The 60,948-nt window shown below is 36.6% G+C and overlaps 2 protein-coding genes across 4 annotated transcripts; both read left to right on the top strand.

Annotated features, from left to right (window-relative positions):
* Positions 1 to 1,634: 1,634 nt before the first annotated feature.
* LOC120770858 (sphingomyelin phosphodiesterase) lies at positions 1,635 to 34,687 on the top strand. 3 transcript variants are annotated; one of them, XM_040098472.1, is made up of 7 exons: positions 1,635 to 2,139; positions 27,423 to 27,634; positions 27,696 to 28,944; positions 29,008 to 29,261; positions 29,332 to 29,626; positions 30,772 to 30,957; positions 34,185 to 34,687. In XM_040098472.1, exons 2-7 carry the CDS (start codon positions 27,559 to 27,561, stop codon positions 34,240 to 34,242), a joined length of 2,118 nt encoding a protein of 705 aa, XP_039954406.1. In that variant the 5' UTR covers positions 1,635 to 2,139; positions 27,423 to 27,558; the 3' UTR covers positions 34,243 to 34,687. The 3 variants fall into 3 exon arrangements, with proteins under 3 accessions (XP_039954406.1, XP_039954405.1, XP_039954407.1); XM_040098471.1 differs by lacking the exon at positions 34,185 to 34,687 and adding an exon at positions 33,781 to 34,142; XM_040098473.1 differs by lacking the exon at positions 34,185 to 34,687 and adding an exon at positions 31,461 to 31,551.
* Positions 34,688 to 55,977: 21,290 nt separating this feature from the next.
* On the top strand, positions 55,978 to 57,529 carry LOC120772053 (CCAAT/enhancer-binding protein). Its single transcript, XM_040100430.1, is given in 3 exon segments — positions 55,978 to 56,320; positions 56,323 to 56,377; positions 56,418 to 57,529. Coding segments are annotated over 3 exon segments (1,326 nt in total). The 5' UTR covers positions 55,978 to 56,152; the 3' UTR covers positions 57,521 to 57,529.
* The last annotated feature ends 3,419 nt before the right edge of the window (positions 57,530 to 60,948 follow it).

Raw genomic sequence — 60,948 nt, 5'->3', positions numbered from 1 at the left:
TATTAACCTGGCCTTCATATGGGTCAAAAAGTTGAAAAGAATCAGGTTTTTTACCAAATACACTGAGATGCTATATACGGCTTATTGTAATTAACACCCTAGTGCACAAAGGGACCTCATTATGCCTTAACTTAGACAGCTTCTCAGACCGTTTTGTGATTGCTGGACTCCGTATTATTTAAGCATGCGTGTAAGATTTGACAGTTTTTCTTCGATAAAGATGAGAACCTAAGCCAAGTGGCTGAAAACATGAAAAATGTTTATGGTTGTAATACCGTAGTAGTCAAAGACACGAAATTGTGGTTTCGTCGATCCGGCTAATTTGATAAAGATAAACCAAGCTCTGAAAGACTAATTGTCGAAAATTTTGAGTCCTCTCAGCATTATTTCGTTTTCCCAGGAGCTAAGCTCTGCACAAAGAACCATTTGGAATCATTTAAATAAGAGTACATACGAAATGAAAGATGGAGACATGTGTAGAAGTTCACGCAATTGAGGAAAGTTCTCTGATTTCCATTCATTTGGGATTATCCACAAACGATTCTTTTACATATGGCTCAAGCAGCTCAGGACTTCCGCTCTTAGACCAAGTATCATCTGGGTAGCCAAAGAATATCCGTTTGAAAGCGAGCTAAACATATATTGCAACGAAAACGATATCATTTCAAAAGCGGAGGGTTACAGGTGCTGAGAAATGGATAACTTACAATAACGACAACCCAAAACGATCGTGTTCTAAATACGGTGAATGGAGGAAACAGTGGAAAACTCAGGATTGACGGTCACGAAGTTTTGCTATCTTTTTGATGGGATTTGGAGAGAACTATCTATTATATGCTACTCCCCTGCGGCCAAACTCTTAAATCGGACTTTTACTACAAACAATTGGACTATCTAAAAGAAGTAATCGCCCAGAAGCGGTTAGCTTCAGCCAATAAGGGAGCAACTGTAGCCAATCGGAGCAAATCCGGGCCATACACCTCGATCGAGATTCGTAGAAGCTGCAAGAGCTAGTGTAGGTCCTTATGCATCCACCTCTTAGTTCGGATCTGGTACCAGGTGATTACTACCTTTTTCTGTCAAATTCAACTCAGAAAAACACTGGGATTTTGCTAATAGGGATGAGGATTTTATCATTCATTTCGTAAAATTATGAAATAATCCTCAAAATGGCAGCAAGTTATGGAACAAAACGGTGCATATTTCACTAAAATCGAGTCTATGCTAAATGAAAGCTTTAATTTAATTCAAAAAAACAAAGAACTTCTTTTCACTAGCTCGCTTTGTAACAAATTTTCATTAAAATATTTCTCATTTCAAGCTGAGCTTTTTTTGTTTCGCCTGCACTTCTTTCTTAACATTGTGAAGCTCAAAAAAAGCTTCAGAAAGCTCATACAAAGTTTTCAATCAATGGGACTTCACCATAAAGTGCTGCGCCCAGTGATCGTGTAACTGTTAGCTTTGAAAGCGTAAACCGCCCACACAGCAAACTTCACTGTAAGACATATACGAAGCTCCAAGCTCTAAGCTAACGCTAAACGAGTATAAAGCTCGCGTTAACCCATAGTCATTTCTTCATACGCTCCAGCCTACTACTCGTTAGACGCAAGTGCGCTGAAAGCTAAAAGACTAGTTGGTCAGTTGAGTGCGGTACCTAGCAGCAAGCGGACGTGTCTTTCTTCGTCGACAGTGGAACTAGACGGGCCGTGGCGATCACGATCAAGTGTGCGTGTGTGTATGTACGTTGGCGAGTGCGAACGCATAGCGATTGTTGTGTTTTGTTTTTGCTCCCGTGCGAATATATAATATAATAGAAATGAGGAAATAAATACATGCGTATCAAAAAAAAGAGAAAACACAAATTAAAAGTGACAACTCGGCGATGTGTTTTGCATAAATTTGCTCTAGAATACAACAACAAAGTGCAGCATAAATTGAAAGAAAAATTGTGTTTTCGAAAAAGTAAAGCAGAAAGTGTAGAGGGCGAGCGGAGAAAGGCGCGCAAAGAATATAGAAAGTGACCTTTAGTGTAAATTTCGAGACGGCAGCACGTTTTCGAAAGCGAGTGACAGGCTGAAGCCGTCGTCAGCAGTGGCTGCTCCTGTAAATTCAAATTAAACGCCGCACATTCGATGCAAGGTAAAGTTTTTGAGTTGTCTTTGTTTTGTTGGTTTTCGAAACAAGTTGCGCGCATGCGCAGACTGCCATGTCATGCGAAGTTTCCCCCTGCCGCAGCCAGATCGTATGTAATACAAAGTAGTCGATGTAGACACGCTCGAAACTTGTTGTTTGCATTTTGTGTTATTGTGGAATAAACGCGATATCTTTGATCTGATCTTGCGCGTGGCTTCAGCTACTTTTGGTACTTTTCCGAAGATGCGCGTGTGCATATTCAGTTTCAGCGTACGTCCTGGTGCTCACGCTTCTTTCACTTTTATCGCGGCTGCCTTGCGTGTCAAGCGGTTATTTATGGTTGCACCCGCCCAACGAAAATTCGCGCATGTGCAATCTGCACAGCTGTTTGTCGCGTTGCGCTGTGTGTTGTTGCACTGCAGTGTTGCCATATCGCGCGCGCGTACTTTTTCAGCTTTATGTTGTGTTGCAGCATTCGCTATTATTAAGTCGTTAAAAAAAAAAAAAAAACAAATTGACTATACAATGAAAGGCAAGCGAAACAGGTAAATACTCGTAGAAAAAAGAAATCGCATTCTTTGGCGTCTGCTCAGCTGGCTGTCGGTGGCGGAATTCGAGCGCAGCTCGCAAGCGGCGATTGCTTAACATAACGTTTATGGTCTCCGGCATTTCGTGCTTTTCTTTTACCGTTTCGCTCTTTATCTCATGCCTCGATTTCTTTGCATTGAATTATGTTTTCTACGCTTGTTATTTACTCGCATTGTAACGAGTACGCCAGTCGCTTGTTATTCATATTATTTTTATTTTTTTGGTTTTTATTAATTTGTGTGAAACGTGTGCGGAATTTTCAATTGTCACTAGCCGCAGTGGCCTTTTGTGTGTTGACGTGTGTTTTTCTTTACCTTAGCTGCCATAGTGGTTCAATTGTTAATGGCCCAAATTGTAAGTCACATTGATTGCGGTTGAAACTGCTATTGCGTACTGAACGAGTTCGCTGGTACCAGCAACATGGTAGGTATGACATGAGTTCATTATCTTTATTGTAGACTGAACTCTCTTAAGCAGTGCTCGCTGTCAAGCAAGCCCTTTTGTAGTCTATACTAATATGGAATCCTCTCTTTAGGGGGGTATGCTCGTCTATAAATTTTAAAAATTCGATTTTTCGTTTCAAATCGTTAATCGAAGTATTTTTAAAGTGCGACTCTATAATTTACAAAATTAAACATTTTTTTTTGAAAAATTTTATAATTTTTTTTTTCCAAAAAATTTTGTATATTTAACAAAACTAAAATTCTCACTAAATTTGTAGGTATAAAGTATTCTAAAAAAGGACCTTCAGAGCCTATAGTATAAAAGCGTATAAAAACATATTAGGTAGTCGAATAAGTCTTTTCGTATTTTGTCAATAAATCTCGCTGCAGTCGTATATCTCCAGTGTTACCAACCACATTGTGTCATACTATATAGTGTTGGAAAGGTGAGATTTTGAGCTTTATTTAACCTAAAAAAAAATCGGGGTAGTCGAAAAAAAATTATAGCGGTTCAAAAATGAGTGAAAATAATGAAGAAATTTGCTAAATTTTGAAATTTTTGGATTAAAATATGTGAAGTTTACGGAGACGATGCTGTATCAGTTCGTGTAGCACAACAATGGTTCGCTCACTTCCGTTCTTAAAATTTCGAAATTTCGATTTACATGATGAAAGTTTTATACTGATGAAATAATGTCTCTAACGGAAAAATGGCAAAAAGTGGTCGACCAAAATGGTACATATTTATTTATTTAGATATTTATTATTATAAATATAAAAAAAAATAAGTTGAAATTTGATTAGAAATACGAAAATACTTTTTCGACCAACCAGTATTTATCTTAATATTGAATGGTCAGTTTGTGTGTGAGCTACATGCATACTATAGCAACAACATATTCGGAAATTTTAGGGTTACCTTGGACAAAACTCTAACTTCGTGAAGATATCTCATTAAATGAAAAGGTTTCCCATACAAAAACTTGATTTGGTCAATCGGTTTGTATGGCAGCTATATGCTACAGTTGTCCGATCTGAACAACTTTTACTCAGTTTATAGAACTTACTTTGGTTAGTAGTTTATGCGCCATTTTATGGCAATAACTTGTCAAACAAAAAAAGGTTTGCGTACCAGAACTTAATTTTAATGGATCGGCTTGTATGGCAGCTATATGCTATAGTGATCCGATCTGAACAGTTTCTGGTGAGATTATAGCATTGTCTTAGATAATAATTTTTGCTAAATTTCAGGAAGATATCTCGTCAACTGATAAGGCTTTTCATACAAGCACTCAGTTCCGATCGTTCAGTTTGTATGGCAGCTATATGCTACAGTGATCCGAGCTGAACAATTTCTGCCTATATTATAGTGTCGTCTATAATAATAAGTTTGGCCAAATTTCGTGAGGATATCTTGTCAAATTAAAAAGTTCTTCATACAAGCACTTGATTCCGTTGGTTCCAAGCTGTATGACAACTACATCCTATAAAGGTCCGATATCGACGTTTCGAATCAATGTGAAGCTTCTTGAGTAGGAAAGAAGGTGGGCAATATTTCAGTTCAATATACCAAAAATTGATATGTTAGTTGGCATATATATATATAACGATATGGCTAAACCAACTCAGCTCGTCACGTGGATTATTCTATACTACCTAGCCAGCGAAAAAAAAAATCTCAAAACTATTTATAGATTGCAGAAAATGTATTAACTTTTTGTGCATTTATTATAATTTTTTGCATTGCTAAGACAAGCATGTGTCAAGTATATTTAAATCTGTGATCTTTCATAACGCAGCACATGCCTCGCTGCTCGCGCTCTCTAAATGTTACGACTGTTGTAAATAGCGCTTGAAACAATGACATGCGCGATCTGTTATCACTGCATATTAACGCTATATACATGAACTTTTGTCCATTCATTATTCAAGTAAATCTGTAAACATGTGGTCTGTGGTCCACATCAAATATGTATGTATATGAGTCAAGTTTTGTTGGCTCGAGATAATTTACAAATGTATGTACATACATAAGTATGTATATTCACTGTACATGGTTAAATGACAGCTGATAAGAAGCGCTGTCAGTCAGCAAAATAAATAAGCACACCATTTACATATGTACATACGTTATATGACTTGTAATTATTTTTTAGGTGGATTAAACTTTTTTATTATGGTATCAAATATTTATCACAAACAGATGACTAAACAGCTCCATAAAATTCGATATAAATATGTATGTATGTATGTATTTATATACAAAAAAATATTTTTTGAAACTCACAAGGGGATATAAATAACTCTTTTAATCAATGAGCAGCCTGGAGAGATTCGAAATCAGCATAAGATGGCTAGCAACGATTTTGAAAAATTTTTCGATCAGGGAAGGAGCATTGCTTGCTCTGCTTTGCACACTTTCTTGATACTCGAGTAGTCTATTATGATATGATTATGAAGAGAAATAAATTGTTGACACAAGTGATTCATCCATACCACTGTGTCTTCCATATATTCAAATATGTAGATTTTTATCTTGTACTTATCCTACTATTAGGAGACTTGACGATTTAAATATACTTTGTATTTATCGTACACTTAGAAGATTTGAACAGCACCACTATATTAGCTGTGGTCGCTCAATTATACTGAAATTTCATGAAGAAACGCAAAAATTCCAGAGCTTTCGTAAACAAGTCCGCGCATAAATTACATACTTGTACATACCACATATCCATATATAGTATGTAAGTATGTGTATGTATAGTGTATACTTTTCAAACATAGGTTTCTAGTAGATATTATGCACTGTCGTGCATAGTAATTATATTTACAAGTATGATATGAGGCATCACACAATAAATGCATATATAAGTAACCACTAACCTGCCTATTACGCAATGGTAAAATAATTTGCGACGCAAGAAAGTGCAAAAAGTAGCAATTATCAGAAGAAACAGTTTTACGTATGTGCGAATTTCCTCATATGAAGCCGACTTTATTTGTGCCCTGTAGCGAAAATTTGGAAATTCTTAGTTGTGCGGGAAATATACTTACATTTGCTTATTTCTCGGGTCCTCTGAGGCACTGACGTCGCGTTTCTTTCTCTGGCGGAGAAATTTTTCGGCAAACAAAATCTTAGTAATCTGCTAGTTTCGAGCCTGGCCTTTCCTATGATCTAATTTATCTATAATTTATTTTAAGTCTTAAGTTATGAAAACCATAATATTAAGAAAAAATGTTAACTTCGGTTGCATTGAAATCGGTGGCTACGACAAATGAGCAGGTTCAAATCGATATCTCGAAAACTGAGGGACTAGCTCGTGCATATACAGACAGATATATAATATATTTATATATCATTAAAGTGTTTTTTTTAACTATTCATTTTTTTCAGTCCCATCTTGAGATTTTCTTGGAAATACCCTAAAAAAAATTCCCTAGTCCAAGGCATGAAACATTTTCCATCGAAAACACAGGACAATCGTAATTTTTTTCTGTAAATTTCTATAGCTCAGAGGCATTTTATAGTATCGTTTTGACTTTAGACACATATTCCTCAGAATTAAACACTCTTCTCGAGATATTCGACTTTTTAAGTAAGGCTTTATAAAATTTTCATTGATGGATCTATGAAAACACTTAAAAAGTCGAATATCTCGAGAAGTATTAATGATAGCGATTTTGACCTCGGATCTGTTTTGTAGCAAATAAAATTTTCTTCAAGTGTGGCATGTACATTTTTTCTATAGCTCTTGTCATTTACGAGATATATACAAAAAAATGCGAATTTCATGGAAAAATCAGGTTTAGAGCCCCGTACTACCTCGCCGGTGTAAGTTTCGACTTTGTCGCAATGGGCACTTTTGTAGAGTGTTTAATTCTGGGGAATATGTGTCTAAAGTCAAAGCGATGCCATAAAATGCCTCTTAGCTATAGAAATTTAAAGATAAATAATCACGATTGTCCTGTGTTTTCGATGGAAAATGTTTTCATGCCTTGGTCTAGTCCTTAATGTTAATATTAAGGGCTAAAATTTTCAGGGAATTTTTTAGGGTATTTCCAAGAAAATCTCAAGATGGGACTGAAAAAAATGAATAGTTAAAAAAAACCCCTAATATATCTTATATATTTTAAAGTGTCTTCGATCCTTCTTTCTGGGTGTTAAATATCCTGTTCAGTGTACAAAAAATATTGAGCAATTCTCAAAGGAAAAACTAACCAAAAATGTGTAAAGCTAAATACGATAAAATTGAAAATAGCGGTTTTACCAATTTAGTGAGTTGTTGTTGCTTTTGCATGTAATATTTTTTTTTATTCAGATTGTTGCGATCTGAAAACTCACAACTTGATCGTAAGCACAATGAGAACATTTTGACATACGAGCGCCTTTTATGTTGTTTACAGTAACTTAAATTGTTCATCTCGTCCAAAAAATGGAATTAAGATACGATTATTTTTTACAAATTTCGACGTGATTTATCTCAGTAACAGTGCATCGATAAACTTTGTTCAATTTTTGGCAATGAAGCACCATATATGTCTTGTATTTATCGATGGTGTGTTTAATCCAATAGAGATCGTAGATCAAGACCAAAATGAATTTCGTGAAGATCGTCAAAAATCAGTTCTTTTTCCGGAAACTATTGTCGCTGTGCACAAATTGCTATTGTCAGAAAACTATAGACATTGGTGGGTTCAGCCTACAAACAATATAAACAATTAACAGCAAAAAAAATTGTTCACGTTGGAACCCACACAATTTGCCAATCCGTCGAAAAAAGGCTCGTGGTCGAGAGAAATGTTGAAAAAACACGATAGCGGGTTTTGAGACTCGTATATGACAACAGAAACGTTGATTAATCGTGGATTTATACGTATAAGCTCGAAAGTAAACAGCAGTCGGCTGTATTCGTGTTTCAAAATGAGCCGAAATCAACAAAAGTTGTTCTCAAACGAAGTATTTCCAAGCAAATGGTTGCCGTTTTTTTTTTTAGAAAAACTGAACAAGTCGCAATTATATCACTAGAACAACGCATAGCAGTAAATTCTCAGTGGTACGCAACCATTTGTTTGCCAGTTGAAGATCTTACAAGAAATCTAAGAAACTAACCGTCGAAGACGGATCACACTTCAGTACGGCAATTCATGCTCTCACACATCGACTGAAACAATTGCATTTGCTGAGTCATTCACCTTGAAGTCCTCACTTGTTTCCTAGTGACTTCTTTTTACTCTCAACTAAACTAAGGGGTCAACGTTAACCTTGTCGACGAACCTAAAGAGGCGATTGATGCGTTCAGAACGCATGTTTTGGAGATACCTCAATCGGAGTAGTAAAGTGCTTCGACAAATGGTTCAAACGTATACAATAGTATATAGATCTGAATGAAAAATATTTTGAAAAACAATCTCGGTGATTATTCTCTAAATTAAATATATACAATCACAAGAAAACCGAGCTTTAAACAACTACCAAGGTGAGACCTAGTTATTGAAATCAGTGCGGCTAATGTTTCCTTTCAGTACTCCAAAAAGAAAATTAGCAAATGTCATTTCACAATAAAATATAATAAATTTGCTTATTTACTGCTAGTATAATTCATTCGAATTGTAAAATCACCGGATACACTATATGTACTGTGCCATTGAAAGCATTTTCATTTAGATTTGAATTTCTGTTGACCATTGAACTGTTTTTAAAGGCGCACACCATTTAATTAACTAATTGAATAGCTGCGTCCATTCTTCGCTGACGTTTTTATTTCTCATTTAAGTGTAATCTACATATATATATAAACTATATATAGTATAAGATAAGAGCAAACCCATTGAAACGTCGACTGATGGTCAGCAGATAACAATGAGATACTGTGTACAGATTCAGTTATGTTTGAAATTGAAGCACTCAGAAGCGCGAATTTAATGCAGATTATAATCTGAACGGAGACAATAAAATGTGTGACGGGGCTTGTAAAACACAGAAGAAAACGGCGGAGATCCTATTCATATACATGCAACAGTTCAATTCAAAAGTCCTCTACCTATAAAAAAAAACACATTTTTTTGGCATAATTCGTTTTTTTATTCAGAGTTCCTTTCTAGGTTGATTTACTGATTGATCAATGGCCTGAGCAGGAGTAGTTGGAACATTTTTTAGAATCTTAGCCCGAGATACACTGATTATAGCGATTCTCCAACTTTTTGATACCATTTTTGTAGTACGATTTGCCCTTTGCTTCAAAGTAGGCCTCAGTTTCGGTGATGATCGACGAAATGTTCTATCCAGCAAGCATTCTTTTGAAATCTGAGAACAGAAAATAGTCGTTGAGGGCCAGACCTGGAGAATAGGGTTGATAGGGAGGCAATTCGAAGCGCAATTCATTGATTTTTGCCATCGTTTTCACTGACTGGTGACACGGTATATTGTCTTTGTGAAACAACAATTTCTTTTAGTTTTCAAATGCAGCGATGAATCGGCGATTTCGTACTTCAAACCATCCAATAGCGCTATGTAATTGTCGCTGTGACGGTCGCAACCATCAAGGATGGTCCTTCCTTTTCTAAGATAATTAATAAAAATTATTCCATGCGCATCCCAAAATACAGACGCCATAATCTTGTCAGTCGACTGTTGTGTTTTTTCACGCTTTAGAGCGGGTTCATCGTGCACAGTTCACTCGGATGACTGTCGATTGGACTTCGGCGTGAAATTATAGAGTCATGTTACATCATTGTCACATATTGATGCAAAACTCGGGTTTATTACGCTTGAACGTCTCTAAAGACTGCTCCGAATCATCAACTCGTCGTTGTTTTTGGTCAAAAGTGAGCTTGAGGAGTACCTAGAGCTTTCTTATACCCAAATATGAATGATATGATATACACGTTCAGTTGACATCTTTAGAGTGCCTGCTATCTAGAACATCTGCATTTTCCGGTGATCCCAAACTATTTTGTGAACATTTTTGATGCTTTCGTCGGTAACAACATCTTTTGGGCGTCCACTGTCTTCACTGTCTTCGGTGCTCATTTCACCACGTCTAAACTTAGCATGCCATTCTTTGATGGTTCATTTTCCGGGGCAGTGGGACTGAAAACTTATTACCAAGCTAAGTTTTTGCTTCAACTCTATTTTTTCCCTTCAAAAAGCAATATTTTATCGAAATTCCTTTTTATCCATTTTTCACAATAAAAAGGTTGCCTCACTCAAAGTAATATAATTCACAAACTGATGATCTGACAGCTGTCAAATTTATGCACGCGTCTACTGAAGGTTAGGGCTAACTAAAAAACATATGAATTTAATTCTAGCAGCGCCATCTATGTGCCAGGCTGGGACCTTTGGATTGACCTAACTAACTTGTGTCCATTTGTACCCTTCAGAGAGTAGTTCGCGGTGTACTCGCTTTAAATATTTCTCGAGGAAATTTTTTGCCAGAAAATCACAAATCAACTATAAAATATTCATTCATACATACATACATATTTGCAATTAATCCAACGCATTTACATATTTATACATTTGTTGGTGGCAGTGTCAATGGAGTTATTCGCTGGCTGTGTCTGTTTAATTAGGCAGTCGCCCCCAAGTATTCGAGTGACAAACAGCGATTTACTCACGTTTCGTTAGCAAATACTTTTTCCGTTTATTTGTTTATAATTGTATCGATTTCACCGACACACACACCCAGCACACCTGCCGATTGCAGACACCAGCTAGCTGCCATACGCTTATCGCCGTTGCTACCATTATTTACATATGTATAAGTATATATGTATAAATGCATGTAAGTATATAATACATATTCATACATGTATGCACATCAATTGGAGCTTAACTATGCATGTTTGTGTGTGTGTGTGCTGAAGTGTGTGAGCCTTTGGCATTGTCGCCAATTACGCTTATTCGATTAAATGCAGCTCGTGTAATAGTGGTGATGTTGTTGCTGTTTTTGCGCGCACCGTTGCAGCGAGAACTTGCGCTGATGACAATACGCCACTGACAGTCTTGCGCTACTTAGTATGCGCAAAATGACAACAAAAACAAAACAATGCTATGCAAATGTATGGCTGTGTATGTGTGTGTGTATGACTATCGTGTATCGGCAGCAACATCGATATGTAACGGTATCAACAAGCAATTGCAATAATTAGATTCAAATTAAAGCCATCCGCAATTTGTGCAATTTGTGATTCGCTCAGAGCAGCGCTGGGCTGGATTATCGCGCTGCGATCGCAAGGCAAACAATTAAAGCAAAAAAGCGAATGAAAGTGGCGCTGAGAAAATAAAATTTAATTGCAATTAAGTTCTGTACACACGCGGAAATATCACTTTCATTGGAACAACAAGTGTGTATGTATCATAAATATGTGTGTGGTAGTTTCTTTTTTTCGTGTCGGACCAATTAAGCTCAAGTTGCAAGCCCGTTAATTTGAGCTTTGCGACAACTTACAAAGAAATCGTTTTGATCTTGATATTTGTGACTAGAATTAGTCGACGAAACCTTTCAACACTTCTCTTCAACAGCTTGATCTCATATTCAATAAAACTCGATCAATCCGAGGCTACTCTTCGAAGTAATAAACACTTTTAAATAAAGATTAATTTGTTGTAAACACAATTTTGTTGTTGTAAGGAAAAAGGTTCTGATTTTGATTCACCTTGAGCCCAACCAAAGCACACCCAAAAACCGATATTACAACCAGTCGTTCTTCCTTTTCGCTGCTTCTCCACCTGGTCTTTCCAACGGAGTAGAGGTCTTCCCCTTCCTCTGCTTCCCCCGGCAGATACTGCGTCGAATACTTTCAGAGCTGGAGTGTTGTCGTCCAATGGGACGACATGTCCTAGACAGCATAGCAGGACGGGAATAATGAGTGACTTATAGAGTTTGGTCCTTGCTCGTCTCGAGAGAAGCTTACTTTTCAATTGCCTACTAAGTCCGAAGTTGTGCCTGTTGGCAAGAGTTACTCTGAACTGTATTCCGAGGCTAACATTGACTTCGCAGTTTTGACTGTCAACAGTGATGTGAGGGCCAAGTCTTTGTTTGGGGACAGGTGATATTTCGACTCGTGCCTTGTTCACCACTAAACCCTTTTGCTTCGCTGCCTAATCCATTCGGAAGAAAGCAGAACTAACGGCGCGGGTGTTGAGGCCAATGATATCGATATCCCCTTATAGTATATACGTATGGTACCTTCTCTACTTAGGTCTGCAGCTCGAATTATTTTCTCCAGAAGTAGATTGAAGAAGTCCCCTAATAGGTAGTGGCCTTGTCTGAAGTCTCGTTTGGTATCGGGCAGCTCTGAGAGGTCCTTCTCGATTCTGACCAAAATTTACTTAACGTCAGTTTACACGATCCTATTAGTTTTGCGGGTATACCAAATTCAGACAAAGCGACATAATTGGAGCTCCTTTTCGTACAGTCAAAAGCAGCTTTGAAATCGACAAAGATCTGGTGTGTCAATCCTTTTTTCACGTGTCTTTTCTAATACTTGGCGCATAGTGAATATCTGGTCAGTTGTTGATTTTCCAGACCTGAAGCCACACTCATAAGGTCAAACATTCGTTTGAAGGCGAGCTAAAGTGAGAAAGCGAGACATTTCTTCCCAGGGTTGTGCGCTGGATTTGGAACCCACCACGTAAAAAAACACCCCCATGAAATGAAGATTGCATCACTGGCTGAGACAATAATTCAGTTCATTGTATTGTTGTTGTGTATACAGACGGGGAGCAGTATAAATTATTCAAAAAAAAATACCGAAAAATCACTCGGCAATGATAATGCTATTCAAATACCGACAAAAAGTTGCGCTCGCTCACATTAATTTTCATTTCGCTCGCTTAAGGTCGCTTCATCTCCAATGTAATTATAAATTTTCCTTTCTTTCTACGCACAACTAAAATTCTTTTCACAGTTTCTTTCCAACAACTTTCATTTTCATTTTCATTCCATTTAACTTTTCTCGGTAATCACTTTCTTATGTAAATTTCATAATATCGCTATCATTTACAACAACACAAAAGCAACAATGCCCCTTCGGCAGCACGCTTGGACCCGCCACACCAATTTTGGTGCATTCAGTAGCCAGCCACAACCAAGACAAGATTGTTGGAGTGTGCTCAATAACGAAAGCTGCATTTTCTACTTCGCCTTCCGCTCTCTCGCCGCAACGCTCTGTATGCGTTGGCGCTTTTAAGTAGCGCAGGGCGCGTGTATTTAAGGCATTCCGATTGTTGTATACCATTAACGCCATTTAGCACATTTCCCCAATATTTTGCCCATTACACACCCTTTTATGTTGCGTTTTTTTGTTGTTTTTTGTTTTTATTTTTTATCATTAGCGTTCAATTCGCTTGACTGAAAAGAAAGAGTTAAGCGGCAAACTCTCCGATAAAGTTAATTTTGTTTACTTGTTTGCGCTTGCTTGTTGGTATTGTTACTGTTGTTAGTGTCGTTGCTATTGTAAATTATGAGCATGCTGTCAATGACGCATCGCTCGAAGCGAAGGTGAAAGTGTACCCGTACGAACAAGCGAACAACCGAACATTCGAATATCTATCTTTGCTTCGCTTTAAATGCCAGTTTCAATGGCCTTTGCGAGCACACTTCACATTCAGCTTAAAGAAATTTGATTGAAATTAATTTTTAATTTAAATTAATTATTTGTGTTTTGGGCTTCCTTTGATACAAGTTATTTCCTCAAAGAAGTCAGTCGCAGTAATACAAGAGAACAGCTATATGCTATAGTTGTGGAATCTGAACAATACACTCGGAGATTGTGTTGCTGTTTTGGGTAATAATCTATGCCAAACCTCGTGATGATGCCTTGTGAAATAAACAAGTTTTCCATACAAAAATTTGATTTTGATGATTCAGTTTGTATGGCAGCTATATGCTATAGTAGTCCGATCTGAACCATTTCTTCAGATATTGTATGTTTACCTTGGAAAATAATAATCTTTAAATTTCGTGAAGATAACTCGTCAAATAAAAAAGTTTTCTGTACAACCCTTCGTTTCGGATCATTCAGTTTGTATGACAGCTTAACTCTATAGTGCTCCGATCTGAACAATTTCTATGGAGATTGTACCTTTACTTTGAAAAATAATCTATGCCAATTTTCGTGAAGATACTTCGTCAAATAAATAAGTTTTCTATACAAGCATTTGTTTCCGATCGTTCAGTTTGTATGGCAACTATATGCTGTTGGGATCCGATCAGAGCAATTTCTTCGCAGATTACACCACTGTCTTAGAAAATATCTCACGCCAAAATTCGTGAAGTTATCTTATCAAATAACAAACTTTTCCGTATAAGAACTTAAATCCGATGGTTCAGTTTGTATGGCAAATATATCCTATAGTAGTCGGATATCGGCGATTCTGACAAATGAGAAGCTTGTTAGGGAGTAAAAGACGTATGCCTAATTTTAGATTAATACTTCAAACACTGAGAGACTTAATCGCGTGAATTCAGAGAGACGGGTAAACAGATCGGCTCAAGTCACTGGTCCACAATAAAAGAAGGAAATTCGACCGAGTATGACTATGGCTATGGCTAGTTGAGTTCAAAGATTGGTCACCAGGGGTTCTAGGGATGGTCACAGGAATAATATACAGTTTAAAACTTAGATTAGGATTAATTGAGTTCGGTGCTTGATTACCAGGAGTTCTAGGGTTGGTGCGGCAGAAGAAGGCAATTCATAAAAAAAAGACAGTTGAAAATGGCATAGCTGTAATTAAAGTTAGATTCAGGCTAGCTGAGTTCACGGGTTGGCCACCAGGGGTTCTAGGGTTGGTCCACTGTTAAAACAGGAAATTCAATCGAGTACAAAATACAGTTAAAAGTTGTATTGGGTTTAATTGAGTTCGGTGCTTGATCACCAGAGATTCTAGAGTTGATTCATGCTTAAAGCAGCTGTATTTGAAATGAGATTTGAGTAACTTGAGCTCTGCTGCTGAACTTTTTGGGACATACGGATGGTCCAAAGTATCGAAAATACTTTCTTCACATGCATTCCAAAAATTTTGCACTCAAGTGTAATCTTTTTTAATTAATAAGAAACCGCGCTGTTATTTGAAGAAGTGCCCGCAAGCCAATTACAAAGACATTCTACTTGTGAAAGTCAAGTTTCGGTTGAAATATTTGGCAAAAAGTGCAGATTATTTCTTTTCTTCACTTGTTCGTTACAATCGTTTCGACAGCAGCAGATAAAAAGCGGCGCAATGGTGAGAGTTCAAAAATTGATAATCAACAAAGTACGTCGGTGCTGCGTGTTTTCGCGTTTTCGAATGCGACAATCAAAGCCCAAAGGTCTGCCACCTTTCGCAGCAAGCAAAAACAGCAAAAAATTTATTGAGTGCAGTGATATAAACGCATTAACTGTTTAAACGACAAAGTTTTATGGCGAGCGAGCTGCAACGACAGGAATGCCAAGATGACGCTTCGTTTTTGTGCCGATTTTTCAGTTTACGCCGCAGCTGTAAACTTTCCTGTCTTTGTGCGGTATTTAGTCGATGGAAAGTTACGTTAATGTTTTTAAAGAGAATCACCAAAATGTTGCGTATTTGGGTCACAATATACAGGGTGTTTCAGAGTGATTGGTGATATAGTAGTTATACTCTCAACAGGAACTCTTTAGTTTGTCACGAAGCTCGAAATAGTCAGAAGCAAACGTCGGAGACCTTGTAAATTATTTACCGCGTCAACCAATAGGAATGATAATGAGTTTGACAGCTCGTGGTGGCCACCTTTGTTTACGGATTTTTGTCAAATTTTGTCAGTGTGTTCAGAAAGATTTGTCATTTCATCATGGCATGGTACGACGCTTGGAAATGGTCCAAGAATTTTACGCAAAATCACGTTCTCCGGTGGCTACTGTAAGAGTTGATCGCGCAAGACACAGTCGGCGTTCTTCTGAGCCCGTTGTGCAAAGCATAATTTCAAAAGTCGAAAATGATTTAAGTCTCCACGATAGGTGGAAGTCCTGTCAAAGAAGAGTCCGTAGTGAAAAAAATATCGCTGCCGTTTAGGCCAGTACTGAGATCCGTCCGAATCAGTCGGTTCGACTTCCTTCTGGATAGTTGGGTGGTATTTGACTCTGCATCCGTATACAACTAAAATTTTGTTGGCACAAGAACTGAGGTCCACAGAACATTGCCAATTAGGCGCTGGAAGTGATAGAAGGCAATGACGATTTTCATCGAAAAATTATCTTCTCAGATGAGACCTATGGCTTAACGGCTTCCTCAACAAACAAAATTGTCGCTGTTGGGTTGAGTCAAATCCTCGGGTGGTTAGGAAGCACAATTGCATCCCAAAAAAGTTTACCGTTTGGTGCGGATTGTGGTATGACGCACTTTATTTTTTGCGCAATGAGGCAGGGCATGCCGCTACCATCAATAGCGAGCGTTATAATACGTTGATGACCAATTTTTTCCCGGAATTTGATGAAATCGACGCGGACGGTATCTAATTCCAACAAGACGTTGTGCCGGTTCAAGCTTCACTTCTAAATATAGACACATTGCGTGTAAAGTTTGGTGTCTAGTTAGTTTCAAGAAATGGTGTAGTCAAATTGAAGTCAAGATCATGAGCCTCTAGATTATTTCCTCTGAGTGTATGTATGTTTAATCAAAGGCTTACGCAAATGAATCAGCATTTCTCTAGGAGCGCAAAGACGCGCATTATACCGAAATGCTTTTCGAAAATTAGTGTAAAGGAGTGGAGATATGCTAAAATGTCAATATGACGATCTGAGTCAAACTGCTTATGTTTGAGGTTTTGAGATATCAATCGTAAATCTTGGACACGTCTCTTAAGAAGCTGCTCATTTGTCGATATCGGAACTCTTTATCATAGAGCTGTCATAGAAACTGCACGATAACAATCGAATCTTTACATGGAGAACTTTTTTATTTGCCACACAAGATAAATAATTTCTCAAGGCAGCGTTACAGCCTCTAAACATATTGCTCAGATCGTATATTCATATATACTATATATTATATAAATGATTTTACAAAAATTGAACTTTTATAGAAAATTTAAAATTGCAAGTGACGATTGCTTGAATAAAGGCAAGCTGTAAATATTAACATCGTTTGATTTTTTTTGGAACTTTTGTTCAGCGAATTACAGCTCCACGCTCTGTTGATTTTATGTGCGAAAAAGGTGGCGTTGCTGTCTCCAACTAATTTGCCGCCGAAGTAATTAAGTATTCACTGATTTTGAATTGTTCTCGTCCATAGCATGACTATCGACCATATAAAAAATGATATTATACCATATATGAATTGTTAATTGTCACACAAGTCAAAACTGCATATTTGAAAAGTAAAGTGTACAAAAACCGTTCACCATTAGTGTGAGTCTTTAATTGGTGTTTTAATTTACCGATCGAAGATACGGCAAACTATTGATTCGCATGTAAGCGAATGCGCTTAATTGGAATATTCATTATTTTGCTATATTAAATAATTTGTATGAATTTATTTATGTAATCTTTTGGGTGAGTAATTTCAGCTATAAATGTTTTAATTAACAAAAATATTACAGCATCAAGTGAAACAATTTTATTTAACAGAATGAGATGGAAAATGTTTTGCTTATATTTACATTTTTAATACTCTGGTCAGTATACATATGTACGTATATTAAGTTTGCCATGACGTTTGTAATACCAAGAAGTATGCTATCGAGACCCTAAAAAATGTATAGTACATACATATGTGATCAGCGTGACGGTCTGAGCTGTTGTAGCCATGTCCGTCTGTACGGCTGTCTGTATGTGTTCCTCAGTTTTTCGGATGAATGATTTACTACACACACGTCATTTTCTCTTTGATGAAACATTTTCACTGATATTGTAGATGGGCGCAATTGAGCCACAGCCACGCCTAAAAAACGCATTTAATCGAAAACATTGCATTCGATGGCATTATATAATATATGGAACTCGATTTCTTTTGCGTGGCCACCACGAGCACGCCTGCATAAGTTCAGGCGCTGGACACAATTTTTGACGCTTTTCAGGCATAAATCGGCCGATACTGCAGCAATTTCACATTCGATATTCGTACGAAGTTCAACAATCGTCGCTGACTTGCTGACATAGACCATAGACTTGACGTAGCGCCCCATAGGAAATAGCTAATGGCGTCAAATCGCGCGGCCTCTTGACCGGGCCATTTCGTGAGATAACACGTTCACCAAACTTGATTTTCAATAAATTGATTGTGACATTCGCTGTGTGGCTTCTGGCGCCGTCCTATTGTAACTACGTATTGTCCAAGTCCATATCATCCAATTCGGGCCAAAAATATTCGGTTATCATTGAGCGGTAGCGATTCCCATTCACAGTAACGTGCTGGACTTGATCTTCAGGGAAGAAGTACGATCCAATGCCGCCGCCGGCGCATAAGCCGCACCAAACCGTAATATTTTCGGGGTGCAATGGTGACTCATAGAGTACGTGTGGATTTTTACCTGACCAATAATCCATATTTTGATTATTAACGAAGCTATTCACCTAGAAATGCGTCTCATCGATAAAGATGATTTTTCGATGAAAAATTTCCAAGTTGTTGTTCAACACAAATTACGAACATACGATGATTCTGGTGGTCAAGTGGCTTCAGTTCTTGCCTCAATTTGACCTTGTAAGGAAGTACGCCGATATTTCTGCGCAAAACTCACCACAACGGCATCTCTGTGACGCGCAATGCTTGTGAACGACGTGTGAGAGACTGATTGGGTCTTCCTTAATTGATGCGCCAGCGGCCGCAATATTCTGACACTACGAGTACTTCTTTGTCTCACTGGCACGGAAACGTTTTGTACTGTGCCTGTGGATGAAAATTTTTCCACTAGACGCTCATTGTTAATCTGACAGAACGATTATGACGACCATAAATTGGACGTAACGTTCTTAAAGTTGAGGCCACTGACTCCGAATTTCAGTAGAAAATTTTAACAATTTCGACTCGTTGTTGCATCGTATATCTTTCCATGATGATATGAAAAACTTTACTGGAGAGAAATGTCAAAAGAGCGGAAAAAATATGTCGTCGTTTGCTGTCCCTATCGGTCTAATTTTGTATAACCCTATTGAAGAACCCAATATGCACCCATTGCAATACATTAAACGACTGAAAATAATCATTCCCACGTGAACGAATTATAGAAACTAAAATAGAAAGTCCTAAAGCACCCTCACATACTCTAAGTAAGAGTATGTCTGTACGTCAAAAATGTGTTGAATGCTTTTCATAGTCCACATATAGTATACTTCGTAGAATTATTTTCGATCTTCCGGGTGACTTTATACCTTATATATCGGTCAATATGTGTACCATCTTAACGAAATTGAGTGAGCGTGTTTTTCTCATGAGAGTGCAACTTTACGTGATAAATGGATAAAGTCGTGTTGAAACTATGTAGCCCAATCACCCATACAACTAATATCAAGATTTTAAACATCCAGTTGTCTCTACTTCATATTATTTTTGATGGTAGGTGAGCTACCTTAATGAATCTCAGAGAGCATCTTTTTCTGTTAATAATATGTAGGAAAGCCCAAAATAGATAAAATCGGGTCAGTACTACCCCCATCTCCCATATGCCAAATTTAAGATTTTCAAACTTATGTTTGGTCAATATGGAATAAATTTTTGCAAAATAAACTGAACTTGGATATACTATAATTTACTGCCGAAATCACATTCTCAAATTGAATAGGCCTTCTAAAATAAAGATTTCGAAGCTGTTGTTATTATGCAAGTTTTACTCACTTACTACTTATATGTAGGTTTTATCACTTATCAGCCAAATAACTAACCAATGAAACAAATAATTCTCATTTAGTTTGAGATGATATAATCATATATCTACATAAACAAATGTATATATAATGTATGTATGTAATATGTCATTGGAGTGAGCACACCTATGTACTATATGCCAGTGAGCGCACTAAAGCTACTGCCTTTCCAAAACCGGATTTTTTTAGCAAGATGTTAAATAGTTCAAGCGACTTTATGTGTTAAGTTTTCAAGGGCGAATATGAGTGCCATTCGTTAGAGGCGAAAGAGCGACATACTCTAAGATATGTTGTAAGGCAAATTCAAATGCAAAGTAAACGCCAAGTAAAGGTAGATTTTCCAAGATTTCATATAACTAAATAGTATGTACATAAATATATATATTTATATGTATTTATATTACATGTCCAAATATTTTAAAATGAAATATGCAATATCTCATGTAATAATAACGTACCATACTCATGCGGAGTCTCGAAATGCTTAAAGGGTCAGCAGGGTAATCTGGCCTGTTTTCTTGACATTTTTTTTCATAGAAATTTTTATTCCACAATAGAACTTTTTTCACATATCATGAGGTATCTCGTGGAGTGTATAAACAAATTTTTTCGGAATTTTTTGATGACATCTGTCGGAGAAATGGCTGGGTGAATGAGATGCGTTTTTTCACTGGCGGACACGATTTCTCAAGTTTGGAGCATCTGAAACACAAAAACCCAATTTATTGTTAAAAAGTACGTGAACGGTTATCGTTCCTACTAAAATCATAAAAAAAATTTGATAAATAAAAAAGTAATTAATATTTTATTTTTTTTTTAATTTTTCCCCACTTTTTTTACATTAATTTTGTCATACATTGTCAATAAATAATATAAAAATTATGAATCTAGCAGGGACGATAGCCAGGCGTTTTGTGAACGTTAAAAAAAATTAAGCAAATCCGGTGAGTAGTTCGACCGGAATCATGTTCGCCAGTTTAAAAAAGTGTGTTTTGAGAAAAACGCGTTTAAAGTTTGAGGTGTGCACTCCGAGCGCTCCGAACGTCGAGCGGTATTATTATTTTTGGGCCTTTTACGAAACCTTCCTATGGTAAAGTGGATTTCTACATTAATTCTAAGGGTCTAAGGGAAGAGAAAATGAAAAAAAAAAAACAAAAAAAAAAATGTTAATAAAGATTATCCTACCGATCCCTTACAGCGTCGAAATTTTTTCAGAAAAAATCAGCGAATTCATACTCGCATTAAAATTGCTATTCGAACTGCCATGCAAAGGGCTTTCCTTACCTTTCTGTTGTCATAAAAATATAATATCAATGATTCTATAAACTTACATATATGATAACAACAAAGTAAAAGTAGTAACCAGTTAATTCTGCCACGCTTTTCAACAAACAACTTCTAATATTAGATTCCGGATTTTTAGCTTTACCACTCAATCCATAATAATTTAATAAAAACAAAAGCTGCCATTCTCTCGCTTAATGAGCAAGTGAATGAAATTTATTCAGTAAAATACTCGTATGTATAAAAAATGCAAAGTCGTATTAATGTTCGCTTCGTGAATGTTTAAATTATAAAAAAACGCAAGATAACTATCATGAAAGCTTAAGACATAAGCGGGAGTGACTCATTTTGGTGACTCAAGTTGGTGCAATTGCGTAAAGGTTTCGGTTAATGATGGGATTGGTTACTTCGAATTGCCCGTAATAGAATTCGCAATTGATCTGGACAAGCAACTTATGGCAAATTATTATATTGTGACTCATTTAAGCACATTCTAAGAAGAACATTCTTGAATGTTAATCTGTGGTTATGTTGATATTAAGAGAGCATTTTACATTCTAATAATAATGTGTCCTTGTGCTAAAAATTCATTGAGTAGGGGTCCCATATACACATCTAATATAAGGTTTTTCAAGTGTCCTCTTGACTTTACACCATATATGTAAGGTTAGGTTAGATGGCTGATTAAAGATCGCACTTTGACTTATGTATATATGTAGTCTTTTGTGACTCCTGTGTTCGAACTTATAAATTACCAAAACACATAGTAAGCCAATACAAATTTGCTCAGGCGGTTAATTTCCATTCCCACCAGCTCGATGTGATGCCTGAATGTATACACTCAATCGTGTTGAAACAGTGTCCGCACATTAGTATTTTAGATTTCTTGAATAGCCAGAAGTCGCATGGAGCCAAATCGGGCGAATACCGTGTTTGGGGAACGATATGAATCTAGTTTTTGGCAAAAAATCTCAAAAAACTGATGACAGTATGACATTGCATTATCGTGTTGAAGGAACCAAGAGTGTTTTGCTTATAAATTCGGCCGTTTCAGAGGAATAACTTTAACGCATAACGCTCAAATAATATTCTTTGTTGACACTTTATACCGTCGGAAAGAGTCCATAGTGCTCCACACCTATATATGGTAATCATTTCACTTTACTTTTTACTCTATTTTAATACAAATGGAATAATGGCTCATGGCTATGGTCACGGAAAACGTTGAAGAAGTGGTTTTTGGAATCTACTTTAGCACGAAGAAAAATATATATTTTTTTAGTAGCAGAAATCTCTCAGTGTTGGTCGTGTAGTCATGGAAAACTTGTCTCATGCAAGCCGTCCATCCACCTCTGTTACCTCTGTCAATGACGATAATATCGAAAAGGTTAAATAAACAGTGATTGAAAATCGTCGTATGGTCATGAGAGTTACAAGTATAGCAGAGCATCTCCATATCTTAGCTTTTATGGTTAACGTTTTGAGAATAAAGCGTGTCAGTGCTAGACTTGAGCCAAAAGACCTGTATCTTTGTAGTCGATTCTAAAAGAGATCTCACTTGGATAGCTAGAACGCCAGATCGTTGTGATACCTAAACTTGCTTTATGGACTTTATGGACTATTAGACTAGAAATTGGCAAGCGCTTTGAGCCTATCACAAAAAAGAAGAAAGAAATGTTGGACAACGTAAACGACAATTCCTCATTCATCAAACTCAACATTACTGGTGTCGATACGTGGGTTTATGAATAGTGATTCGATGCTATACAACAATATAGTGAATGGTGCTTAACTAACGCGCCGAAACCGCAAATAACCAAAGTTCGCTGAAGGCACCGAAGGCCATACCAACCGAGGTTTATAACAAGCGTATGGGAAATTTTAAAAATTGGTTTAATCGTTGGCATGTTTGTGTTGATTTTTTGAAGACAATTATAAATATTTGTATTAAAAAACCTGAAAATGTAGTTTCTATTGTCAGTCCGTCGGAAATTTGGTATACTTAAAGTATTATCGTTATTCTAGGTTACTTAAACTCGGCTGTAAGCGGTGTCTACGCCAATAAAGAAGAGAGTAAGGTCAGTCAAAGCTAACTATATCATCAGAATTTAGTTATCTTCATGAAATTGTGCGAAAATATGATCCGGATCATAGTTTAGTACTAAATGCAATCAGCTCAGACCTCCCTCCAGCATCAATATAGCCAGACTTCAACGCAAATAAAGTGACTTTGTTTGACAAAAAAAACATAAAAACTTTTAGGCAACACCTGAAAATATTTCCCTCTCCTTAATTTCTGAATATTACTTTATTATAATTATTATTTTTTTTTTTTTAGCTTAAAAATTCCAAACAGGTGGCAGCTTTTGGTTTGTTATCATTTGAGAAAAATCCAAGAAAGATATTATTTCGCTTAAGCTATCATAAAGATAACTTTATTACAATTTGCAACAACAAAAATATACACCACAAAAGCCTCACAACAATTGTGCACATTTTCGCCGCTGCTCTTCTCAGCGAAAACGGTAAAATATCCAAAAGTATGCAAACCATTAAAATATAATTCAATCAACCGTCAGAGGCGATTCATCCATCAAATGCCAGCGAACGCGTTGCCCAAGTGTCTGTGTGTGTCTATGTATGTTGGTCAAGTGTAGCTGTGCGAGCAGCCGTCCATCCACCTGGCATTGAACAGCTACGCGCGCTCTTCTTCTTTTCGCCACCGTTCGGTGTTTATATTGCGAAATTGATTGTTTATGCATGTAACACCTGTTGTGGGCTAACTTTGCGGTTTAATTTTTCTGGTGTTGATTGAACACATCTTCTTCTTTGTCGCTCGTTTTAGAATCACCGCTAAGAAGCATTTTGTTAGAAGAGAATGCGGCACATTCGAAGCTGAGCGCTTCTCTCGTAGAGAGGACTGGGATTTATGCAAATTTGTTCTATAGTTTAGGTCACCAGTGGTTACGTCTTTAAAGCTGACTAAACTGCAGTAATTATCAATAAATGTACGGTGCGGAAATACCCGTTTAATTACATACTTTTCTGGTAGTAGATGTAATATCTATTAAATGGCTTAGACATGTAGTAATCACTTGGTGCCAGTTCTGGACTATGAGATGGATGCATAAGAACCTCTTTACTAAGCTCCGTGAGCTTGTGGCGATTCACTATCGATGTGTTTGGCCAGGCGTTGTCCCGATGGAACACGATTGCTCTCTTATTGAACAAAGTTGGCCGCTTCTGGGCGATTGCTGCCTTAAGACGGCCCAATATTCGATAACACAACTCCGAATAAAGAGTTGGGCCGTAGGAGATCTACTCAAGGTAGATAATTCCCTACCACTCCCATCAAATATATAGCAAAACCTTCTTGACCGTCAATCCTGGCTTCGTCATAGTTTTCGCCAGCTCACCGAGGATCACTCACGTTTGTTTTCGCTTGAGTTTGTCATAAGTGTCCAATTTTTCATCACCAGTCTATATCATCACCAGGTATATCGATTTTCTTGAGATTTAGCAATGATTCTCAAGTGGAAATTCAGTCCATGAGGTATTTTTTACGTTATCTCGAATGACACTCATACATCGAGATTTTAATTGTATCCAGCTTTACTTAAATGGTTCCAAATGGGTTTATACAATGTTTAGATCCTGGGGATCGAAATAGTTGGACTCGATACTTTCGATAGAAGGCCATCCATAAAGCAGCTCATCTTTGATATCAAAGTCACTGGAATGGTATCGACGAAATCAAATTTTCGATTGGTTCTTACTCTATTGGGACCATAGACACTACTACGATTTTTAGCAGCTTTTCTTTGCTGGTGAAAAATAAGTCTGGTTAGTTTAAGGTATCGATCATAACAGAATTTTGACTTGGACACCTAAGTACGCCAGTCCGTTGAGGTATCTATAACGTCTGTATACTAGATCTTAAGACACTAACAAATCGACAAAGTTCTCTGAGCCTACCACTAATTCGTTGAGGCGGCCAACTCAGTTTCGGCTATGACTTTTGATTCGCCAAAGGTAGTACTGAGTCACGTATACACAAAACTGTCTGTGAAGTTTTTTTTTTTAGTACAAAATCATATAATTCCAAGGCCTTATAGAGTAACCCGATCGCATTTTTACAATATGAGATTTTCATCATCAATTCCTGTATCTCATACTGAGGCTTAGAGCATCAATAAATTATTTCCTCTTGTAGGGTTCTCGAGAGCTTGTCGCTGCTAGCCATGGGTTATGCCACCACACCTTGAGATTATGCTTTAAACGTCTGTTAACAAAGCTCTGCCGAGTTCGAGAAACGTTGGACTTAGAGAGTCTGATTTTTATTTGCTCCATTTTAAGGTTCCCTACTTTTTTAAAGTAAAAATACAAAAACTTATTATTTTTTGAAGATCATCTCTTTTTAATGTTGTCCGCGCCTATGTATCAGATGGTCCATCCGTTGAGTCCAATTTTCGATGACTCGTTTGAGCATTTCGACTGGTAACTGGCGAATGACACGCGTGATGTTTTCCTCCAAGATCTGAATCGAAGCGAGATTGTCCGCATAGATTTTAGACTTTACAAATCACCACAGGAAAAAGTCTAACCATGTGATATCACATGATCTTGGTGGTCAATCGACCGGCCCAATAGTTGAACTTATGTGCGCATCGAAGTGTTCTCTCAATAAATCCATTGATTGGCATCAAATAGTCGGTTATTATGACGCAATAACAGTCGTCATTGATGGTTACATTCCCACCGTCATCATTTTTGAAGAAATATGAACCGATGATTCCACCGGCCCACAAACCATACCAAACCGTTGTTATTTCTGGATGAAATAGGAACTCTTGAAACTCTTCAGGTTGCTCTTTGTTCCAAATGTGACAATTATTCTTTCAATGGGTATGTATTGAGCCAGAAATGGGCATCAGCTGGAAAAAATTTGGCTCGAAAAAGTTGTATCTTCTTGGAACTTTTCAAGATCCCACAGAGCGAAGCGATGTCGCTTGTGTAGGTCGAGCGGCCTCAGTTCTTGTACGAGCTGTATTTTAGCAATTTAAGATATCGACGCAAAATCCGCCAAGTCGTTCCCTACATCAGTTAGAGTTGCTGTGAACGATGCGGAATCGACTCTCCATGGTCTTCGTGTTCGCTCTCAGTTACGGCTGCTGTATTTTCTTCACTTGGATCTTTAGATAGCTTTTCACTTAGCCTTATATATGTATATTTGTCTAAAACGATGTAAACTATTCAGCCTTGTACATATGTTTGTTGAAATATATCGAAAATCTTTCAGTAAACTAGTGCGATCACTCCTTCAAGCACTAAAATGTTCACTGACAGCAACTTCTTAAGAACGTTCTACAGCATAAGCTTCGAAACTCGCTAACAAATATGTACTACATAAGTGCACTTATATAACTCCCCTTCAAGCACTGTCTGCCACCCAAAAAGTTCACAATACCTACAATTTTATTTAGGTCAACTGTTCTTCAATAATCATTTACCGTTTAAGCACTCTTCACTTGCAACCGAAATTATGCATTTCACTCCATAGCCGGCAATCAGTAGGAAAAATAGTACGAAAAGCAGACCGAAACTTTACGGAAATCGCACCTCCAGCCACTTGAGCAACTGTGGTGGCAGCACTGCCTATCAGGCGCATCAACGCTCTCGATCTGATGCAGCCAGCATCTGGTCAACAGACAATTGATGACGGCGCATTAACTTAGCGGTCCAGTAGTTAAGTTGGCTTATGTAACAGCGCGATGATGCGGACAAGCATTGTTGCAAGAGGGTTTGAGGGGAGAATGGAAGCGAGCAGATAGCCGGACAGCGTCGTCACTTGAGTAAACGCTGCAACTGAATTTCAAGTGAAGCAGTGCTCAGCACCCATTCGGTGCTTGATTGGTTTTCTATAACTCGTATATTTAGTCGAACACTTTTTGTTTTAGCAAGTTTCCTTTGAACTTTAATTGCGCGCCTTGCTGCACGTTTCCAATTAAACTTTGGTAATTAGAATGAATGAGCGGGAAAATTTCACGAGAATTAATTTTTGCATTGCGTTATCAATACATTTAAAGCACTTATATTTATAAACAATGGATTCTAACTAACTGTGATTTACTATTTATTCCGCTTTAAAAGGTGGCGCGTATGCAGCTGTATAGCATAGTTACCTGAACCGACAACCCCACAACGAGATTTAGACGATAGCAGCTTGAACATATTAACGGCTGTGACACGCAGCGGTTGGCTCAGTTGGAGTAGAAGTGCGCGCAAAATGACAACCCGCCAACACAGTTTCCAATGGTGCCTGCTTATAACGGCTGCGATTTTACTGCTGCCAGCGGCATATGGTAACTTCACACAGCCAAGCGCCTATATACCTTGAAAACTATAGAAATTTTCTGCTTGCAGGCTTTCCTTTCATCTTCAACAGCAACCGTAAGGTGATCAACTGGACTGTGCCGGAAGACGATTGGGAAATCCATGCAGCGCCGCGCAGCATAACGCCGCACGTCGAACTGAAAAAGTTTCCGAACCGCACAAACGCCGAACCGGGACAGAGCGATGAAGAGTTTTTGGCGCGTTTGCGTCAACTCAAACGCAACGACACAATGGCGCGCATGCTGTGGTATGACACTACACCGGATGGGCTTAGCTACCCACCGTTCGTGGACAAGGCGCTGAAGTTGTTCAATCTCAAGCAGGTGGCGTTCGAGATCGAGAACAGCGTAATGTCCAAAGTCTCATGTACCGCCTGCAAGGCCGGCGCTGGACTGCTGCAGCATTACATACGCGCGGGCAAAACCGAGGCGCAAATCATCAAGTTGATTTACGAATTTTGCGTTAACCTCAACATACAAAGTCCACGCGTGTGTGAGGGCGTCTCGACACTCTTCGGCAGTGAAGTGATTTATGTGCTGCAGCGCGTCAATCTCGGCCCCGATGAGATTTGCAGTTTTGTGATCGGCGACGCTTGTGGTGATGTTTACAATCCGTACCATGAGTGGGAAGTGATATTTCCGCCAGTGCCTAAACCGCCGGTTGCCGAAGTCGGTATGCCAAAAGAGGCAGCGCCATTCTTCAAAGTGTTACACATCTCAGATACACACTACGATCCGCACTATGTGGAAGGCTCCAATGCTAACTGCAATGAGCCGTTATGTTGCCGATTGAGCAGCGGACGTCCCTCGAATCCGAACGATGCGGCCGGTAAGTGGGGCGACTACCGCAAGTGCGATACGCCGAAACGTACGGTGGATAATATGTTGGAGCATATCGCCGATACGCACAAAGATATTGACTATATACTGTGGACGGGCGATCTGCCGCCACATGACGTTTGGAACCAAACGAAGGAGGAGAATTTGGAGATTATCAAGGAGACTGTACGCCAAATGACGGAAAAGTTTCCCGGCATACCGATCTTCCCGGCGTTGGGCAATCACGAAAGTGCGCCAGTGAACAGCTTTCCGCCGCCGTATGTGAACCAAGTGGACATCTCTATATCGTGGTTATATGATGAATTAGATGTGCAGTGGCGTCGTTGGCTGCCACAGAGTGTCTCGCATACTGTGCGACGTGGCGCTTTCTATTCGGTACTCGTGCGGCCGGGCTTCCGTATTATTTCGCTCAACATGAATTATTGCAATAATAAAAATTGGTGAGTCAAAGCTTTAATTTAAAATCGTACCGGTTTGTTGTACTAAATTGGTTTATCCTCAAGGTGGTTACTGCTCAATTCCACAGATCCGGCGACGGAGCTGCAATGGTTCATATATGAGCTGCAAAGCGCTGAGTTCTCCAACGAGAAAGTACATGTGATCGGTCACATACCGCCAGGTCATCCGGATTGCTTGAAGGTCTGGTCTCGCAACTTCTATCGCATCATTTCGCGTTACGAGAGCACAATTACCGCACAGTTCTACGGTCACACGCACTTTGACGAGTTCGAAATGTTCTACGATCCGCATGACCTTAGTGAGTAGTCTTAAAATAAATTAATTGCCAATGAAGTCAAATTATTAGTAATACGGGTTTACGCTCTCAGGTCATCCCACAAGTATAGCATATATTGGACCATCGGTATCACCCTATTATGATCTAAATCCGGGTTATCGTGTGTACTATGTTGATGGTGACCACGACACGACCACACGTCTAGTCGTGGATCACGAGTCTTGGATCATGAATTTGAAGGAGGCAAACCTTTACGACTACCCGATATGGTATAAGTTGTATACGACACGTGCGGCGTATAATATGAAAGCACTTAGGCCTGTGGACTGGAGCAACCTAATCGATGAGATGGCGAATAATCAAGAATTATTTGATTTGTATTACAAGTAAGTGAGATTGGTCATTAAATTAAAGTAAGAATGATGGAACCGATTTTGATGACCACAGATTTGTGTAATTAGCCTTCACTCCAAGAGCAAAGTAACGCAATTTCTTTGGTTTCGTCGATTCTGTTCCGTTAAATTTTATCTCAAAGTTGCACCACACAATGGAAAGCCAATTGGCGTACATATCAATAAATTAATGAAAACCGTCGAGTCCGACCGTCATGTAAGCACTTTTTCAATCGCCTAGGAGCTAAGAATTGCACCAAAACTGCTTATGCCCATTTACATAACTTGAGCTGGCGATTACCATGGTTGAACAACAGACTGTACCGAAAGTTTTGTTATGCGTTTGGTGGGTTTGGCAGATAATCATCTATCATGAGCTAACCCCTTACGGTCACACTCCTAGCTCGGACCTGTACTGGCATCAGTCGGACCGTCTGAAGGAAGCAATCGTTCAGAGACTGCACACATCTATAAAGATTAGCCAGATGTTCCGGGAGCTTGGTTAAGAGGTTTTTATACATCTTTTGATAGAACAAACCTGGCATAAAGTGTTTATTGTCTGTTCGTGTTTAAAGCGAATGGTTTTGTTAAAGAAAAATTCATCTCAAGAGAAGCCTCGGCAGCCCCAGTCTTTTGCCACATCGATAGTGACTCGATAGATGCTCCGAGGAGCTTGGTTGGGAGCTTCTTATGTATCCACCTTATGGTCCGGATCTGGCTTTAGGTCGTTACTAACACTTCCTACTTATGACGTACAATTTTGCTGGTGAAAAATATACCTCAAGAGAAGAAAATCGACTTTTCCATATTTTTACCTTGATGAAGGCCAAATGTTTGAGCTAAACCGGATCAATTTAAGTCTGCTAAAAGAAACTTCTACTAAAAGATTTATGTTTACTAGACCTTATATGAATATTAACCGAGACTTTGGAATTCCTGACCGTCGCATAAATTCACGAACGTGTATAAACCGGATATACATGCAATGAGTAACAAATAGTTTACCCGAAAACCTCTCTTATAAGAAAATATTATATTCTTCTTCGTCGAAACAAATACAACTCTGCCTTACTATTAACCTCAAATGAAAACTTACTTCTTTTGCCATAAATACTCAACATTGTTGTTGCATTTTGCAGAAACTACTGGAAGAACTCACCCATACGGCCGGTATGTGACGCCGAATGCCGTAAGCGTATGTTGTGCGACTGCAAGAGCGGACGTTCGCACGACCGACGGCATTTCTGTGAAGACGTCGAGGCGAAGGTGGACGACGGCTCGTCGAAATCCTGGAAGTCATGGCTGTACCGCGGCTTGACGAACTCGTACGTAAAACTTTTTGTGTGAATGCATTACCGTTATGTACTTAAACATTAATGAGAAAAGTTTTGTTTGGTGAAATTGTTATTGGTGCATTGTCTTGAAATCGGCACATAAATGTTGGTATATTGGAAAAAATGTTGCATAATTAGTGTTTTAAGGTAGTAAGTAGCACATTTGTGTAGCATCAGTGGATCTTGTGTTCATACTTACGCTTTGTACATATTTATAGCGTTTTATTTATATATAAAATTTTATTATATTTATGTATCTTTATTAACTTATATTTTACCCGATATGTTACCTTATATATTACCCTATTTATTATCCTATTTTAACCTTATCTAGCCTCTTATTATATGTCATAGTTCATAAAAAAAGCAAAAACTTAAAATTTTCAAATTCTTTTCCTGTGTCCATTGTCCTCTCGTTCTGCCACTAACCACTGCTTGTCAGCTGCTTTTCATTGTACATAATCTGTTATCTCTTATCTTTGCTTATCTTGTAGTGTTTCCGCTGTTACCAACACATATGAAGCTGTTTCGAACATTTTTAGTGACTAAGTACCTGTAAATAAATTAAAAAATCAACTTAATTAATTAATTTAGTTTAATTAGCGCTAATCGCTTATACATCGTATACACCTTAACTATTTCCGCGACAACTACGGTTGCGCGACGTAGAATGAGTTCATTTAAGGAGTTATATCCACTTCAAGTAAAAAATTTTTTTTGCGAATTTTTTTTTGAAGAAAAAATTTTTTTTAATAAATAATTAAAACCTAATATGCATTGAAAGCATTTTAAGTGCTTTAATAATTGGCGATTAATTTTAAGAAATTTTGGATTACCTTGAACTTGTAACCGAACTCCAGCGGATTGCCGAAAAAAGGAGAAAAAGATTTTTCTTCTTAAAATTAACTCAAAACCGAAAACTAAAAAAACATATTATTACTATAGATGAATACGAATGATCGACTAACTAGTCAATATTCTGATATTTGAACAAGTGGGGACACCAAAAAAAAATTTAATTTAATTTTTTTTTGTAGTGGCTTATGGGGTTACATGGATTTCGTCGAGCAAAAAGTGAGACATTTTTAGTAATTTTTTCATTTAAAAAATTAAATATTTTTTCAAACTTCTTATTATGCCAAAGCTACATATTTTGCAAAAAAATTATGCAATTTTGAAAGAAAAATATTCAAAACTCCGCCATTGCTGTCTTTTCCGGCAGTCTTTCAGAAAAAAGCTGGCCTCAGCGTTTACTACAGAACTTCTTACAGGCTCATCATAAGCAAAAAGAAAAAAAACCATGTTTTAATTATAACCAAAAATAAAGTATTGGAAGAAGGAAAAACAAAAAAAAATGTGAAAATTTTTTTTCACAGTTTTGACAGACGTTTTTACAAAAAATTGCAAATTTTGTCGAAAATTTCGCGACTTTTTTTTAAATATAACAGTTGTAATGAACAAAAAATTTCTTCGTGTAAGACCTTGTAAATTATTTCTCGAAGAATTCTATACAATTTCATTAAGATCGGTATTACTCGGAAACGCGAAACCCATGTAACCCCTTAAAAAATCTGAAGTAACATTCAAAACTTTATTCCTTCGATCATTGCTCGAAAAATTTATCTAAGAAGATCGTGTGAAAACTCAAGTCGTTTGGTCTAACTTGAGAATTTAGACCGCGAAACCCATGTAACCCCTTAAAAAAACGAAATTATAATCCAAAACTTTATTCCCTCGGTCATTACCTGATAAATTCATCTAAAAAAAGTCGTGTGAAAATTTAAGTCGCTTGGTCCAACTTGAGAAATAGGCCGTGAAACCCAAATCCAAAACTTTATTCCGTCGATCATTACCCGATAAAAGTATGAAAAAAAATGTGAAAATTCAAGTCGTGATTTTAGACCGTGAAACCCATGTAATCCCTTAAAAAACGAAATTATTATCCAAAACTTTGTTCCCACGTTCATTACCTGATAATACATATATCTAAGAAGTTCGTGTTAAAACTCAAGTCGTTTGGTCCAACTTGAGAATTTAGACCGTGAAACCCATGTAACCCTTTAAAAAATCGAAAATAATATCCAAAACTTTATTCCCACGTTCATTACCTGATAAATTCATCTAAAAAAAGTCGTGTGAAAATTTAAGTCGATTGGTCCAACTTGAGAATTAGGCCGTGAAACCCAAATCCAAAACTTTACTCCGTCGATCATTACCCGATAAAAGTATGAAAAAAAGTGTGAAAATTCAAGTCGTGATTTTAGACCGTGAAACCCATGTAACCCATTAAAAAAACGAAATTATTATCCAAAACTTTATTTCTTCGATCATTACCTGATAAATATATGTCTAAGATGGTTGTGTGAAAGCTCAAGCCGTTTGGTCCAGAAAGCTTCCTCTCCGACTTTGAAAACAGCTTTTCGAGAAGAACTCGTTTAAAGTCAAAAATATTTTTACAAATTCGTTGATATCTCCCAAACTATTTTGCCGGTTCAGCGCCAATATATTCGGAATAGCTATATAAGCAATAAGAAAATCGCCTTTTTGTACATTCACCAGAGGATATAACTCACAATATACAGAGATATAACTCCCCAAAGAGTAGTGGATATAGCCCCTTAAAAGTAGTGCCCACATTTTAACCCAAAACTAACACATTTTACTTATTAATTATGCTTCAATAAACGCACTTATGCAACAAAACGGTGTTTGGAACAACAACAACAACAAAAACACATACATATGCACTGCAAAACATACTACTTGGCTAAACACAAAACACGGTGCGTAACGGCACAAATTGCAACTCGCCAGCGAGGAGAACACAGCCGAGACCACAACCGAAAAGTGGCGAGTGCCCGATGTGCTTTACATATTTAGACGCTGAGCGGGTGAAGGTGGGCTGAAAACGCGGCTTGCTTTTTATTTTAGAATTTTATGTAATTTTAATTTTGGATAATTTTACAATTCGATATAATTTTGTAAATGGATTTGGATTTTGGATATGATTTATGGTGGCTGGTGGCGCGTTATGCCGCGGTTTATGGGCACTTGAAAATCAAAAGTTCGTGCAACCAACGCACCAAACTGTGAATATAAAATGTATATATATAAACTATAAACACTTTTAATTATTACAAATACAAATAGACAAATAAAAATGGGTTCCAACAAAAGCGCTTTACACATTTCTTCTGCAATCCCCCTCAAATCTATAGTTATAGTCTGATCTCGTCCATCACGTACCTGCCCAAGTACCTGATGGGCTTCGGCTGAAGCGGAGTTGGCGCCAGCGATAGCTGATGTAAGCCTGTTAGTATCCTAATAAAAGAAAAAGGCCAAAACGAATATACAACGCGCGGACTTGAAATCGAGAGAGAGAGAGAGGGACCAGAGCTGTACATACTGTAGCAAGTTGAGAGAATTTCTCCTGTAAAAGTGCAAACAGAACAAACTCATATGCAAATTTCTATTATAAAATATTTTAATTATAAAAATTATTTAGGTTGTAGCTATAAAATAGTGTGTGTGTGTATTAGGGTGGGTAATTTTTTTTTATTAATTTGGCGATTCATTTTAAGAAATTTTGGTTGTCGATCTCAACAATGAGCTCCGAAAACTGGCGTCTAGCGATGTTTTTTCAGCTTAAAATTGTATCAGAACTTTAGATACCGTTAAAAAATATATGAAAACAGTAAAAAATATTAAATGCATAATAAAGTAAAAATATCTAAACTTTTTAAAACTTTCAACTATTATTTTAATAATTTTTTTCTCGTCATTTCGAACATTATTTTCAAAAAAAAAAATTTTTTGTTAAATAAAAAATTTTTTAAATTAAAAAAAAATCCGAAAGATCGAAAATCATTATTAAGATCGAAAATTAATATTACAAAAAAATTTAAAAGATTTAAAAAAAAATTTTTTTTACCCACCCTAGTGTATGTACATTAGTTATGTGATTATTAGCATTAAGTATAATTATATTTAAGTAGTACATTAAAGCAGCAATATTAACAAAATGAAAAGTCAAATATTTATAAGAACACGCACACACACATACATACATAAATTAAACAAAAAAAGCTGTCTCGAATACTCGGAACTTGTTTGCTTCAAAAAACGCCCACTTTCTTAGCTGTAAAATTTAAGTTAAACGTAATTTTTAACTTAAAAAGTCAAAGCTAACCGTAAACGCACACACACAGTCATAAAGTAAGCATAGCCCGCACACCTGCAAATACACTCATACAGTTAGTTTCAAAGCATATGCAATATCAATGTGCATATACTCGTTTTAAGTTATATTAATGTAGCTTTAATAACAAAATGAATAAAAATATATTTTAAATTAAATATTTGCATTTCAATTGGCATTAAAGCTTTTTGAGTTTTTGTTCGTACTGTAGATGAAAAAGTTTCGTGCTTAGCTAAGACATACACGGCATGCGCTAACAGTTTGGTAGCCAATGTGTTTGCTGTTTTGGCATTAGGGGAGTTCACAGCAGACACGTTATTTTTTTGTGCTAATTTATGTGTAAAATATAATAATAAATTTTAATAATTATTAATCATATATTAAAATCAATTATTATTTTTCCATCATTTGAGCATCATTAAGGGATTAAATTCATTGTTTAGAATACTGAAGAAAAAGGTTAAGCGAAGGATCGAAAATTATTACCTTAAGGAAATGGATGTTTAGGCTTAGATGTTGACCGATTTCATTCATATTCAACCCAAATATTAAAAAATAAATAAAATTTTATTAAAATGACACATATTTTGATCAACTTTCAAGTCAACTCAGATGTCGGATGCCATTGAAACGGGTATACAGGGCTAGGAGTAGATGTGTGCAGATATAACTACTTTTGGCCTTAAGCTAAATTATGCTCGAAAACATATTGCCATTCAATTTTATTAAGATAACTCAAACTTAAACCGATATATTCATCATAATCGCTAGAGTAAAGAAATCATGATTTTCTTTTTCATCTGCGGAAGTGTTCCTCTTCCTCTGCCTCCACCGCTGGATACTGAATCGTATACTTCAAAGCTGGAGTGTTCTCATCCATTCGCACAACACTATGTCAATGTCGCCGTATATCTCGTACAGCTCATCGTTCCATCGTCTACGGAATTCGCCGTTGTCAAAGGATCATAAATCTTTCGCAAAACCTTTCTCTCTAACACTCCTAACTTCGGCTCGTCAGCTGTTGTCATTGTCCGTACCTTCGCATTATAGCAGCAGGACGGGAATGATGAGGGACTTGTAGAATTTGGTCTTTGTTCATCGAGAGAGGAATTTACTTTTCAGTTGTTTTATTAGTCCGAAGTAACACCTGTTGGCAAGAGTTATTTCGCGTTGGATTTTCGTGGCTCATGTTGTTGTGGGTATTAATGCTGGTTGTTTGATAACACGAGTTATTTCATCTTGTCCTTGTTCAGAATCAGACCTATACGCTTTCCTTCTGTATCCAATCCGAAAACGCAGAACTAATGGCGAGGTTGTTGAAGCCAATGATATCAATATCATCGGCTAGGCGAGTAGCTGTACACTCTTATAGAGGATTGTGTATTCTTTTTGGGTCTGCAGCTTGTATTAATTTTTCCAGTACTAGATTGAAGAAGTCACACGATAGAGAGTGTCCTTGTCTGAAATCTTCTTTGATGTGTCGAAGTACTCGAAGTGGTCCTCCCTGATCCTGACAGAGCGTTTGATATTGATCAACGTCAGTTTACACATCCATATTAGAGGTACAGAGCTATCAAATTCAGACAAACCGAATAGAGACAGCTTCGTTTTGTACTGTCGAACGCCCGATATTAGGAATGTTTATCCCTCGGTAATTGATGCAGATTGTGGGGTCCCCCTTTCTTTGGTAAGGGCAGAGCCTACTTAGATTCCAATTGTCGAGCATGCTTTAGTCCAACCACACATTCTGCAAAGAACATGCCTCTTGTCAGCTTTTCCCGCCTTATTTAAATAGCTCGGCCGGCAATCCATTGCCATATCGACATATTCGATATCTGGAGTAAAAATTTTGAATAAGTGGGAGTGGCCTCGGTCTCTACTAGGCTTACGTAAATTTCCTCTTGACCAATAAAGCTACAATAACCTATTTGGTTAAGAAAATTCTTATAGGTCCACGACAAATGCATGAAATCGGAAAATAACCCCGACTCCACGTATAAGGTACTGTTAAAAACTACTAAAAGGTGATAAATTTAATAACTAAATACGACAGAGACATAAAATTTTATCTCGCAGTTGGTGTGAGAAGGTTTAATAGGAGCCGGGACCAACATTGGACGCTGGGAAAGGCACAGCCTACTTTTAAGTAAAATCACATTAATTACGACAATCTTGAGACCCACTCAACCGATTTCAACCAAATTTGGTACGTGACATTCCTCTTAGGCCAAATTGGACTGTAGTCACGCCTACTAACCATTTAACACAGTTTAAACTCCATCTGATTCTTTTCTTTTTAGAGTAAAAATCAATAATCAATTAACATGTTGGCCTTTAATCTTGAGTTATATTTTTCCCACTATCTGAATTTTGTGGATTTTTATTGTGTTATTTTTAATCATGTTTCGAACATAATCCCCAATTTCCAGATTTATGTAACTTCTCGTAACTCTTCTTTTCTGTCTAATTTGACCGGACTACATTTAAAAATTTTTTATGAAGTTTTGATCAAACTAAAAATAAGGATTCTATTGTACAAAGCATTCCGCAAAGAACAGGAAATATCCTCAGATCTCGACTGAAGGATCTTGCCGAAACAAAAGTCTTCTACCAACTCTGTCCTCTCTATTTACCTTCGCTACAAATCAATCACTTCTAGGGAATCAAATTTACAGCTCTAGCCCTGCTTGGCGAGCTTTCACTGTACTTTATATGCCCACTCGTATTTGCATATATTCATGTTCTTCACTGCAGCAAAGCTTCAGCGCAATGGAATTCTTTGTTAGCCAAAAACTGAATGAGTTGCCCGTTGCCGCGATCGTAATAATCGCTTACTACCGATAAACCCACTGAGTGCATTAATGTGTCGTAATTAATGCCAATACTCAATTACACAGATCAAATTTAGATATGAGCAATAGAAAATTGAGACCAGAGTTGAAGCGTATTGGCGAATCGTCAAACGGTCTACTTGTCATTTAAAGAGGAAATGCTGTCTAAGGCACCAAAAGGTAATCAGATCGACGGTTTGGTGATTACGAAGGTAAATTTGAGAAGTAAGTTTCAGTTTAGCAAATGTAACGGTAAGTATGGTAGGGGAAGACGATTTTTGAATGGGTCTTAGAGAAAAATGAATGAAAAAATATTCTTATTACAAAACAAACTTGTTGTATTCTTCTCAACTTTCTAGCGTTCTAATTACTTTGCCAACTTTTTGCTAGCCGTTCGGGCGGCAATAATTATATAGCAGCCGTAGCTGAGGGCGTGGAGCGTCGATTCGGCGCCATTCGGAGCAACTCGGACTGTTGTGTGGATTGGCTTGGCGCATTTTATGTCGAGATCTTAAACTGAAAGTCTACAAAACACTGTTGAAGCTGTTCGACCTTTCCAAGCGTCATCGCTTCGCTCTATGGGCTCTTGAAAAGTTCCAAGAATATCCCACGTTTTCGAGCCAAATTTTGTTCAGCGTTGAGGCCCCTTTCTGGCCCAATGGTTATGTAAACAAGCAAAATTGCCGCGTTTGGGATCAAGAGCAGGTTAAATAGATTGAAAAGCTGCCATTTCATTCAGAAAAAACACGGTTAGGTGTGGTTTGCGGATCGGTAGAATTATCAGCGACCATAATAACCGACTATTTGATGCCTGAAATTGAAGCTCCTGTTCTCGCCGACATTTGGTTTCAATAAGATGGCGCCGCTTCCCACATATTGCATCAATCAATGGATTTATTGAGAGAACAACTCAGTGGAGCAGGTAATCTCACGTTTTGGGCCGGTCGATTGGCCAACAAGATCGTGTTATAAACACCGTTCAACTTTTTCCTGTAGAAATATGTTAAGTCTAAAGTCTATGCGGACAATCCCGCTTCAATTCATGCCTTGGAGCAAAACATCACGTGTGCCGTCTGCCAGTTTCCAGTCGAAAAATGCACCATCTGAGACATAGCCGCGGCCAACAGTTGAAAGAGAGAATCTTCAAAAAATAAATGCCAACGGATATTCTTTCGAATGGTAATAACCATTCCCCATTAAATTTTCTTTAAAAAAGTAGCACACCTCGAAATGCATCACCCTTTATATCAAATATCAAATCAGTTTACTATATTAAAATTATTGATTATTCAACGTCAATTAATTGCTGCTTAATGGCCAGTACTTAATTGCTGATTTGAGGAATTCCTTCTTGGCATTTAGAAATACACCACGCTTACCTTTCCGACTTTCGTCTAGTTCAGCATGTTTCACTGCACTGTCAATATTTGAAGTGGACACGTTTTCCACTGACTAATGCAAATACATTGAAAATATTATAAATTATGACAATAAAAAATTTCGCTCGGTCCAAAGTTGGAGCACGAAAAGTAAACACATGAGTATTAAGGTCGTAGAACTCTTGTGAACTCTGCCGGTGAGTTCTTCTAAAGAAAGAGGTGTGAACACTGCTGATTCAAGCCGAATTGTTTGGCGCTGCTTGGAAAAGATATGCAAGTATACTTCACTTCAAATATATTTGCATGTATGTATGTTTGAACAGAAGTAGTCGAATTATGCATTTATTCGACTGGGAAAATGTAATTGTCAGCAAGAAGAGCGCGTTACACAGAGACAGTGTATTTGTCGAAAAGTATTTCTATTTGTGGGAAGGGTTGTCTCAATACTCAACTGAAGTCTGGCTCCGCTTAATTTTTTGATCTTTAGATATTTTGATCTTTGTTAAGATCAATGTAACGTTGCATACAGAGTCTAAATTGTCGAAAGTAGAAAAAAACTTTGCTAAAAGCGACTCTAAAAGGGTTAGTTTATGAGGTGAGACCCTTCACTTCCCATATAATAAATCATAAGACCTTTACAAACCAACAATGAGCTATGAGCCCCTCATAATATGGTGAAATAGCCAATAACAGCTTCGAGTATGTTTTCTGAATCGCCGAAGGCAAGTTTAGAACCTCAGTCTGTGCAAAGGCGATAATATGGTTGAGAAAGTGCCTGCATATTTCCACCTATCACACCTCCTTACTACTTGTCAAGTTCTATTGGGCAATATCCAGTAAAAACTCCTATGATTACGGCAAGATGAACTTTTCTTAAGGCAAGCAGTTCATATGATCTACTGCGTTCCGCTCGTCGCCTACTGAGCGAACGCGAGGAGGAGGAAGATGCCAACATAAATCCGACTAGTACCTATACCATTGTGCAAGGGAGTCTCCTTCTGCTAGCTCAACGGGTTTGTAGTTGCCAACGACCCCGCTGTGACCAAACATCGAAATGAGTCTGATGATGAAGTAGATTGTTGCTATTTCAAGTGAGAACATACACTTCTCTACCGCTGGTATTGTCGCAGCACTTCGTAGTAGTATGTCTACCGCCACTTTTAGCCACTTCTGCCTGAGAAACACTACAGTGGTCCGGTAGCTTGAAGTTAAGATTTCCTTCCTAACTTTTACCCATCTATAAAAAAGCTCACTGCGCCTCTTCTCCAGCCACTCTTTCCAATCCATATATCCCTCGTCGGTAAATGAGTAGAGTAAAAGAGTCGTAGCCTCTGCAATGTAGTGATCCAATATTTCAAGAATGCAATTGAAGTTAGAGATAATTTCGGCATGTCCTTGTTAAGACCCCATCATATAATACATGTACATATATACCCAGCTTCCCTGAGCCGTAGAACAAACTTCGAAGCCATGTACTTTCCGGCAATGTCTACGAGTGTAATGTTTAAAATATTATTAAATGTAGTTGGTGTTGGTGTAGTCCGCAGTGCACCGAACAAGCCGCTGAGAGCTTGTCTTTGGGCACGTTAGCAAAGTGTAGCCTTTCGAGCGCCGTCCACCAGACGAATACACCATATAACATTATTGGTTTGTTGAAAGTCCGCACCTTTTCCCTATAGCTCCTCCTCAGCAATATAAGACACTTGATGCCTACCTTACTTATTCCTCAATATTTGGTCTCCTTGAAACTTTCAATCAAGGCTTGTATTTCACCTTATCAACAGGTTGAAGACGTGAGCTTCCAAATGAGGGAATCCTTACCTCCTGATAAATAAAACTATTTACTTGGGTTGACAGAAGCATCGTCTATTCGCCAGTTTGATGCCACGTTGAAGTATCCTAAACTAGACTTATACTTATATAATAACAAAAAGGTTAATATTCCTTGAAAGCATTGAGAATATTTATAAAAAGAAGTCTTCAAGTATTGTAACTGAGCTAATGAAAAATGCTGTCAAGTTCATCTGGATAAACTTCGGAGGTCCTATGGTTACTTAGTACTGTTCTGTCCGCAGACGAATCGCCGATCCTTCTAGCATGACTACGCCCACTCCTCATATAACGGATATATTAAAAGCTACTACTTTTGTGCAATAACTCACTAAGAAAAGCACGCCCGACGCGCTTAATTCTACAGCAAATGAAGTGTTACATAGAAGTCGGGTGAAGGCATAACTTTGGGCAGCATCGACCAATTTCTTGCATCGAATTTTAATCACACCTGCTACCCTCATAGCATATTTCTTAATTCCATTTGATTCTTTCATTTTACAGTATATGTATGTATAAATTAAGCCTCAATGAAGTTATCGGAATACAGCTTTACAAAATTAGTGCCTTCGAGGTACATACATATGTCTAAAAATGTCCAATGACGAATCAAAACTTTTCAAGCCTCTAGATAACAGAATATCGGAACTTTGGGTACATTGTTTTTAACTCTTTTCGTAAATATCACTCACTCTGCGATATATTAATGAAATTATTGCAGTTATTTACTTTTCTAATATAAAGTTTTGCAACACCTGAAAATGCACTGACCCCGGCTTTGATCTTTCAAAATTCCAATTGTGTGAAATATTCTGTTATAACTTTTCTTACATATACATACGTATTATTACTCATATGTCAATAAGCTAATGCACTTCGATGGGTTTTCACGGAAATTATATTTCTGCTGCATCTGAAAGGTGGCGCCACACTACCGTTTTCCAGCAAAAAGTGTCAGCAAAATAGCGCTCCGAATTTCAAACGAATTAGAACAATGAACAAAGCATTAGCGATTCAATCTACCTTCCTACCTTCTTCCTAAGAAACTCAGATAAATTTGACGCAACAAGCATAACGCTGGGCCAAAGGCATTTACATAGGAATATTTCGAATGTAAGCAAAAAGGCACAGCAAATTCTGCTATTTAGATGCCGGTTTATTGAACCCTGTTTCCCTGTGAAATTATCGAATAACAGTTGTTATTAATTTTGATAATCAATTTTGTGGACATTGTACAAAATGTATAACTACATAAATACATATGTATATATACTTGTATGACTAACTCATTAGGGTGAGCCACAAAAAAAAAAATATATATATTTAGAAGAAATTTTATTTTTTTTATTTTTTTTTTATTTCCTTTTTTCAATTTTCAGAATTTTTTTAGCGAATTTATAGGTTGACCCATAAAAATATCCCAACAAGGATATTTTCTTAAATTATGTTTTTTTTCACTTTTATAAAGTTCTTAAATGTACGAGTTTTCGAAATGAAAAATACCCTTGGGGTAGAGCTTTTAGGAAGCTTTATGCTGTACAAGAATCCCTTTTTTATTTATATTTTGATTTTTTTTACTTTTCGAAGGCTTACCTATTTTTGAACTGAAAAAATATCCCTGTGTAGAATAGATGTGTAGGAAATTGTATGCTCTACAAGAATCCGTATGCAAAGGTATGCCAATTTATATATGTACATAATAGGTTGACTCATAAAAATATCCCTACAGGGAAATTTTCTAAAATTTAATTTTTTCACTTTTCTAAAATTTTTAAATGTACGAGTTTTCGAATTGAAAAAATACCATTGAGGTAGAGTTTTTAGAAAGTCTTATTCTCTACAAGAATCCATTTTTTTATTTATATTTTGATTTTTTCACTTTTCGAAAGCTTTTAAATGTACCAATTTTTGTACTGAAAAAATGTCCCTGTGTAGATTTTTTTTAAGAAATTTCATGCTCTACAAGAATTTGTATGCAAAGGTTCTCGAATTCATATACACATTAGGTTGACCCAAAAAAATATCCCAACAAGGAAATTTCCCTAAATTATATTTTTTTCACTTTTATAATGTTCTTAAATGTACGAGATTTCGAAATGAAAAATACCCTTGGGGTAGAGTTTTTAGGAAGTTTTATGCTGTACAAGAATCCCTTTTTTATTTATATTTTGATTTTTTTTACTTTTCGAAGGCTTTTAAATATACCTATTTTTGAACTGAAAAAATATCCCTGTGTAGAATAGATGTGTAGGAAATTGTATGCTCTACAAGAATCCGTATGCAAAGGTTTGCCAATTTATATATGTACATAATAGGTTGACTCATAAAAATATCCCTACAGGGAAATTTTCTTAAATTTAATTTTTTCACTTTTCTAAAGTTTTTACATGTACGAGTTTTCGAATTGAAAAAATACCATTGAGGTAGAGTTTTTAGGATGTTTTATTCTCTACAATAATCCATTTTTTTTATTTATATTTTGATTTTTTCACTTTTCGAAAGCATTTAAATGTACGAATTTTTGTACTGAAAAAATGATAGATTTTTTTTAGGAAATTTTATGCTCTTCAAGAATTTGTATGCAAAGGTTCTCGAATTTATATACACATTAGGTTGACCCAAAAAAATATACCTAGAAGGAAATTTATTTAATTCTTTCCACTGTTCAAAAATACGAATTTTTGATTTGAAAAAATAATCCCGAGGTAGATTTTTATGAAATCTAATGCTCTAAAATAATCCCTTACTCTAAATAGTTCAAAAGTTATTGTATTTTTAATAAAAATGAATTTTTACTTTATATATAAATGGAAAAATTTAATACACACCGAAACCTTTTAAAATTTGTAAAAAAAAAAATATTTCCTCACAGGAATATATTGCCCCCATTAACTCATAAATTCTATACGTAAACTTTTGGCTCAGCCTAATACATATTTATATACCCATATACTCAAATATATATTTGCTTTATCTAATAATGTTTTGAATTGGTCGAAAGTGAACGATAAGAATTGCAGCAACTGTGTACAAGCTCACGGCTGGTGGAGGGAGAAATTTCTCACACGTTTTGGCACAAATAAAAGTTTTCCTTAACAAAAACAGTAAAAAACACCCATGCAAATTATGAATATGCGTATATGTGAGTGCAGGCTGGGCGTGCGAACGTTTGCAGATTAGATTATTTTATCTGTCGTTGCTTTGTTTTTCGGGCTACCGAGTCTGTTGGGTTCGCTGCCACTGACTGTGGCTGATTCAGCGCTTAGTTCAATGCTCGAATTCGCGAAGTTTGAGTACTTTTATTATTTTCTACGTTTTAGCGGTCTTAACCACCTACGCTTATCAGTCATTTGCAGTTTTCACCCGTGGCTTCTCGGTTTTTTTTTGTTTGGCTGGTGCACTCTGTTCGCCGCAGCTTTTGCGTTATGGATGCGTTTATAAATATTCAGATCTTCTTATGAGTAACTGAAAACGAATTTTGGTTAAAAAGAATAACAATTGGTATTCGGTGGATTACAATCGAAAGTAAACGGTGTTTTCTAAGCTTACCACCTTGTATTTAAATAAAGATCTCACTTGAGTTAAATCAGGCCCTAAAGAGACCTAAGCGAAAACGGTGACTTAAGTTTTATAAAAACCTAACCGTTTCAACAGTAGTTGAGGTGCAAGGTTATTATGGTACCTTGAGTTCAATGCCTAGATTTAGTCCAATATCCAAACCATTGTTTTTTCGATATAAATGTGCCTCCCTGACATTTATTAGTTACTCGGAAACATCTTCAAACTTTTTTTTTAAAGAAAAACATAATCAAGGTATACATATATACGAATTCGTATCCCGCTTTTTCTAAATTAAGGGAAAAACCACCTCTGATCTCATACTTTTAGACATCAAGCTGAAATGAAACATCTAAGTTGAATAAAATGCGGCGCTTTGTCGTTTTGTTAATATCCAACTATAGGAGTTCTTCGTCTGGCTCCACAAAGGACTGAACATCTAACATCATAGTCAAAATGTGATCTATCCATGCTGAGGGACCTAACCTAACATGAGCTGAAAAGTTTTTAGTCTAACTTTGATTTCGATGTCCAATCGTTCCAACAACGCCCAGTAATATTATTTATCGACTGTTTGGCCATGTTTCAGGTAAGTGATGAAAGTAGTCCATTTGAATAGCATATATAACAAAACATATTTTTATGAAAGTGGAACCCTTAGAAAAATGGCTTTGACCGATTTCGTCTCTGAAATCCAACTGTTCCCTGATAATATGGAAGTAATATAGAGCTTCAATTTTGTTAGTATATTTGATACACAGGGCCGAAGTCCAGCCTGTTACCTATTATATAAAATATTGAGTTGTGCACTACAAGGTGTGTTTCAAAGAAAACAGGACTTTTTGAATCTAGCGCCCCCTGGTGGCGCCATCTGTATGTCGACTGGCGCGTTAGAATCTGCTATCTTTATCAATTGTCCGACATTTCATCGATTGGAAGTAAAGTTATTGCGTTTTAAGTGTCAGTATGCTAGTGATTTCAACGTTTTCAAAGGGGTCGTGAGGTGGGCATGTGGGCCAATCAAAATCCGTGATCACCGGAAATCCCATCGAAGCTGTGCGTGAATTCGTCAAAAATCCGCCGAAATTATCATTGAAAATCATGGAAATGGAATTGAACATCTTCTAAACATCGATTTATCGCATTTTGACCGAACGTTTAGGCTTACGAAAGGTGTGTGCAAGGTTTGCTCCGCACAATTTGACTGACGACCAAAAATTGCTCAGAATCCAACATTCTTGTGACGGATTATTTGACCAAAAATCACATTTTAACCATTAACCACTTCCAGTATTAACAAAAAAAATGCATTTTCCCATGAAAGGAAAGCGTTATGTAGACATAGAGACCATTCAAAAGGCTTGCACCGGCATATTGGTGGCCATACCGGCCAACGAGCTAAAACACTGGCTCGACATGCTTTTAGACCGTGCAAAAAGCTGTATTGAAGCAAAATGAGATTATTTTGATTAAAATAAATTAATTATGCCGAAAAAACAACTTTTTCTGGTTTAAGTCCTGTTTTCCTTGGAACACACCTTGTAAGTAATTTCGCTTAATGACAACAACAGATCTTTTTCCGCAACATCTTCACATTTAACTGCTTTACCCGTATATATTTGAACAGCTGAAATACTAAGGTTTGTTTGTTAAAAAATATTCTTAAATTTTTTGGAATAGTTTTTCTGTGGTACCCTTTCGAATATAGGTGACCGAAAACAGGATTTTCGACAAATTTTACTATTTCTCTCTCAAAAGAGCACAAATGCAGTTCAAACAAGGTTTATGTACGGACAAGATGTGTTGGCAGAACGCCAATGCCAAAATTGACTTGCAAAATATCGTTCCGGCAATTTCGATCTTGCGAGTGCAGCACGTTCTCGAAGGATTTTTGAAGCCGATGAGGATAAAATAAAGTCGTTGGTCTATTCAAATCGAATAACTAAAGAGAACGTTAACAAGAACATAAAACTTCTAAGATTAATTTCGAAGCTTGACATATAGGATTCTTATGTTCTTACAGAACGGAATTTGCTTCGCCGTAATAACGACTGTGATCTGCTTATCAAACGTCAAAGATGTGTTCCATTTTTGAAGCGCATTGTTACTGCCGAAGAAAAGTGATGATTATGAAAGATTATGATCTAAAAATAATGAACCACCTCAAGCCACTTCGAAGGCCAGTAGTGACCAAAACAAAGTTATGGTTTTTGTTTGTTGGAATTTCAAAGGGATCGTTTATCTTGAGCTTTTGCCCAACAATACCACGATTGAATCTGAAGTGTATTGTGATCAGCTGAACAAGCTGTGGCATGAACTCAAACAGATGGGGCCAGAAAAGGTGTAGTGTTTCAGCAGCATAATGCGAGAACTCATACAAGCTTGATGACTCATCAAAAGCTTTTGCAGCTTGAATAGGAACTGCTACTACACCCACCATATGCTCCAGACTTGGCACCTTCGGGCTATTACTTGTCCCGGTCTCTACAAAATTTTTAGGATGAGAGAAACTTTATCTCAATTTAGGATGTCAGAAACCTGACTGGTTCTTGTCTGCAAGCATAAAATGTTTTAAACAATAAAAATATCGGGCTTAAATTGCTTTGAAAAAAAAAAAAGAAATTACTTTGTAGACGACCCAAAATAGTACCGAAATCAAGCGCCGTTCTGTGCGTAATTTCCTCGATTAAAAAAGTATACAGAACATTCCTATAACAAACTTTGCAGACACTTCGAAATATTTCATAAAAAGTTCAGGGTTTCATATTTTTAGTTTATCTAATGTTGCCGCAAGTCCTTAAGCACTTCTTGCTTTATTACTCGCAATCAATTTTTTATGTACTTCCTAGCCTTTTTGAATCTGGTTTTTGTATACCTTCTTCTGCTGAATCGACCTTTTGGCGTATCCCTGACACTGTAGTACGAGGGCTGCTATATATGTATATTCTGGCCTAGGACAACACTAAGTGTTGCCTGGTGCAATCTAACATTTCCATTGGAAAGTTTGACATTTTTTAGCATAACATCACTCTGAACGTTTTGTCATTTAAAATCGTGAATTGTTTTATTTACTGGGAATTAAAAGATTCATCTCGGCCAAAAAATGGAATTAACTCGTGAACATTTTCGTGCTATCATTTTTCACAATTTTCGACGTGGATTATCACGACAAGAGTGCATCAATGAACTAAAATCTTTGTATGGCTATGAAGCACCATCCTATAGCACTGTGAAAAACTGGTACAACGAATTCAATCGTGGCCAACGCTCGCTCAAAGACAAATTCCGTGAAGGCCGTCCAAAAACAGCCGTTGTGCCAGAAAACATCGATGCCGTACGTGAACTGATAATGCAAGACCGTCATGTAACACACCTTCAGATAGAGGCATGCCTCTGCATTTCTCCCACCAGCATACATTCGATATTGCATGAACACCTGGCCGTAAAAAAGGTTTGTTCTCGTTGGATCCCGCACAATTTGACAATCGCTCAAAAAAAGGCTCGTGTGGATTGGTGTAAAGAAATGCTGAAAAAATACGATCGCGGTGCTTCAAAAGAATCATGGATCTATGCGTATGAGCCCGAAACAAAAAGCAGCAATCGACAGAGCTATAAAAAAAGTAAAAAAATCAATAAGGAATATTACCTGCGAGTTATGCGCAATTTGCGCGAAGCAATCCGCCAGAAAATGGAAGAACAGAATTGGCTTGCACCACGAAACCCTGCTCACACATAATAAAAAATAAAACAAAACTTGACTTTTCTTGTTCCCAAACTGAAGACCAGGAGACGTTACGTTTCTTGATGAATGAAGAAGATAAAAAAATAATTTTTTGAAATGCTTCGAAAATTTTAAAAAAAAAATCCATTTTCGTTGATAAATATGCCTATTTACATTATTAGGCCAGAAATATACATATATAGCAACCTACCTATTACACAATATTGTGCAATTTTTACTTCAATAAAAAAGTACCCCGCACACCTCTTCTTTATGTCCAGCTAATGTTATCAATATGGTTTTTCTTTGTTATATGTTTTCCAATAATTTTCGCAATCCTTCATATGAAATCATCATACCATAATTACTCAATTTGTATACTCTCTATCAGGCAATACTTTACGAGTATCAATACCATTGCGAAACTTGGAGTCATTACAAAATGTGTACCAGGAAGAAAACTCCTGAGTGCACGATTACAAAAAGATACACCTTTGTGTAATTACAAATGGCATTTCAACATAGAATGATGTGTCCATTGATTTTTATGCAATGTTTTAATGAAGGGAAAAAGTATTTTTTATACTCACGCGCAGCTCATTTGGTGAGGGTGTGTCACTACGTTTATGATGGAGTTTGATTCTTGCCGTCCGATTCATTTAACAGAGTATATATTAGTTGATAAAAGTCAGTCGGAAAACACTATATAGGATATATTTGAATTAGTGAAGATCTGGTCTGATTACTTTAAATTTTGACCTTTATCAAGTATTCTCAAGAACATGTCCACATATGCGGTAAAAGAGGGCTTGGAAAGATATCGATCATTTTTGGATTTTAACAGGCATTCTTTTTTGTAAAGTTCTATTCAAAAAACTTCTTTGAGGCTTGATTTATATACTGTAATTTAAAACTTTCAGATGAAATTTAAAATATCGTGTGAAACATTTTAAGAAATTGTGCAATTCTCTATTTCGATGCTTTACCTCTTGCCATCTTTCGGGCAAGAAATTGATTCAACGCTTATAAAATGTTTGATTCTTGTAGGCAAAAACCAGGTGTAATTTGGTTTCGACGTCTTGAATTGATGTGAAGGTCTTCCCAGCGAAAAAATTTTCAGCGGCCGGAACAATCAACAGTTCGAAGGGGGCAAGTCTGGGAATATGTTGGGTGTGGTAGGACTTCTCATACAAGCTGCAAAAGACTCCGCGAGTCATCAAACTTGCATGAGGTTTCGCATTACTATGGTGGGAGACTACGCCCTTTCCATGGGTCAATTCTGGCCTCTACTGTTTGCGTGCTTCAATCATTTTATGAAGCTGAATTAATCGGGTATTGAGTTGATTCAATCTTTTTAGACCATTCTTGTAAACTTTTCGTCGACAATTACAATGTGCCTCAAAAATGGATCACTTCTTCGACGTTTAAAGGTGAATCGTTAAGGTTGCGAAGAAAATTTCGTTCCGTGGAACGAAAAGGAACCCATATGTCAGGCTTCGAAATTAATTCTAAACACTTCATGTGCTTGTGAACGGTCGCGGTAGACAAATTTAATTTTTTGGTAATTTCTCGAGTTGTTATTCGGCGATTTTCATCCACCGACGACATTTTTTGTTGACTTCTGTTTCAAGAGTCTTTCCAAGACGCGGTGCATCCTCAAGTTCGAAGTTGCCGGAACAAAATTATTGAAACCAATTTTGGCATTGGCGTTCGGTCAATCCATCTTCTCCGTACATAAACATTCTTGAACTGTATTTTTACAATTTCGATAGTGAAATAGTGAAATATACTGAAGTACGGCTTTCGATCTTCCATCTTTGATAGGGCACCAACAAAAAATATTCCAAAAAATTTAAAAATATTTTTTGTATCAGCAGTTCAAATATATAATGGTAATTCGGTGAAGTTGGCTGTCATCAAATGAAATTACTTAGTGAACGACCCAATATTTGAGATTAATTGGGGTAGTCGTATTTGGGGTGAGTGTTTCATCTAGAAGGAGGCGGTGCTATGCTCCTTGTCAAGTACTAGTAAGAATTGTTTTCAGCAAGTGTTGTTATTTTGTAAGTTAGGTGAGACATGGTGTGTGAGATGCATTGAACCTATTAGGGATCAGGGTCACTCCCGGCTTTCAAAAACATTGAAACGCTGCTCCATACCTTGCAATATATTTTATTGACGTTTATGCACTGGGTGACATGTGCCCAGAAAAATCCCATGAAATAGAGAGATTTTGCTTTTGTACGATTACGATTCAAGGACATTTTCTGTCACTTCTTTCTTAATATTCAAAATAAAAATTTGGTACAATAATTATCTTGTAGTAAATATAGACGTACACAGTTCACACGATATTAAAAAAGATAGCATAAACTCGCACACTTTCAGTCAACGCTACAACAAAAAGCGGCAGAGCAACACTTATTAACAATCAGCTGATAACGGCACTCACGAGTTACGTCTGCTACCAAGCATAGTACTCCACCCCACATCCGCCTACTTATCAAAACAAGTTGCAAAGCGTAAACAGAGAGCAATCGACAGCGTCCACGACAACTGAGTTGGCGTCGAAATCGAAACTAACGCCAACGCGTATCTCCGAATCGGAAATGAAAGCGAGAGTGGCATGAATCTCGATCGTGTTTGTGTATATGCACACACATACACACAAATATGCAATGTTGTTGTTGCTAGCTTGGGGCTCGTTTTGGTGAGCTTATATATCTAGCATGCTCGTGTATGTATGTATATGTATGTGTACAAATAGTACCGTTAGAATACGAATGTAGTAGAGAGTGCAGAAAATTAAACTACGGAAATGCGATGGCATGACGTCACAAAGAGAGAGAGAGAGAGAGAGGTAGAAACAGAACTAGTTGTAACAAAGTCAAAATGCTATGCAATTCGATAGCGGAAATACAAGAATATTGATTTGGGAAATTATTTATTAAAACTTTCTAGTGTTACGAGGACGTGTAGGTAAGTATGAATACTCTCTGCCTATTTTCCCCTCTTATTATGGAAAATATTACTCTAAAAATATGTATGTACTTAGAGAATCGTGACCAAGTCCGATTTGCTAACTTATCAACGTGCGATCAAATGAAAGTCTTACCTTTCAGAAAAATGTATTTCAAAATATCATGTCAGATCTCAGGCTCAATAGCGCATATCTGTTCGGAAAACTCGGTACTCGAAGATTTGTTAAACCCATATTAATAATAAACCCCTTGAAATGATTGACAAACTCGTTTCCCCAACTCTTACCCAGCCGACGTGTAGTCAGTAATCTGCATAAAAGCGGAATTTGTTGAGCCATCGAAGTCAAGAGAGTTTTCTATGCGTCGACCCTAATATAGCCTAAGAAGAGGAACTAAAAATTGAAATGTAGAGAAAGACAGAGAGTTTATTACAATATATAAAAAGAGGTTTTGAGAGTGTAATATTTATTAGGAGCAGTTCTCTTAGGGAAGTATTTTAGTCTAGAAATGAAAAAATTGATTTTTTTCTATTTTCAAAATTTGAGTATTCAAAAATATGTCTACAAGAGGAGTTTTGAAAATCCAATTATTTTTGGAGATATAGCTATTTTGCTGACCCGACATCCAAACTAGTTCGACCGGAACTGAAACTTTAAACGTGTTTTCTTCGAAACTTTCATTTTCAAAACAATCCACGTTTTCTCAGGTTCAATTCGATCGATTTACCTGAAATTTTTTGAGAGTCTTCTTTATAGACTTATCTCTGTCTGGAACTATTCCTATCCCCAAATTGTTAATTTTTGAGGCAGCCAAATAAATATACTTTGATAGAATTTAATAAAACGGGTGATTTAAGTAGAGGTACTTTTTTCAATAGCCTTTGTTTGACAGATCACGCGTGAGTTCGACCATCCCAACAGCGTTTTCGAGCCAAATTTTTTTAGCTATGGAGTGGCTCAATGGGCAAAATTGGCGCATTTGGAACGAATAGCAACCAGAAGAGATTCAAGAGCTGCTATTTCACCCAGGTGTGTTTTGTGGGCCGGTCGAACATCGGATTTATTGAACGAACACTTCAGTGAGCAGATAATTACACGTTTTGGGTGGGTCGATTGGCCAGCAAGATCGTGAAATATCATACTGTTAGGCATTTTCTTGTGAAGGTATGTATGGTCTAAGGCCTATGCGGAAAATATCGCTTCGATTCAGGCCTTGGAGCAGAGTATCACGCCTGTCATTCGTCAGTTACCAGTCGAAATGCTCGAACGAGTCATTGAAAATTGGACTCAGAATATGGACCATATGAGACATAGCCGCGGCCAACATTTGAAATAGATAATTTTCAAAAATTTAATGACACAGAATGTTCTTTCGAAGAATAATAATCATTACCCATTAAATTTGAACTTTCTGTGTTTTTTTAAGTAGAGAACCTCGAAATGGATTCCGCTTTATTTCAATAATTGGTGATTGATTTTCAAAAAGTTTCGGTTCCCTTCATCCAGTTGCTGAAGTGGTAGCGAACTAACTACCTAACTATCAAAATATTGACTAAACAACAATAATGAACCCAGTACTTTGACTAGAGACTAGCTGGTAAATCCAATACAACCGGCTCTCCAAAGCTCTCTATGACGTATGCTTACTTTGTGATATCCACAAATAGAAAACAGTAAAAAATTCACTGATAGTGTTGTTGAGGGCATGGCAAGCGGCCAGCTGAACGACTAGCCAAACAAACAGCAAGCAGGCGAACTGCATTCCATAAATGAGAGCGAAAGTGATTTTGGGCACACTGAGAGTGTGCCGTACACAACGCGCCTCACGAAGCGGACGATAGTGGCGGACTGTAACTGACTGAGAGAGCCCCCCTTTGTACTGGCGACGGGGGATCCACAGGTAGTTGCAGCGGCTACAGCAATGCAGTAATTTGCTTACAAAAGCACACGCGTTTCAGCGTGGGATAGGGGGTACTGTGCCTTCGGTTTTGTGTGCCATATTCGTATGCGGGAATACATATGTATGTAATTATGTATGTGGCTTCTGTGTTTTACGATCAGTCTGTATGAGTGGTGTATTTGTGTATACAGACTCGTGTGTAGGTTTGTAAGTTTCGGCAACTTCTTTGGGACTGGCGAAGATTTCTTTTTACAATTTACTTGTGTGTATGACTTTCCCGTTTCGCTTTGATACTCTTTCTTCGGAGTGTGTGTTTTTTCGGCTGTTGGCGGGAATTACAACGACGAATTGCAGTTCAAAATTTAGTTACAATTTACCAATTGTGGCGCTAAGACGTGTTGAACGCTTCGTACGTATTCACACTAGATACCATCGTTGCGAGGCAAGTAACTGCGTTAGCAATTAAAAAAGAAGCCGAGCGTTTTTTGGGCGTAACTATTTGCTCGTGGAGCTTGTAAAGTGCTGAGAACGTGTTTCCAACAGCCAGAGCTGGCGAGCTTCCCCGCGCATACGTCATTCGTCATTGCATAAACGACGTCACTGTGGTTTTGTGTGCGCGAGTGGTTAGCGGTCGGGTGATTCGGTTACTTGGTCGGTGGTTGTATAGCTGGCTAGGCTGTGTGCGCTTTGTTTTTCGGCGGTTTGCGTTTTTTGTGTTGCGCGCTAGCGTAGTGCGACAGTGTGCAGTCGCTGCGGTAAGCTTACGAAGACATCTTCGTCATTATTGGGCCAAAACGAAGACGCTGAAGACTTGTCAAAGAGTCATTACAGCGCTGCAGACGCAGTAGTAGCAGCAGCAACAGCGGCGATAAAGGCAAGTGAGTGAGTTGGTTAGTTGGTTACACTCGCGAGCGGATGCGGACGCGCACGTCGTATAAGTGGAAAATATAAAATCGGTTGCATCATTTGTGAAACACTTCAGTCAACCGAGGAAGGTTGTTGAGTAAAAGTGACGCCGCGCGCGATATTCCAGTTGAAGACAGCCGCCTGTAATGACAATAACGCAAGACAGTTACAAATTTTGAAAACAACAAAGTACACAAAAAATATTAAAAAACAAAAATAAATAAAAAGTTGACTAACATTTATCTATAGAATTAAAAAGGCGCTTAAAAAAATTGTGCGAATTTTGAATTACCAAAAACAAAAAAAAAAAACATTTGTGGGACAACACGTGATCTGTGAAAGCTTAAAAAACATTAAAAAAAATATTTTTAAAAAATTTTTATGAAAGCTGTGAATGCAAAAATAAAAAAGTTGTTTATTTGAAAATATTTGATGTTCGTGAAAATACAAAAACAACATCGAAATTTAAAAAAATAATTTCAAAAATTGTAATTTAAGGAATAATTGAAAAAAATCAAATTTAAAAAACAATTTAAACAAGTTAAAAAATAAAAAATTTGATTTTCGTGAAAATAAATACAAAAACAAACTTGAAAAATAATTTAAAAAATTACTAAAATTAATTCAAATTACAAAAAAAAAAACATATTAAAAACATTGTTAAAAAATAAAATTTAAAAAATAATTTTAAAAATTGTGGATTAAAATATAATTTAAAAATTATTAAAAAATTAAATTTCAAAAATAATTCTAAATTAAAAAATAATTTAAAAACAATTTAAAGAATACAACTTTAAAAAATAGTTTAAAAAAATTAAAAACATATTGGAACCTTAAAAAAATTTCGAAATTTAAACAAAAAACATTTAAATTTTAAATTAAACTAAAAAATAAATTTTAAAGTTAAAAAAATTGCAAAATTAAAAGAAAAAAATTTAAAAATAGAATGCAATATTTATTAAAAATTTTAACAAAAAATACTTAAGAAAAATTTATAAAATTAAAATAAAACAAATTTAACTAAACAGCTGACTGCTAATAAATTTGAAAAATATGCTACAAAATAATTTAACGAAAATTTTAGTATAAAATATAAAAAATGTATGTTAACAAACAAAAAGTTATTTAAAAAATAATGGAGAACAATTAAAGTAAAAATAATTAAAAAAATTAATTTACAATAAAATTTTAGAAATACTAAAAAAAGTTCATTGAGAATATAAACAAAAAATTTTAATTAGAAAAAATAATTAAGAAAAAAAAAAAAAAATTAATTTAAAAATAATTAAGAAAAATTAAAAAAAAATTAATTTAAAAAATAATTAAGAAAAATTAAAAAAAAATGTAATTTAAAAAATAATTAAGACAATTTAACACAAAAAATTTAAATAATAAAACAATTAAGAAAAATTAAGAAACATTAAAAAAATTAATATAAAAAATTAACTGTGTGACAACATTTATAAAAAAAATCCAAAGATTTTACCTCAGATAAGAAGTGGATAAGAGCATAAAAGCCAAAAGAACTTTTATACACAAAATAAAAAAAAATATGTTTATGAATGTATATATTTTAAAAATACGGGATAACTAAAATGAAAATCATCTAATATTTAAGAAATCATAAATGAGACAAACTTTGAAAAAAAGAAAAAATAATAACTTTTTTCCTAAATTAACTTTAAATGTGAACAACTTTTGCAAAAGAAGTAAAAAACAATAACTGTAAGCAGTGCAATCGCTGAAATGTGTTAAGTTTTGCCACGCCCCCCCAAACAATTTGTGCAATAACAGTTTAACTAAACCTTAGCCCCCTTCAACTCGCAAGCCAAAGGCAGTCAGTATAAACAGCAAACATTTTGCCCTCATTTGCACAATTAAAAATGCTCAATATGGAGTCACCACAGATGTACGACACCGTGCAGACGCTCTCCCAGCTGGACCTCAAAAAGCAGCCACCGCCCCAACAGGCCATCATCGGCCAGATCACGCTGACGGCCATGTCCAGCGGCCAGCAGCAGCAGCAAAACAACAACGTTGCAAACAATATTAACAACAACAACAATCCAAACAACAACAACGGCACCGATGCCAACAACAACAACAGCAATAATGTTGGCAATTTGGCTGCTGCCGCAGCTGTTGCTGCACAACAACAACAAAACGCTGGACTGGTGGTCAAACAACATGCGGTGCATCAAATGCAGCATGCCGCCGCCGCGCTCAACAACAACAATAATGCCTCCGCCATTAATGCGAATGTGAATAATGTGAATAATTTGCTGCAAAAACAAATGCTACAACAGTACACACAATCCGATTTGGATGAGTTGACCGCGCAGGAGATCACTTTGGATCTGCAACATCTGATCGACGACCAGTTTCGCGAGCAGGAGGGTTTGGGCATCTTCAGCGATATGGTCACCAGTCCGGGCGGCTTGTCGGCCACGCTGCCGCCCAACGGCATGGTTAGTGCCGCGGCAAAGGTGCTGCAACAACATCAGCTACAACAACAAACGTTACGCACACAACAACACAACTATGGACGCAGCGCCTTGGCGTACATGCCGCAAGCGGTGCACTCGGGCGCAGCCTACAGCAACAATTCCAGTGATGAGAACTCGTCGGTGGGTTCGGACTCGTCCACCATCAAAGAGGAACCCATCGATCCGGAATATCGCCGTCATCTGCAAGAAACCAATGCCAATAATGCAGCAGCCGCCGCTTTCATAACAAATAGTGGCGCCAACGGGCTCTACAATCCGTATCAGACGGCGGCCAGCAATGGGCCGGTGGGCAATAACGGCGGCATGAGCAATGGCGTCGGCGGCGGTGCGCCCAACTTCACCAATCTGACCTCAGCCAATGTGTTGGCACATCACTCCGTGAATTTACCGCATTTGGCGGCCGGCGCACATCTACTCAAACACCACAACAAACAGCTGCACCATCAACGCAAATCTTCGCTGAAACATGTCGATAAGGGCAGCGAAGAGTATCGTCGGCGACGCGAACGCAACAATATAGCGGTGCGAAAGTCGCGCGAGAAGGCCAAGGTGCGCTCACGCGAAGTGGAGGAGCGCGTCAAGACGTTGCTCAAGGAGAAGGAGGCGCTGCTGCGTCAACTGCAGGAGATGACCAACGAAATCCAGTTACACAAGCAGATCTACATGCAGCTGATGAATCATGCGAATCCAGAAGTGAGTCGCGTGTGCCGCAGTTTCCTCAACACCAACGATCATGGGCTTTAGAAGCGCCCACAGGACGATGGCGCGCTTGAAGCTGCCAGCCAACAGCTGGAGAGCTGGCTTCGCTTCGCTGGCTGCGCTTCGAGTCGTATCGTGCGGCGTACGTGCGTTCGCGTGCGTGATCTTCGTAATATATGTAAATAAGTGTGTGTATTGTAGTAGCTTGCATGAATCTTTGTATGTGTGTGTGTTGCGTGGTAGTTAATTTTTCGAGCAGCAACCTTATCGCTGTGCGCTTATGAAATATTAAATAAATTATAGTTAAGTTCTAAGTTTTTATACAAAGCTCTGCAAAGTGTATGTAAATTGTAATGTAAATAGTTTAAAGCGAGAGTCGAAATAGAGGCATTCCTCGACAACCTGAATATGTAATAATATTTTTATGTGTATTTAAATTTATGAATATTTGTAAAGCAACACTTTTTTCTAATATTTTAATATATTTAACTTATTTGATATAATCTACAAAATTAGCAAAAATTATTTTTCAAATCAATTTCAAAACAGGCGAAATTTTTTCAGCTACTCAAAATATTTAATTAGCAGCAGGAACATCAGAAGAGAGGGGAGCATAGTTTATAAGAACTTCACAAAGTATTTAAAAAATTCAAGTTATGCTCGAAGTTATAGCATTCTTCCTAAAATTTTTTTCGGAACTCAAACTGTTTTCGAAATTATAGCCGTCTACTTTAAAGGGTTTTTCAAAACTCCAATATTTTTCAAAGTTATTGCCGTTTTCCTGAAAGTATTTTTCGAAACTCAAACTGTTTTCGTGTTATGGCAGTTTTTTTTACAGGACTTTTTGAAATGTCAATAGTTTTCGAAGTTTTTTTTTTCGAAATTCTAACTGTTTTCGAATTTATAGCAGTCTTCGTCTTCCTATTACTATTTTTCGAAATTCAAACTATTTTCGAAGAATAGCCGTCTTCCTAAAAGTATTTTTCGAAATTGAAACTGTTTTCGAAGTTTTAGCTGCCTACTTTATAGAAGTTATTTACAGCCATTTTTTCTCAAAACTCCAATTTTTTCAATCTTTTTGCCGTCCCGTTAAAATAATTTTTCGAAATTCTATCTATAACCGATTTATGGCCATCTTGCTAAAAGGATTTTATAAAATTCCAATAGTTTTCAAAGTTATAGCCGTCTCCCAGTAGTTTTTTTTGAAACTAGCAGTCTTCCTAATAAAATGTTTCAATACAATTCAAACTATTTTCGAAGCTATAGCCGTTTTCGTAAGAGTAATTTTCAAAATGTAAACTATTTTTGAGTTATGACCGTCTTTTTAAAAGGATTTTTCAAAGTTCCAATAGTTTTCGAAGTTTTAGAGTTCTCCTTAAAATAATTTTTCGAAATTCATACCTTTTTTGAGATTTTTTTCAAATTGTTTCGGAAGTTATAGCCGTCCTTCTAAAAGTATTTTTCCAAATTTAAGTTATTTTCGAAGTTATAGCCGTATCCCTAAACGAATTTTTCGAAATCCAAGTTGTTTTTGAAGTTATAGCTGCCTCTACAATCGGATTTTTTTTACATAATTTTTTTTTCGAAATTAAAGCCATTTCCACAAAATAATTATTCCGAATTTGGTATCTTTTTCGAAAAGAAATCTAACCTTATTTTTGAGCAGCCAATTTCGCTTAAATAATCCGACCTTTAGACTAGAATACCCCTCTAATCACCGCATTCCATTGGTTAGATACGAAAAGGGTCTCCTAAAGGTCTCTCCAGGGGTCTTCAAGACAACGGTACTAAAACCAGTTTAATCGAAAACTACAACAAAACAATACAACAAGTTGCGAACACAGTTCGAAAACATCTCTGAAGCACAACTATGCACTCAGCTCTCAAACATAAATTTATTTTCATTTTATGCTGAAAAAAAAATAAAAAACTGAAATTATAAAAATCAAAAAAATGCTTAAATGAAATATGTAGCTTGCTAAATTTTACAATGCTTTATGCTTAATTAGTTTCCAAAACCGCCTATGTAAATGTAAACTGTCTACTCAAAGGTTTGTACTTATCTAAAATATATTTAAGCCTAGCACTTTAGCTTCCCTTGCAATTTAAATATAATTTAATTAAATGTAAAAGCATGTAAGATAAGCCAAAGAAGTTTTAAGTAAAATTTATTAATAAAAAATAAATAAAATGCTAAAAACGTATATGTAAATATGGATAGTGAAGAATAACAGTAAAAACTACAGTACTGCATAAAAGTGGTAATGCGTTTCGAAAGTTCATATATTTCGTGTTTTGTTTATAATATTGGTGTCTTCGAACTATAAAAAATTCTGACAACTGTAAAATAGTTAGAAAGTTTTTTTTTTTGTTATGGTATGCCACATACGTATTGAAAATACCGTTAATAGGTTCCATATGCCTTGGCGTATATTAAAAATTGACTGTAAGTTCAAATTTTTAGGTTTTTTATTTGGAAAGCGCGTTTGACAAAGAAAGCTTGATTTTTTTTTAATCATTTGAGTGAAAAAATTAAATTAATTAAAAAATTTCCGAACTACATATTTTTTTTTAATTTTTTCTAAATTAACAAAATATTTCAAAAACAAAAATGAACACAAAAGAGCTGTAAATTTTTACGAACATTTCGTTAACGATTTATAATATTCGATTTGCTGCTGTTTTAAATATTTATTCCAAATAATTTTGTTTATATTTTATTAAAAGTCTAAATGTCCAAAAGCTTTGCTAATGTGTATGTCTGTATATTAATAAAATTATTGTATTTTCAAAGAAAAAAAACAAACAAAAAAGCATTATAAAAAATGTAAAATAAATTTATCGCGCTTTTGCTTCAATCATCACCCATTTTAATTATGCTAAACTCCGGCAAGAAAATAAACTATTTATTGTTAAAATGTGCTATAGACTTAAAGGGAAATGGCAATGTTCTCAGTTAGCTCAATTTTAGTTATTTTCTTAAGCAAATTATTTTGTAAGTTTTTATTGCTATAAATTATACACACTAAAGCAATTAAAGCACCTCATTAACAAAATTTAAATAATTTTAAGAAATTTTTGTAAAAAGAAATCAAACAAGCAACAAAAAGTGTTTAGAAATTTGTAAAAACTGCTGGTTGAAATGTTTAAAAATTGACAATAAATGCTTAATAAAATGAGAGAAAAATATATTTAATAAATTTGTCGTTATTTTCAAAAGTTTCAGCTAATGAAAATTTATATTTTTTTAAATTTAATACCTTCAGACTTTCATTTTTAATATTCATACTCACGTTACTCATCTTTAATCGAATAGTTGACATAGTAATAGGTTGTCAAAAAAGTCTTGCGGTATTTTCGCTAGTTGGCGCTGAAAGCGTGTAGTTCTAGTTTTATTCGCCGCATCGGGTCATGCGGCTTTCCTTTTTGGAAAGCTCATTTCACGCGCTAACACGTGTTTGATTGATTGTCGT

The sequence above is a fragment of the Bactrocera tryoni genome, chromosome 3 (assembly GCF_016617805.1).
Source record: "Bactrocera tryoni isolate S06 chromosome 3, CSIRO_BtryS06_freeze2, whole genome shotgun sequence".
NCBI lineage: Eukaryota > Metazoa > Arthropoda > Insecta > Diptera > Tephritidae > Bactrocera > Bactrocera tryoni.
Note: the sequence above shows the minus strand (reverse complement) of the source record. Positions and strands in the feature narration are given on the sequence as shown.

What these genes read in the sequence shown, in the direction of transcription:
- LOC120770858 (XM_040098471.1), top strand. Translation starts at nt 27,559, where the DNA reads ATGACAACCCGCCAACACAGTTTCCAATGGTGCCTGCTTATAACGGCT. An exon ending in ACTGCTGCCAGCGGCATATG is followed by an intron (nt 27,635 to 27,695) that starts GTAACTTCACAC and finishes TTCTGCTTGCAG; the next exon opens with GCTTTCCTTTCATCTTCAAC. An exon ending in TTATTTGATTTGTATTACAA is followed by an intron (nt 29,627 to 30,771) that starts GTAAGTGAGATT and finishes TGCATTTTGCAG; the next exon opens with AAACTACTGGAAGAACTCAC.